The 72089-nt window shown below is 34.9% G+C and overlaps 1 protein-coding gene across 1 annotated transcript; it reads left to right on the top strand.

Annotated features, from left to right (window-relative positions):
- The first annotated feature begins 24026 nt into the window (after positions 1 to 24026).
- On the top strand, positions 24027 to 69657 carry LOC149787259 (uncharacterized). The gene is made up of 2 exons (XM_089976080.1): positions 24027 to 24227; positions 68006 to 69657. Exons 1-2 carry the CDS (start codon positions 24027 to 24029, stop codon positions 68771 to 68773), a joined length of 969 nt encoding a protein of 322 aa, XP_089832206.1. The 3' UTR covers positions 68774 to 69657.
- The last annotated feature ends 2432 nt before the right edge of the window (positions 69658 to 72089 follow it).

The raw sequence follows: 72089 nt of genomic DNA, 5'->3' as shown, positions 1-72089 counted from the left end.
GAAAAAACTACGACTACAAACGGTATTGCTCACGGCTGATTATAGATGACGCAGAATATGATTTCGTAATCAAGGACGCAGTGGCGAAAAATAGATACGTGAACTGCAAAACAGCTTTCTTGTCCAGTGGAACAAGGTTGGGTACAGTTGTTACCTACAGCGATGGAGACAGCCCGGCATACCCGCATTTGAGGGCGTCTATGCTGGGTTACGCCGCTATCAATTTATTCTCGATGATAAATAAATTTCCCGACACCGCGGTTAGAGTAGCCGTTGATTCATTTTATATAGACGCGAAGTATAAGAAAAACGTAGCCGAGTTTACTAGTCCGGACGAGAGTTGGGGTACATGGAGAATTAAAAATGAAATACGACGCGATTATTCCCCGTCAGCAGATGTTACCGTTGAGAACAATTACCTACGCGGTGATAAATTGTCAGAATGGTCTAATGCACCACCGTGTTCTGATCCAATTTGTAGACACAAGACGGTTTATTTAAGCGGCTGTGGCGGGTCAGGAAAGACGACTCGGGCAATTGAATTATTTCGAACGCTGGCAAGTATAATCGTGCTTACACCGACCCATAGACTAGCGCGAGAGATAAAACAACGAAATGTTGACGCCGTTACTTATCACAGCTTTTTTCGATACAGCGGCGGTGAGTGGACTCCTGATCGAATGGGGGAAAAATTTATTCCTGAGGTTATCATCTGGGACGAAATATGTACTGTTTCGTTAGACGTTTTACAAATGTTTCTTGAGTGGTTGCTGCGCGCGAATACAGCGGTGATCATGTGTGGCGACCATGGCCAACCACCACCATTTGTCGGCGAGGGCCCATATGATTGGTTAAAGGGTTTTGTGGACTATTATGAAGAAACCGATACTGATTACCGGGCACTTGATGAACAACTGCGCGAGGTTAAAAAATTAATCAGATTACAGCCGGATAGAATTCAGTGTGAAATAATCCGCGAGGTGATTCCGGAAACGCCGCTAAATGAATTCTGGGAAACATGGAGACCAAACGATTTGATTGTAGCGAGTAGAAAGATAGTCAGGGACACACTTCAGCGGAGGTTGTTTACGTTGCATAAGGAAAAGTTTCCAACGCGTCCAGTGCCGTTATGTTATAGACCCGCGGATACACGGCGGCAGAACATTGAAGTTTAAATTCCAGGCCGGACAGAAAAACAAATTCTCGTGCTGAATGATATCGTGCTCGTTGATATCAGCGTCGTCGAGGACGCGCTACGTGCTGATAAATCCCCGTGGACGCTAGGATACGCAACGACAATACATTCCTCGCAGGGGCTGACTATCACGGATACAATTGTTTGGATGGTTGATAATCGCATCGAATGGTCAAATCTAGTCTATCTTGCAGTGTCCCGAGTACGGAAAATAAATCAGCTTCGAAGAATTGTTATTGACGGAGTCAGTGACGAAGCCAGTGACGGAGTCATCGATGCAAGCGTCATTGATAGAAAACTCTCCGGTTACCGCCAACAGGATAAAAAAAAAACAGCGGCGTTTTGATATTGATGCCGAATTAATAATTGCGTTACGACAACAACAGAATAAACACTGCGCGAGTTGTAATTGTGTAATGCGCTGGCGTTATTCGGATAAAGACGCTCGCCAATTTACCGTGGACAGGATCGATAACAGTCTCGGTCATGTCAAAAACAATGTGAGGTTGACTTGTCTTGAGTGTAATAGACGCAACGGCGCTAGTTAAGACCACGCGGGGGTAATCGAGTATCGTCGGGTATCACTTGTAGCTGCTCGCGTGTAAATCCGCGCTGAGGAGCAGTTGAATCCAGTCTATAGATCGGTGGTCTACCAGTTGATCGTGTTATCGTTGATATGTTATGTGTGGTAACACTCCAAATAGGATCAGTAGCTCTTTTTTTACCGCCTTCAAGTTCTCCTGGTTCATACAGATATCTCACGGTGACATCGCCGAGAATCGGCTTGGAAACGCTATTTATTTTTGATTTTCCGGGTATATACTCGTATTTAATCGCGTCGCTGGGCTTCATGTTGATTGCTCGGGTAATCTCGTTATTTAACGCTGCAATTACGCCTGGCATCCTTTTAACCCATTCACGAGATCGTTTTTCTTGGATGAATTCCTTCGCGTATTGATATCCAAATAACCGTTCAGCAAGAGTCCGATTGAATCGTTCAACAATTGCCTGATCACGATGTAGCGCAGTATGACCTCGTCGTATCGCGACGCTATGATGTTTCAGCGTTGATAAAACAGCGCCGCGAAATTCACTACCGGGATCAACTTGTAATAGATTTGGCCAGCGCAGAGGACCTCTTTGATAAATTCTTTCAAACGCAGCGGCTACTTCAGTTGCTGACTTTGTTTTTAACGGCTCCGCTTGTTTGTATCGACTCGCAACATCAACTACGGTTAGCGCATATTTGTAACCGTTGTCATGCGGCAGAAATAGTATATCAGCCTGATGAACTTCATTAGGTACGCTGACATCAAAGCGCGAGAAGTTGATTTGTTTAGGCGGTGGTAGATAAATTTGCCATATAGCCTGTTTGGATAACCAATTAGCCGCAGTGGCCTTTGTTACCTTTGCAGCGCTTGCAAGCTTACCAATTGCGGCCTTCCCCTTCCAGCATCCTCTCGGAGAATAATAGATGGATTCCATGTTGTTATTAATTACCAGCGCCCACCATTAATTTACCTTTCATAGCCGATTTTACCAACCATGAGGCCAATTTTTCTTTGACGGATTTATCGGGAATAGCATTTAACGCGTGAATTAATTTTACGTCCGCGATATGGCGCTGTTGCAGATCGCTACTTTTGTAAGCAACATCATGAGCATGACACGCCTTATCGATAGCATTTATTGGATACTCACCGGATTTGGGCTGATTTTGATCATCGAGTCTGATATCTAATCGTGTTCCGGGGCCACAGTAGCTATATCCTGGGAGGTGCTTTTCTCCTGGATACTTTGCCCACGGGGTTCCGGGGAGTTTTGGTAACCTGGCTGCGATGTCACCTCCTCGCTTTTTTTTAAAACATCTCCGGGTCTAATAGAAATAAATCTAAATTTCTTTGTACCGCATTGTGCACACTTACCAGTAAGCGCCGATCTGTTATTTCTTGTTGTAACGGTTGTCATATCATTTGTGCCAGTACGCACTCTACACTTCACACAATATAGATCCATAATTTATGTATAGAGATATGAATATAATTGATTTTTCGGCAACTAAAACAAGAGAACCAGTTAAGCATGTTGCAGCGTTACCAAACTCGATCCGGATGATTATCATCGGACCATCTGGATCCGGCAAGACGCAATTGTTACTCAATTTAATAATGAGATGGATGAAGTGGGATAAGTTGTATTTGGTTGCTCCTAGCGTAGATGATCAACGATGCTACGAGGTGTTGAAAGATTTCAACGAGAATGCATCAGCGATCGCTAAAAAAAATGTTATTGAGTTTATTACAGATATCAATGATGCACCAGGTATTGATGATATTGATGGCGACGTTAACAATCTAGTCGTGTACGATGATGTTATGTTAGACAATCAAAAAAACCCAGCTAGGTTATTTTCCAGAGGCAGGCATAAAAACACTGACGTGATATATGTCACTCAACGGTATACTCAGATTCCAAAAGTAATCAGAGATAACTGTAATATTCTTGCTGTATTCAACGGCGTTGATACACACACGCTACGAAATATTTGGCAGACATGGTGCGGCGGTGACATGGACTTTAATGTTTTTCGAAACTTTTTTAGTCATGCTCAGTCGACCCCACATGGATTTGTGACGATAAATTTACATGATCCTCGGACACGATATCGTATCGGACTTGACCAAATATTCGGTTAAATTGTAAGATCATAAAGACCCTCATTGTAAATATCCACTTAGCAGCAGGGGGGGCGATGACATCGACGCGGTCGTCGATGTGTTTACCGGACGCTGACGACGCTGGGGATCGGCGCGCAGAAGGTGTTAATTAAACCAAATGACGATTGGACGACCCCCCGACGACGACGTCGTTTTTTTTTTACCAGGCGCTGACGACACTAGATCGTTGAGTTGCAGAAAGTATTAATTAAGCCAAATGACGATTGGACAAAATGTCGGATTCGCCCCCTCTGCTGCTCAACGAGTTTAATATCGATCACTGGTGCACTCCCAAAAACTTAAGTAATGTTTCCATTTATGTTATAACGAAGATTCATAAACAATTGTACATGACTAGAAATATCAGTTCTAAATAAGGTCATTCCATTATTGATTCTTGTTAACGAGTCCGTCATTGGGAGGTTTTTATCGTCGACATATTTCTTTGTAGTTGTCACGGAATTAAACTCTTTTATCCTTTGAATACATGTACTCGGTTTAGTTTGTGTACAGCAATACCCGAAGATGATTTATGTATATTGTGTCGTATTTCGAAATAGTGAGTTCGGTTCATCCCATGCCGCACGTGCGAGGTCCTTTCGATGGGACGAACCGAATGCCCCAATGCACAGATTATATGTATAAATACCTCACCGTATGTACATTTCATTATAATACGAAATTGTCTTGTCAGCCAGCAGTCTGCTTCAAAGACTTGCACATCTTCAGCTGTAGAGGAGTTTATTCATTTCTAGTCTATAAGTAATAACTACTGTATTACTGCGTTTATATTTGTCAATGTTTGCTGTGTGGCTTTGGTGCACGCAATATGATGCACATATTTATATTTTTGTTTTCGACTTAACAGCGGATTTATATCAGTAATGTAAATCTACATTATTTTAAAGAACTGTTTGATATAGTAGGATTAGCAGGATTAGGTTTATTTTTTAACCTGTCACATTGTAATCATCGTGCTGAAATTAAATCAGATATTTGGATTATATATACAGGCACATTTTTCATAATTTGTTGCTCATTCAAGTCATCCAGTATTAAACATTGTATTTATATCATGCCAATAGTGTTCTGTTGTGAATCCGAAAATCCCACCCTGTTAATTTGCTACAGTTCTCGCGTCATTAACTGATTCTGTTTCTTCAAGACCAGTAATTTTATTATTAGACATATCGAGAAGATAATTCATTGTATCACTGTATTTTTGTACTCGATTACACTGGGTTTAAATTTCCCACTACCATAAAGAAAAGCTAGGCTGTTTTCAGTTACTCCGTTAATCCTAATGATAATATCTTGCAATGAAAGATTACTAGGTTTTCATTTTCCTTGCTTATCTCGAAATGCAACCACTTTGTTTGGATCTATGTTAGTAAGATTCAATAATACAGATATTTCATCGTTAATGATTTTATTTACATTTTCGAGAGTTATTGTTCCGTCGGTTTTCGTTTTTTGTTTAGAAGATTTTCAGTACATATCATCCATTATATTTTAAGATCTTTTAATATTCACGATTTTATGAGGTGGTTTAGCCGATTTTGATAGAGCGTCGAGTAAACTAATTACTTCACGACCACATATCGGTGGATATGTTAATGTTTGTGTTGGTGATGTTGAATACCAAGTTATAATAATCTTTTATGTTTGTAAATTTTAGAAATTCATTAGGCGGCGCTAATGCATACAAATCAAAAGTATCAACTCCGAGTGGATCAATTGATTAGCCAACCAAGTGAGTACCTGGACCAGAACTGTTGTCAAGATTAATAACTCCTGATTCAATATTCTTTGGTTTGAAAGGTATCTGCTCACGCATAAAAACACCTCTAAAATGTTTGATATTTAGTCGCGCTGCAGCATCGAGTAAATCCAAATTGGACATAGGCAAAATCAGTAAAGTGTTCCTGGAAGTCTCAGACATTAGGCATACTGATAAGGGGTTCCCGGTAATCTTAGGCTTTTCCCTCATTTTTAAATCCTTGTCCTGTTTCTTTAACCCCATTCCAGGAGTGTTTCCAAAAGCACCTATGGCAGCTGCTTTTGCAACGGCAGGTGCGGTTGCAACTATTAACGCTGGTATAGCTGCAAGAAGTGGAAATATACCACCTACTTTAATTGAGTCTTTATTGGAATTCGGATAAAGATAAAGTTGGATTCCGGTTTTTGATTATAAAGCCTTGTTAAAATGTATTAGTTCAGCTTTAGTCAATGATAATTTGTTAGGACCACCACCAAAAATTTGTTCTTGTTTTAGTAATATTTGCGAGTTTCGATTGTAATTTGTTTACTTGACCAGGATTCAGGGCGACATTAACATGAAAATATGACATTATAAATATCATGAGCGGTTTAATTACATGTTTTTCTTCTCGAGCATCCAAAAGTATAATTCTTCCACAAATATCGTCAAAAACCGTCTTTTATCATTGAGTATAACAGCGATTGATCTATTACCACCAGCGGACAGTCGAGCTACACCAGCTCGGAAGTGTTTATCAACGACTGAATGCCTAAACAAAGCCAAATGTTCGAACGAAAGGTAATAGATCGGATATAATGTTGTGAAATCCTGCTGAATATCTGCAAGCAAGAATCAACATTCTGATCATGCACCATACGTGTCATCAAACGATGATTTACATGTGCAACGTGATTATTTTCAAACTTAAACGACATCTCTTCAGAAGGTTCTTGATATCCGTGTATCCTCAAAGTAACTTCAAAAACTCCAAGTGTATCAAATACCATTGGATTTCATTCCTGCATATTTACCCTGGCATTTGCCTGAAATGACATGAATATATGTCGTGGTGCTGAAGCCCTGTTCTGTAATGCTATATGCCATGTGAACAAACCAGTAGCATTACTTTTGTCGGTGGCTTTTCTTACAAGTACCAAGATGTGCTTAACACCAAATGTAACTTTTCTAACATTTCTACAGAATGCAATGATGTGGAATGTTGGAATCGCACATGAGAAATTTTCATCCTCGTTTAACAGGGATATACGTGCTGAAATTCCCAAGTTAAAATCTTCATTAATGAATACAACTTTGTCCTTAGCTGCATTTAGTGTTTCGCTTCTGTTTTCTAGCTGATCAAATGCATCCTTTGTCAATATCATTGATGGACAAGATGATCCCGAATAATCATTACTGTATCTTGCAGGGCAACGTCGACGTTTTCCATGCATGATTCAATATTCTTTCGTTAATTATGTATATGGCGCTATTAAATAATGTCATAATACCGTTGTTAACAAAACCAACGCTGTATCATCTGCTTTCAAGAGTCTACCTTATAATTCAATACACGCTGCAACGGGCAAGATACATCTTATTGTCTCCTGAACCTGTAATTCGATTCTTCCACGTGCGTTAAGTACACGTGCGTCAAAAGAATAATAATGATAATCACTCTTGGACTTGAGAACTGGTGCATCCATGTCAAACGCTGGATTGGATATACGTTTAAACATTTTATTTTAATTGTTATCGTCTAACACGAAGATCACTTTCTCCTATTAAATTGTCCATCATATTTCTTTCCTTGTCTGACATTGGTACACTAGACGACTCTGCTACATTTTTATTTGCGGCTGAAGTTATTACTTTACTGACGCCTGCAGGCATAACTTAAGTGGTTTTAATTTACTGGTGGCTGCGATTTTCGTTGTATTAATCTATCTTTTATTGCCGATAATGCTTTACCGGCAACATCACTATCATCCCCATTACCTTTGTCACAAAAAACATCAATAGCTTTCACTGGTAATTGTTTTGCAATCGGTATTGCTTTTGGGGCTAACCTTCTAAATAGACCCTAAACAACATCACTGAGTCTATTTACTTAAGTTGCTTTATATGTAGGTAATCGCGAATGTATAACGCCTGGCTGAGCGGGACATATAACTTTATATAACGCCAGGTGGACATTGTTACCAATGTCCAGTACCGTAACGTCACCTGATCTGTTGCATTCCTAATGTCCCTATACAAACACAGCCAATGTTAAAATCCCAAGCGTATTGCATTTGTGAAATTCCCATCGTCCTTAGACAGTCCCAGTCCTTTGTCACTCTACATACCTATGATTAATTTCCCGTGTCCCTATACAGTCCCAATCCATATTCACTATACAACCCTTTGTTCAGAACCCTAGTCCCTATACAGGTCAAATCCATTCAATATTCCTTGTCAGAATACATAACCTATTCAGTCCCAGTATTCCCCATATTAAATTACCCTTTGGCGTTAACAGACCCACGATATGTATTTACTGCAACTACCCTTCACCCTATAATATCCCACCCATGTTAAATTCCTGTGGAACCAATGTACACCCACCCCGTTTTAACATAGAAGTCCCTTAGACCTTAAAATATAACAAGTCACTACTTACACACTATATAATCTGCATGTACCGCATGATCTATGGACATGTATCATGGGCCAAGGACAGTTGCGTAGCATATGTTTAGGTTTGGATGTTCCCATTTTGTTATTTAAACTATTATCCTACCCATGCTCTATTTTGTTGGAAATTAGATATAGTGAAATATAGATGTTAAGTCCGAGCCCCCAGCAATGCCGACGGCTAGATGGTGTAATATACATAAAGGATGAATTTCAATAAATATCAAATTAATAACAATTGATATATACATTCCTGTGCTATGGAACGTGACCGGTGGCCTTTGCCGACTCAAGTTTCAACACTAGCTGGAGATGGTAATCTAGCAAAACACTATGGCAACACTTCTCACGCCGCAATCTTTAGAGATGAATCACACCGCCACAGTAATATTCATACCACAGGTAGATTATAGTTTATATATAACTCTATGGCTGGGGCATTGCAAACTTGACAGTGGCCTATATTACAAATTTACACTAATATTATTATGAAATAGTTGCAATATTACACGTAATATATGCATTGATTGTTTTAAAAACCAGTCGCTAATAAATCTGTATTCAATATTGGGTATGTAATATTGTATTCACGTGCAATGTAGTCATAGGTAGCATGCATGTAAGGTTTTATATGCCCCAATCCATGTTATTTTAGCAGTACGGTAATTCATCATTTGGTAGATATCAACTAGGTAATAACTCAATCGGTTAATTTCCAAGTTACATCTCATGTATCCTATTGAGTGTATAAACAAGCTTTAGTATACAGTACTCAACTGTATTCACTATCTTGACAAGTTTTCATAATTATAGGAACAGCTAATATTTTTGTTATATTCCCAGCACAGCAGTCAGTCGCAGTTGAACTAAAAGGGGTATATACTTTCATCGTCCTAGATTACTACACTTAAGTGTTTTACTTCAAGTTAATTTTCATCCGACTTTGCTATCAATTTAAAAGTTTGATTTGATACACGTTCACAAGTTTCAAGATTCAGGTAAGTTGCAGATACTCCGCGTCTTTCACAAATAAACATGTATCTTAAAATGGACTGACACACAGACATAAACAAGCACACACACATGCATATATATATATAATATATATATATATATATATATATATATATATATATATATATATATATATATATATATATATATATATATATATATATATATTAATAGTAATGTGATCATCATTGCTAAACCATGTATCATGTAGAGTTGTCAATTGGAGGATTACGATTTAGAAAACGAGACGTGTCAAGTCACGATCTTAATTTCCTCATGCTGACAACACGAAGTAATAATTTGACAAAATCACGATACTTCGCTGAAAAACAAAGGAAATGGCTTCATCCCGTTCCATACAAAACATTTCCTGAAATAGGAATCGAATTTTACATTGGTCAGCCAATATGTTCATGAAATGTGTCAATAATGAATAACGGCATAACATTAGTCATAGATTTAAAAAAAAAAACAGTTTTCGTAGGATAAATTCTTTTATTAATAGGAGCAGTATACCCATAGATGTGATTTAAAGTTATTTTGCCATCTCACAATCTATGTCATTAATGATTTTAGCAACTGAATAAATATTGTTTGTCTCCGAAGGATTGCTCAAAGCAATGACAAAGGCTTTGATATGGATTTTGCTGTGAATGACGCTTTTATGTTGGTATTGCTTTCACAACATATTATCCACTTTTAACTGGGAATCATGGAGGATGGCTTCAATCTTGCCTTAATTGAGTATGGCCTGATTAGCGTTTGGACAACGACAATATTATTTTCCTCCTTAGAGAAAATAACGAAAAAGCTCTTGCTCGTTCTTGAGCAAAACACCAATAGGTGAGTTGTGGTTGTGGTTGTGATTTGGATTTTTAACGTAGCTTTAACAATTTTTCAGTCATATCGCTACGATGTCTGCAGTGTGGCAGTTTATAGTGATGTCTAGCAATGGGGCATCATGCCACAGACATGTAGCATGATGTCCCACCCAGTCACATTATCCTGACACCAGGCCGACCAGTCCTAACACTAACCTCTTAATGCTGAGCGCCAAGCGAGGCAGCTGTTAGTACCGTTTTTGTAAGTCTTTGGTATGACTCGGCCGGGGATCGAACCCACGACCTCCCGCATCCGAGGCGGACGCTCTAACCACTAGGCCACCGGAGCGGTCCAATAGGTGAGTAACGGAAAGAAAAGAAAACAACAAAGGATAGATACAAAGGATTATTAAGAAGACCAATATAAGACAATAAAAATGATTCAATACGTTTATTCCGCTTGTCATAATGTGTCTTGTACTCATTGATATATAAATGTCAAGTACATCTTCCAGTCTTAACCTGATGTCTTCAGTTAAGAATCACCTCGACAATTACGTTTAATTCTACCAAATAAAATGTCACTTAGGTCTTCTATGCCACTGTGATCGTAAATTCTATCATATAGTTCCATGCTACAGAGATCGCTTTGAAGCATGCCATCTCCATTTGTATCTCCTAAAATAAAGATGTTTTGCCATTTATAAGAACAAATATTGAAATGCGATATGTTTATCTGTATTATGTCCGATGTTATCTATCTATCTATCTATCTATCTATCTATCTATATATATATATATATATATATATATATATATATATATATATATATATATATATATATATATATATATATCGGTTTATCTATCTATCTAAATATAACTCCTGTTTTATTTAATTAATTTTACATAATTAAAGATATAACAAGTACAATCCAATTCTTTTTTAGTCGTGGTCGTTTCCAGGTCGCTGATGCCGCATACAATACAAACACGTCCGTCAGTTCATACGGAATACCCATGTAGCTTTTAAGTCTTAAAAGGTAAATATCTTACCTCATTTTATATACATAGTAGTCTTACCATAATTATACACATGATAGTCTTACCATTTAGTATATGCATAATAGTCTTACAATATCTTATATACATAATAGTCTTACTAGATAGTATATACATAAGAGACTTACCATATATTATATACATAGTAATCTGACCAGATATTATACACATAATACTCGTACCATATATTATATACATAAATCTCACCATATATTATATGCATAAGAGACTTACCAGATATTATACACATAATAGTCTTACAAGATATTATATACATATGAGACTTACCATATATTATATACATAGTAATCTGACCAGATATTATACACATCATACTCTTACCATATATTATATACATAAATCTCACCATATATTATATGCATAAGAGACTTACCAGATATTATACACATAATAGTCTTACAAGATATTATATACATATGAGACTTACCATATATTATATACATAGTAATCTGACCAGATATTATACACATCATACTCTTACCATATATTATATACATAAGTCTCACCATATATTATATACATAAGAGACTTACCAGATATTATACACATAATAGTCTTACCATAACATTCCTACCATGTATTATATATATAATAGTCTTACCATATATCAAATACATAGTGAAGTTTCCGAAAGGAGGGCTGCAATCGCGCGGAGTAAACATCGTAAACGGAAAAGATTCTCCCAAGGTTAACTTGTTAGACTGCTCCTAAAAAGATAAAAATTGAAATTGAATTACAGACAGTGAGCTTTGTTTTCTGTCCTGCAAATCAAGAATACCGATGCTAGTTTCAATGTCACATGATGCAACTTAGGCAGTATTTTCTCTTACAATCGAATAAGAAAATATGGAATTGTTAAGATTTGGGATTTAGGAATAGTCAACATAACAATAGTGTTTGGCCCATTCACAGTGCTTGATAGAAAACATTTTTTGAGTGATTGAAGGCTTGTTGAATGCAAGCCGCAAGAACACTATAGAGCTATATAGCGCCACAAAAACATCGTAACGTAAAATAGTATGCATTATAAAGGTCTCTTGCTAACATGCGAATTTAAGAGTATCCAAAAATAACCCTCAACAACGATTTGATGCAAATAGATGAATATTCCCAATCAGAGGGGTTTGTAAATGTGGAACGAAGCGAGTAATAAAGAAATAACGTAAATTTGACGCAATTGAGAGCAAACATGTTTGCTTTTGTATAAGCGTTCTCGGTACATATGATTGAACTCGAGCTGTTGGAAGAAGACCATTTGCTAAGTTAATGTTTATCATATTAATTTTTGTATTGATATACTCATTCGAGAATGCAGTCCACATACTAAATAAGGACATTTTGATAAAATGTTTGACATCAACACACGTTATTATTAATTTACATGGTCTTAAGATAGAATTGCTTTTATTACTTGTATATGCATGTGTTTATATGTACGAATTCCAATGTTAATTGTCTATATATATATATATATATATATATATATATATATATATATATATATATATATATATATATAAGCTCTTCATAACCGAAACGGAATAAAGAGTGAAAACAGCAAGCTTTGTAAAATTTTGGAAATAATTGATTTCCCTAAAAGCATGGTAGAAATGAAGAATAGAGACTACCGTTTAAAGAATCAAATCTAAAAATAATCCAAGAATAATCGCAGAATTAAAAATGTTCTAATTAATTTGAGTGCGAGGCCCAACGAAAATCCAAAATGGAATCCGATGACGTATATTGTATTCAGTATAACACTGATGTGACAACAATTATTCGTTGATCAACAGAAAGTAATATTCCGGTATTTGAATTTCGGAATAAAATTTCTAAAATCTACTTGTATAAGAATTATGTGTGGGCATTTAAATATTCACAGAGAAAAGAATTAATTTTTTAGAATCCAAATAATTTGAAGAAAAAATAAATTAATAAACTCCACCTGGTCAAAACAGAAAAACACCACATTGAGGTCGAAGTGTTTACAAGTCCAACTCACTAGCATCTCCATAGAAAAAGGTAGAATACTAAATAAAGACGGAACACATATTGAATTATGAGGGTCGCGTGATCACTTTATACAACCACATCTAAGCTTTAAATCCATAGTATCACGTACTTTTAAAGCAGTCACTATTTCACACATTAAATCCCACACTAGGACACAATTAAAGAAAGAATATATTAACCCACTTTTAAATATCATCTCCTTATTCAGAAGGTATTGTGAAGAACTGCCCGATGTGGTTGCATTTATCACGAATGCCATGACGACTGAAATTCACAAAATCATTGCATAAGGTAATGTTGAAAAACATGAAGGATTCCTAAATGTTCCATGAATAAGTTTGATTTCCCATTTATATGTATATGTTTACAATGTATTTAAGAGAGCCTTTTGACTTAGTGATCCCATTAAGTGATCATATCACTGCTCACAAATGTACACTCGGCCGATGAGCTATCTTGTTTCTAGATGAATATTCAATATAAGTTTGTTGAAAGGACATGTTATGTAAATTCCAGTTACTCAAATGACACCTTATTTTCTTCTTATTACGTATGTATTAAAAATACCCAGGATAATTACTGAATCAATACGCCGCTACGTTTCATACATCCATGGGGACAACATGCGTGATGTGACTTGGCGTTCTTCTTCTACTCACACACAAATGCAAAACACACACACACACATACGCAAACACACACACATGCACATATTGATACATACATACATACATACATACATACATACATACATACATACAAACATACATACATACACGCACCTTTATTCGGGTGTGGTGATCTTGTAATTACGCCACCTCCACTTCCTTCTGCACCTGATGTCAAGCATCAGTAGCTGTGTTAAAGCTAACATCGTTCAGAAGATGGTTGGAATTTCATAAATTTATATTTTGATAATTTTGTTTTGTTTCTGAATTTTTAAACCGGTCTTAAATTCGAATGATCTAACAGACTTTAGGTTTGCAGAGACAAATAATGTTTTCCTTATGAAGAATAAACCAAGGATAATATATTGTAAAGATGTTGAACAGGATCCAGGTCATTAAGACTCTTCATGAGTTTGTGGACTATTCTGAATGTGCATACTCTTACGTTGTCAAAATAAGCTAATAAAGTTATGGTTCTGCAACCATTTTGTAGACTTTCAAGTTCTATTCTTTTTCTTAGGCAGTTACATCATACCTTGGCAGGAATGAAAGATATTGCGTTAGTTCTGTAAATACATATTTTCATAAGATTCAGGTAAGATATATTATGAAGTTACAATCTGTAAGTCAGTGATTGGCATGGTTCTTAATCAAGTCAAATTAGGCATGCGTCCTGACTATTTCCGTATAACCATTCTAGAAAGTGGATAATGTTATACTTGTTTACAAACCCATTCAAAAGTTCTCGCAATGTTTCTAATAACCAGCTCTAGCCGAATTGCATTGTTAATAAGGAAGATTTACTATTCAGGCGATGGTGAATACAAATATTTCTACAGAAAAATACATACATGAATATGAACATGGGAATGTTCATTTGCCATTAAAAACTAGCTTGCTTGATATTCAGTACGCATATGCGTGTTTTATGATTTAGTAAATCCGACACTTGTCCATTAATATTTAATCAGCATTTTGACATGGAGCACTATTCATTTTATTCTTTAGTTGGACGTTAATTTTGCTTGTCTTACGATTCATTTTCGCTTAAATTGTAAATGTGGTATAAATTCTTGCAAAGTGTCTAGATGCCTAACACCGGATTTACTATCTAAAGACAGAACTGTGCAATTGTATTACCCAAATATCACATAAATGCGGTTTCTTACTCTTAGGCAAAGGGAATTCAGAGATAGATTTAACTTTAGTTTATGCGGTCTTGACTTTACCGTGTCCCATAATGTCTCCTAAAATGGGACTCAAACTCAGTTACTTAGATTATTTGTCTAATTTGCCTCGCTCAAGCAAACGAAGAATTTCTAGATAGTTTCCTGGTGACCTTTTGAGGATTGGCTGTAAATAATGGCACCGTCAATATATGCATCTCATCAATATATGCAAGAAGGTATCATGCTCATTAAACGGTTAAATGTAGAGGGATAATGTTTCATAACAAGCGACAACACTTTGTAATGATAAAGTCCGCATGGAATTGTAAAAGCAGATTGTTTTACTATATTCGTAAGTGGAGTCTGACCTAATCCCTTTAGTAGGTCAAACTTGGTGAGATATTTAGCGTTTACAATTTTGTCAGTACCGTCTTCAATTCTCTGTTTTGGAAATGTGTCTGTTTTGGTGACTGTTCATATTTCTGTAGTATTTGCATATACGGAAAGAATTATCTGGTTTCGGCAGAATACAATGTGGCGTATTCACTGCCATTGCTTATTTCATTCGTGTTTGAGATTACGTCTTGTAATGGTGATGTTGTAGGTCATCATTTAAAATTATCATTGTGTGAGACAGGAACAACTACACTATTTGAATGATTCACATATATATCCTGTATAACATTCTCATTTAACATATTTGTATGGCAGAGTTGAATCTGTTTCCTCCTCCCTAGAGTATCGATGATATAATTTAAATCATTTGCTTTCCTTTTTATCTGTGTGGGGACCATAATAATTAGCCTGAATAGGACGTTGATGTGTGGGCAAGAAAGCTATAAGTTTATCACCACGTCGGAATGTTCTTTCCTGTGTAGTTTTGTCATAGCTTAATGTCATTTGTAATTGGGTAGACTGATTGAGACCGACGATTCGCAGTTTCACAGCTTTCATGTGACTACGTGTTCCACACCTTTACAGAAGACCAGCATTTTGAGTGAATTCCATGGTTATTAATTAGATATGTCATAGCAAGGGATGCCATAACATACTTACATACCTGCTGCATGCGTACGATTCGCTGATTTGAAGGGAGATTAATATATAAACATGTGATGATTTTAATGGAGGTGAGTCATTCTTTAAACTTGTGGTGGTAAATAGCCTATATATATCAACGTAATTGTAGCGGTACTAGTAGTAGCAAGAGGTGGAGGAGGATTAAAACATATTGTGGTAGTGTATGCACTCTAATAGCAGTATACCTAGGTGTGGTGGTGGAGGTAGTATTAATAGAAAAAGTGGAGGAATATAAATACGATCATTATCTGATTCTATAATACGACTATCACCATGAGCATTATAAGTATCATGTTAATATTTATCATCGTTTTTTCTTTTGTTATTTGCGTAATAACGTAAATCCCAAGCGTGCATGTGTTATTTAACCAAACTGTTGTACTCTCATTAGTGCACATGATTGCCCCGAATCTACGAGTCAATAAATTCAGACAGAGGTTATTTGGATAGATGACAGCAATCATCAAAAGCATGCTCATCATTAAAATTATTTTCATTCTTATTGTCTTTTGGTATTTACGTAAAACCGTGAATTCTACATTGTTTACATGGAATGCAACAAACCTTTTTTGTCCACTTGAGGGCACATACGATGTCTCCAGTCTATATCATGGCAATGGCAGGCAAATGATACCCATCAACAGTACCAACATTGACATCAGGAGTATTACTGGCTTGTCAGTCAAACAATAGCCTTAAAAAAGCAAAATATCTGATGATGACTCTAAGAATGTATCGGCATACTGTAGTTAAAATTGAGCACACAAATCATTTTGTTTTACTTAAACATCATCTAAATCTGCTGTTAATGTCTGCCAACAAAGTTAACATTAACAATTAAATAGTAAAATACGTTTTGACTTTCAGTTGTAACATTTAAGTGCAAACTGTAAAATATTCGTGTTTCATGTTTATGTACCAAACTCAAACAAGAAGCAAATAATAGTGATTACAGTTACAAAAGTTGCAAGTGTCCTTGGATCACTATCATATTAAATGAATGGTAACTTAAAAGATTTTTAATTTCTAGCGTGTAATCACTATTAGGCAATATCATGATTAACACAGATTGCATTTTTACTTGCTATTAGTTATGTCCACCTTGAAAGGAGCAAAAAGCTGCATTATTGCTATAGTAATATGAAGTTTACCTTTCCTCAGCTGACTAATACTACCACACTATGTTTTGAACCATTATTGAAGAAAGGAACGGTCTGCACAAACTGATACCTGGTTCTGAGTTGCTTCCGTTTGTAAAGCCCACATCACACGTAAATGAACTCATATCGTAAAGGTCAAAAGGACACGACATTGACGTATAGTTTTCCTCAATCGAGACGTGAGCACTGATCCCAATATACCTTGTTTTGATGTTCGACAGGATTGGAAATATATGATCACTTATACTGACATCTCTATGCAATGCACAGTAAAGAAGGTCTATCAGATGTTATACAAATATTCAGCGTCATACATTGTTTTTGTTTGGTTAGGGTGGTGGAATAGCTAGAACAATTACTATAAGCTGGCGTGTGACGCTGTACTGAGCCCACACCAGAAAAACACAGTATTGACTAATAGTAAAATAATAACATTTATTTGTGAGGATCTTGCTCTGGTTTGATATAATTGCCTTTTGTTCAATGATGCTCTAGCCAAATTTCACTTACTTTTGTTTGCAGTCGAAAGAGGTTCATACGCTACTTGTTTAAATTCAAACAGTACAGCTTTATTTTAAAAAAGGGGAGTTATATTGTTATTGTTATATAACCTATATGGATTATTCAATACACATTAATATAGTTTATTCAATTCTCTATTAGCTGTGATGTAATTTCGATATCACATACAATAATTTGTAGAATATATAGTCTGTGGTAATGATGATTCTGCTGAAGCGAACATCAGACGTTGAACACACATACATACATACATACATACATACATACATACATACATACATACATACATGCATACATACATACGTGCGTGCGTGCGTGCGTGCGTGCGGACGTACGTACGTACGTACATACATACATACATACATACATACGTACATACGTAAACACATTAATGATCTCAAACAAAAATACATGAACATATTTCAGCTCAAAAGAAAATATCATCCCCCACCAAGATGAAATTGCGTTTACCGAACAGTAGATGAATAAGGTATGTGTATGTTAATTATTGTATAAGCTGTGAACTTAAAACTGTAACAAACTTTGATTTATCATACTATAGCTGATAAGGTGAAATAATCATGGTGACATTCGAGAGCCCTATGATACAAATGGGAATTGATAAACATTGGAGTGGTCGATACGGAATCCTACACCCTACTAGATATATTATCAATATACCAGGCATTTAAACATTGAGTGAGATTCAAAGACTACGGAATATATAATTATGAGAAAAGAATAATGCTCATAAAACACACTTGCCAAATGACCGTTACAATGTATTGCGGAATACATAAGTTACGATTCGATCAGACCGAAAATGAGTACGCTTCTGATAATACTAGGATGATTTGCAGTCTTACAAAGTAATATATGTTTTAGCCACATTGGATTAGAACTGATACACTCCAACAGCTGGTTGATATTATACATTCACTAGGGTTTATGTTCCATGGACAAAAATACTTTCATTGCTGTCTTTACTCCCTTTTCTAGCGGTATTGATGTTTTGTATTTAATAAATTGTATTGAATAACTTCTGCAGTGATTTGTCAATAACAAGTAACATTACACTATTAATATCATACAAGTCGTAACACTAATCATCCGGAATCTATGTATTGTACAGCGACTGTTGTGACCATCCATGTTTCAGAGTCACATATTTTGCATTCGTATAATTTAATTTTCATGTGCCTCAAATCACTCAGCTATCTCATAAACTCATTAAATAAACCCACGTCAAAAATTATAAAATCATCCCTAAACAAAACTCAAAATTATTAAAACATTAACTAAACCCAGCTTAAACCTATACTTCATACTTAAACCCACTTCAAAATTATAAAATCACACCTAAACCTACTTGCAAATTATACAATCATTGCATGAATCCACTTAAGTTATAAAATCATCACTAAAAACCAATTAAATTTTATAAAATCATTACATAAATCCACTCTAAAACAATAATGTCATTATATGAACTCACTTAAAAGTTATAATATAATTTCATAACCCCACTTTTAATTTGTAAAATCATTACTTAAGACACTTTTAAAATCATTACATAAGTCCAGTCCAGATTATATAAATATTCACTAAATACACTTTAAATTTATAAAATCATTATATAATCCAACTTAAAGATGATAATATGGCTCCTTCTTTACGGGTTGTCCATGTTATCTATTTTTACAACGCAGAGACACATATATAACAAATCCCTTTCAACAGCCCATTCAAAATAAATCAAATATAACGAACTGGCCAATTTAATTATTCCTAGAGAAAGAAAATGTATTTAAGATATTAACTTTTAAGACATGTTAGTCATACTAATTTGGAACCGATTTGTTGGGACATATTGTAGCTTAATAAAGAGTTGTGTTGATGCATATATTAGTAATGTGTGTAGTTATACAAGGCGCCCTTCTTTTCAAAATCTGATCTGCTTATATTTACCCGGACAATAGTAAAACAAATGTACTCTATTTTATTCGTATTCCATTTTCTCCACAGTTTGAGCTAATATTAATAACATTCAGCGAAGCATTTACTCTAGTTTCATATATTGCATGGCAACATATAAAAAGCACACAAATTTAGTTGTTGAACGAGTACAAATTTGACGTTTGAAATAGAAAGATATATCAGATGATATATTTGTAGGATACATAAGTTCTTGTCAAGACATATGTAATAATTGTAGTAATAGTTGATGATGTAGAATTAGCAGTAATGACGAGCTTCATTCTGTTCTGAATGTGTATGCTCTAGTAACAACAGCATCTGTAGCAGTTGTGGTATAAGTAATCATAACAGTGTAACAAGTAGTAGACATGTTTACTTTTAACAACTACCGCAGCAATCGTCACACTCATAATCACAATGCGTTGTCTCAATCTTGTTGCATTTGTTGCTAGTTTAAAAGCATGAATCTTCAAGTAGCAAGAACAGTGATCATTTGTACTAGTTGTAGTAGCAGATTAATCAGAGTAAGAAGTATAGACATATATTGTTTACAAACAACGCTAAAATCAAACTAAAATCATCTTAAATTTAAAGATTATCAACAACTTATCCTTTAGTGACAAATACTTACTTAAACTATTATAGGTTGTAGATGATTAATTACTATATTAATTATTGAAGTTTACCTTTACTCAACTCCAGTTTATTTTGCCTATTTGCGTAGAAGATTATAACGGGGGAAAAACCCTTCACGATTAGTTTACATCATTGAAGACGTGACATTGTGTATAAATAACTGGACCACAGGCATCAATCTACCTTGTTTCATGTTATTCATAAATTAATCATGTACGGATTACTAAGTTAGAAAAAGTACAAGCTTATCTGCATTATCAAAAAGCCAAATATACTAAGCTAAATATTCGTTTTGTCGAGCTAATATTTGGCGTGTTGTGTGTGGGTGTGGGTGTGGGTGGGTACGTGTTTGTGCGTGTGTGTGGGGTGGGGTGGGATTCAGGATTTAAGCTTAGCTTTACAAATTGCTCAGTCATTCACAAAGATGTCTGAATGTGGCAGTCTATAGTGATGTTTAACACTGCTGCATCATGCCGCAGACATGTAACATGATGTTCCACCCATTTACATTATCCCGACACGGCGCCAAGCGAGGCAGCTGTTAGTACCATTTATAAAAGTGTATGGTATGTATGTATGTATGTATGTATGTATGTATGTATGTATTTGTGGTCGCAATTCATGGATTTTCATATACCCAAATAAGTCAATGAAATATCCGTTACAGCTCAGTTGACACCAGATGCTTCCCCTTTTTGTAAGGCATGAACCATTGTGAAAAGACAGAAGTCGTAGTACCTTAATAAGTTCCACATAACACAAAATATCTAAGCGAATCATGCCTGATTGCAGGAAGGATTTACAGTTGATGAAAATAACTGCTCATTCACACCGTACGCATAGTTTGGTTATATTGGCTATGTTCATAGCCCGATTATTCTAATTACCCTGCTTAGATGTAGATTATCATTGATCATTCATGTACTGATATAATGTTACTCATTAATTGTTGAATATATATCTAGATTTTGGGAACGTTTGCTTAAAGGAACCGTACAAAATACAACTCTTCAACCAAGATACATCTTATATAATATACATTCAGGACGAAGTGTGAAATTGGGAGATCGAAAGTTAGTGTAATTGCTACCAGGTACGGGCAAGGATAATATAGTATTATTTTCATATGGATGACGCTTTTGAACTTTTGAACTTAGCTAACAGGATGAGATCTTACCATGACGCTTATCAAAGCAACATGGGGTCTGGCCGCTGGTATAACGAAGTAATCAATATGTTACAACTTGAACAACAGCGACAAAATAACAACTTATGACCAAGACGTTTGTTCATTTCTATCAGGTGTTGCCTCAAAACAAAGGTTAAGCTAGATCCGTGTATTTACTTTTAAATGAATCATTTGAATGACGTCGCGGTACTAATTCGAGCGAAAGAAAACTAAACACTGCAATTCGTTTCATTCAAACTTAGAGGGTGTTTCATGGTTGTCCTCTTCCCCGACGATTAGCGTATTCTGCATTGATGATTTTGTGATACTTTGGTGACGAAATTGCTGTCGGTTGATGTATTAACTGTATGTAAATGACAATGATTCCCTACATATCAGTACTTCCACGTATATGAACTTTGAATTTATAGCTTTCACATCTCATTAAATGAAATTCGGAATTTGAAGCTAACGTTTGACATTATTAAATTTGGAAAAAAGCTGTAATGTTTAGTTCCATGGTACAATCGAAATCGCCAGCACAGTTTAATGGGGAACAACTGGCTGCTGCGCTGTGAATCTAATACAATCGTATATGTTCCAAGAATGAAGAAAACTCGTTACCACAAGAAATATAATCTAGGCAGAGTATTCTATAGTTAGAGTATAAAACTGCAATATGATTGAAGATACCTATATATATATATATATATATATATATATATATATATATATATATATATATATATATATATATATATATATATATATATATATTCTCCATGTTTAAGTTTAATATATTTATATTCAATTTCAGTTATATAAATTATAAATAGACTCTCGTAACAAATTACTTTGTCAGATCAATTACTTATAGTAAGGTGAGATTTCCACAGAGGTAAGTTAATGATAATTTTTTGTATGAATCAATCAATGCTAGTTTTACATTACTCAAAACTTTAACAGGTCAATACAGTTCTGTACAGAAAATAAAACACGTGTTTTCCATACATTCTTCAGTTTAATGTCGTCGAGCATTTAGTCGAGCATTTTAAAAACAAGATGGCGGACAAGGTGGATGTAATGTGTTCAAGCTCTGGTAAATTATGGATGCCTGTAAGAGTGAAGAAAAGTGTGTTTTATTCCAGTGTTGAAATTCTGTTGTGTGAATAATTTGACAACAGAATAGTATGTGTACCATAATTTTATATAAACGACGTTTCAAGAAAAGTCAATGAAATTCAATTTTTCTTTCATACTTTTTTCGCGCCATTTTGATGTATCAGGCTATTAAAGGCTGTGCCGTTATCGTGTATTTTCGAATTTTCTGGTTAATCTTATGTGCTGTTGGAGATATGTTGAGAGGCTACATAAATTATGGCTGATGCTACTGTGTTCGTGGATGTTGGAGCACGATGGGTTTGTTTTCCAGTTTGTATGTCTAATGCATCGAATAAACAGTATACTTTATAAATACATGCGTATATATTTTTCATCTTGTGTAATCTGAGTTCACTCACTATTCAGTGAATTTGTATCCTGATTAGTAACCTGTTATATGGATAGTATATGCTCGAGCAGTTCATTACCTGCGTCATTAACTGGGATAAGAGCATCAGCATGTGCTAATGCTAATATAAACACAGAGCAGTTTAAGTAATTATTACCTAGCATGTCCAGCATTGTACATATTATTCTAATTTCCTACAAATTAGGAGTGATTACGTGATAAATGAATATAGTGATAAAACGGATACAAATGATATTCAGGATACCCAAGATTCTGATAGTGATTTACCGAGTGCGTCTCAATTAGAACGCTGTATTTTTGCAGAAATAAGATAATAATATGGCAAATTGGACAAACAGTCATTCAAGCGAGAGTCATCGAGTAGTCCTAACGTAACGTCCCTTCGTCATATTCGTAGTTCTTTCCATGCTATTGGTAGGCTAAGCTATCCAAGTTATCCTTCTGGTCGACTGGTGGAGAGGACATCGCGTTCTGATAGTGCTCCAGTGAACGAAAAAGTAGCAGACGACATATATGCAATATTTCATTTTCTAGAGAGAGATAGTAACACTAGCGAAGTAAAGGCATGAATGTCTAGGTATGGAAACAGAAAGACGAATAGAACAGACAGTTTCAGTTGCTGAAAGAGTCTGCAATAAACTAGTCAGGAAATTGGTCAGTCGAGTTACGTGGATCAGTCAAGAGGTAATATACTAATCGGTGATTGTGGAGTTAATAGTCAAGTTGAGAGAAACCAGCATTCCCATATTTCAATATGAAACATTTATTGATCAGAAACAATTTGTGAAAGATGAAATACACGTCAATTGTACAATTAATACGGAAGAAATGAAGAGAATGAGGAAAACCATCGTTCGTTTGGATGAGATGATACAAAGTAAGGATGAAAAATTTAAAAGACTCGAAATGAGCAATGACAAGACAAGGGAGTCGGAACAGCGTTTGGAATCTGACCTACATGCAATGGCAGATGTGGTAAAGAGCCAGGCAATGATAATCGAAAAGCTACAAGTTGTAAACGAGAAACAAATTGAGACAGTAAGTGCCCAGATGCGTGGAATTCAGCTCCAACTTAAACTTTATGCAGCTGTCTTGCTGTTCTGCAAATATGACCATATCTTCTTGCCCATCTTCAAATACATATGTTACACCAAATACAGTTCCGAATACAAGAGTAATTGCTAGCCATCATCTAGAATCCAGAAATATGATTTTGTCAGATCAACAAGAATATATAAATACCGGTTTAGGTGTTTCCAGGCTACCAACATACAAGATTCGTACTGAAGGTTTGATGCAATCTCCAGTAGCACAAACCCCTAACACTACATCACCTACTGTAAAAAAGAAGAACATTCGAAAAGAAAATTGTTGAGAAAGGAAATCACACTAATGACACTAATCAGAATCAATTATCTGATGCTAGAAATTCTCCACTGAAAAACAATGACATGAATGATGTGAATAATAATAATTCGAAACCAATTCAGGAACCAATCAGTACTATGCCATTCAGTGGAATAAAGCGGAGTTCGAAAACAAAATCTTTGTTTTTATCTCGAATTAAAGCAGACTATGGCCAAGAAGAGCTAAATTACGTAATACGCAGACATGCATACAATCGAGGAGTAAAGATCGCAAATATTATGATTTTTAAAAAGTGGTCAAATATGACTGGTAAAACTTATATCGTTCGTGTCACTGTTCCGGAAAATCTGCTTACCAAATCTTTTCAACATATTTTGGCCGGAATTTGTACTAGCCAGAGAATGGTACTAGAAATGAATGACCCCGTGTCCCTAAATTTTATGTAGAAAGCTTTTGTTTAATTTTTGAATGACTGCTCTAAACATTATAACTTGGATTGCGAAAGGCATTATGACAGGAACGCCCCATATTTGTTCATTACTTCATATGGTATATATTGAATGCATACAAGAGCACTGGCTCTATCCTGAGCAACTGCAATGTTTTCAAAGCATTGACGGAAAATGTACCGCTTTTCGAGACCGGATAACATAAATGATACATGTCCATGGGAAAGAAAGCGTCCCTCTGATTTAGAGGAACTGCAATTTTCTATCGGAAATCATCACCGGTTCGTCCTATGAATAACAACGGGAACGACAGAGTTTATGAAGTTGAAATTAGCCTGCGCGCTATCACTGTTTTTGCTGTGTCTGTAGTTTCCTTCCACAAACGCCTCATTAGATGATTATAAAGAAATAAAGGAAAATGTGGAATAACTTTTGTGATGAATATAGTCAAAAAGGTTTAGTGATTATCTGCAGTGACTTTAATGCGGAGCTACAAAAGTGATTCCAAAAAGTACAAATGGTAAAGGTTACATACTTTAATCCTTTCTTAAAAATAGGCATCTAATGTCAACATGTGATATTTTCCCTTCTGGAATACCAGGATATACATATTGTTCAATTAACGGCAAACACACGTCATTGATTGACAACATTTTGATAGCCCCTTCCAAAATAGATTTAGTCCGTAGTGCCAATATTGAAGATGACCATTATCTCAAAAGAATCAGAAACCAGTTAAACAAGGCAAAATACCAGTACGAACAAGAAAGATTCAATGAGCTGGAAAAAACTGCAGGATGACGGGAAAGTTTACAGGATAATAAGACTTCATAAGAAGGGACAGAGACAAGATATTTCTGAACTAAAAGTAGAAGGAGAAATAATAATGGACCCTGCTTTGATTCGTGACGAGTGGCGTCAACATTTTACAATTTTAGGCACTAAATACCAGATATTCATTTTAACGAATCGTTTGCATCTGAAATTAGAAACAAAATGAAGAATATTGTGGATTCATATATTGATGACGGAGCAGATACGTATATGTGTGAAACCATATTACAGAAAGACACTGAAGAGACTGTACAAGAGCTGAAGAAAAATAAATCATGTGGACATGATAAAATATATGCAGAGCATTTAATATTTTACGGTCAATCGATTATTACTATATTGTGCAAAGTGTATAATAGCATACTTTCCTTGGAAACAGAACCTGACTACAGAGAAGATATGAATAACTTTTGAGATATCTTAATGGTTCCCGTTTTCAAAACGTATTTGTAAAAATATTGTTGAAAACGCTAATTCGTTTTAGTGAAATGGCACAATTCCCTCACCCATAACAACACACACACACACACACACACACGCGCGCGCTCGCTCACACACACACACACATACTGATTTTTCATGTAAAATTGTTTAAATAGAAAAACCAGCATACGGAACATAGTTGAATATATTAATATAAATCGGTTGCATTATATTGATAATATCCCAAACACGTTTGAGTCATTGTTTGTCTGCATGTTTTTTTAGAATAATGCAATGTGTCTAGACCTGCTTGATCAAGTAGAGTATTGTGTTTTCCTTTGATTGCATTAAAGCATGGTAAGGTTACGATGGGCTCTAAAAGCAAAAGTATTGGTCAAATGTAGACACTATTATGTTCAATTTCCAGGTCAGATTATTATCTCATTAGCTATTTATTTCTTGCTGATTTTCTTTCTAGGCAATTCAAATCAATGTATAACTGTAACCTATGTATTGACAATTTATAAATATACTGTTCATTTATAAATGTGGCCAAATCTCTTTTTAAATGGGCCATTTTAAAGTGTGTGGCTAACTAGTAATTTGTTGTTTTATTAAAACACTTCACATCACGACTGTATTTTGTTTTACTACATTTTAGTAGCAGGTCAGTTTGCGCCTGTACACAGTCAACTCGCTTATTAGCCTTTACGGGTCATGTGTTTTTTACATATTTAAATGTGAAATATAAACAAATACTGGCGAAATAATTTTAGTTCTGGTTTTATGTTTTGCCATATTGCATATAGGTACTCAATTGCTACGGTAAGTATTACATAAAGTAGAAGACCAGTATAAATACTTTTCAGCAGCATGTATTCATTTTCTAAGCAATTGGAACCTACTGCCAAAACCACAGCTTACCATATAAATTTTCAAACAGTCCACGTACATCTAGATGACAAGTTGAACGTTGACGACTATACGTAAAATACCCACAAACATATATATATATATATATATATATATATATATATATATATATATATATATATATATATATATATATATATATATATATATATATATATATATATATATTTATATATATAAATAGATAGATAGATAGATAGATATCATATTGAAGTTATGATATGTTTGATGATATATTACAATTATGTAACTTTGTAACAATGATTGAACACATTTTGTGACATGGCATTTTCTCTTAATGTAAATTAATTAAGCAAATAACTAAATATCGACTCAAAAAGTCATATAAATGATACGTGCAACATCTGCAGGCTTGATAAAAGTACCATCAATTTGACATTACATGTAAGAATGCAGACATTCAGGTGGGTTGAAGGAGCGGTCTCAACTGGTTTATATAAATATGGAATTCGCGTGATTCAAATTCACAATGCCATCACAAACGTAAATGACAAAACAAAAAGTACAGTCAATTATTCGCTTTCACACTGTCAACAACAGCAGCAACATCTCAAGTAAATATCAATAAACCTGAATTTGATCGTTTCTTATACGCTTGCGTGATTTTGTCTACAATATGGGATTAGTTTAAGTAAAGACTTAGGAGGTTCATGTTGGCTTGATCTGAAAAAGATACATCTTCATAGTTTGCTTGCTCTTGAATTGTTAGGACCACTTTGGCATGCCAATACGTCAGACAGAGTTCAACATTTCGTAGCAGGGATGACATTAATATCCTGGCTTTTTGAGATGCACTGTACATATTGAGCATGTTCATTTGGTAAATGAATCATAATGTTAACAGAACCTAAGGTCTCATTGGTGTTTATCATGTCTGTAATTTAGTAGTTAATCAGAAACATCAATTTTTTAGAATCGTATCCGAAATAAACAAAGGTTGAAAATGTTTGAGCATTAATGATATTTGTAAGAATGAGTTATAATAAATTTTAAGTTTTTTAAGCACTAAAGTTAGAAATGTGTTACTGAGCATTCTAGCAGTTACAAAACGGCAAATTTGATTTGCAAATAATTCCTATACTCTCTCTCCTTGTCTCTCTCTGTCTCCGTCCTTATCTTTTTCTCTCTTTCTGTTTCTCTCTGTCTGTCTGTCTGTCTGTTTGTCTGTCTGTCGGTATTTATCCGCGATGCATCCGACGCATACTCGGGTTCACCTGGAGCGATCGAGTTACAAACAACCAAAGGTCGAACGTGCCAAAGTTCTCAGTATGGTAACACTCCTCCGCCAACGTCGCATCAAATGTCTGGGCCATGTACGTCAAACGGATAATGGACGGATCCCCAAAAACATTCTTTATTCGAACCTCGCCTCTGGCAAAACGTTGATCGGATCTCCACATCTCCTCTTCAAGGATGTCTGCAAGTGTGACATGAAAGCCCTTGACATTGATGTCAACACCTGGGAAGAGCTCGCTCTAGACAGATTAGGCTGCCGAAATACTCTGATCATTTGTCTGAAATCTGGCGAGAACAAGCTAGGCTTGCAAGTTGACGGAAAACGATCGCAAAGGAAGAAGAATCACCTCCAACTAAGACCTTTTAGTGCAGCAAGGACCGCCACTCCCGTGTTGAACTACATAGCCACAGTAAACGCTGCACAACCACCTATAGGGACATTTCTAACGGGAGCACTTCTAACGTCTCTCGAGACTAACGGATGCCCACACAGACAGACACAGACAGACACACACACACACGTATATATATATATATATATATATATATATATATATATATATATATATATATATATCAAAGCAATCCTATATCCTTTGTGCGGACTTTGTATAGCGCCCAATCTTTAGAAGCTCTAAGCGCTTTACAACACCTATAAGATAAAAAAAACATAATAATATTATAACAAAAACAAACAACTTGAAATAAGAGAAACATTAAAACAGATAAAATATGCTGAGAATATTTCAGGTAGGAAATATTATTAGGTCTTTACGTTTCTTCTTGCAGTCGAAATAAGTAAGTTTTGAGAGCCAACTTGAATGTGATCACCGTGTCTTTGTGTTTAAGTTCAGTAGGCAATTCATTCGACGTTGCTGGACCCTGGTATGCAAAAGAACGCTGACCATATGACTTTGTTTTCATAATGGGAATAATGAGTATACGATTGTCAGAAGGGGAGCGTAAGTATCTTGCTGGTGTGTACACGTGGAACAGGTCATATAGGTATGTTGGACTAGAATCCGACAGTGAAATGTAGGACAGAGAACAAATTTTGTGTTTGATTCTGGATCGAATGGATAACCAATGTAAGTTACAGAGTAGCGGGGAGATGTGCTCTGATGGTGGTACTCTAAGTATGAGTTGAGCCGCTGTGTTGTGAACGTTTTGAAGTTTTTGGAGTAGATATTGAGAGGAACCAGACAGAACTGAGTTACAATAGTCAAGTCTTGAAAGTACTAATGAACACACAAGTGTGTTAGTGGCATCCACTGAAAGATATTTGCGAATAGAGCTGATGCGTCTCAGCTCAAGATATGCAACCTTGCATATGTTTATGACATGTTGGTGCAATGTGAGAGTACTGTCCTGAGTAACAACTAGGTTTCGTACTGATTGTGTAAATTTAATGTTGGTGTTGCCGATATTTATTTTTTGAGGTAAAGGATGTGAATGAGAAAGTCTTTGTGTTGTAATCAGAATGGCATCAGTTTTATCATCATTCATCTGCAGCTTGTTACATGTCATCCATGATTTCACATCAGAAATGCACCTTTCTGCACCTTGGATGGTAGCATCAACTTCAGTTGGGTGGCTAGATATGAATATTTGGATTGTCATCAGCATACAATTGTTGAAACACTGGATGATGATGTATGAGTGTATATAATGAAGAGAACAGGTCCATCAACATATCCCTGTGGAAGACCACAACATAGATCAACTGGGCTGGAATGTATTCCATTTGCACACGGAATTTGTGTCCTGTTGACCAAGTATGACTTGAACTACAGGCTGTATCATGGATATAAAATACATGTGGAGACGTGAAATAGTATATCATGGTCATTGTGTCACATGCTGCAGACAAATCAAGGAGGGTGTGAACTGTAATCTTTCCGTTATCCAAAGCAGAAAGAATGTCAATAACTAATTTTATAAGAGTAATTATAGTACTGTGGCATGGGCGATATGCAGACTGTACATTGCTAAAAGGACTGTTTGAATTCAGAAGAGATACAAGCTGGGATAGAACAACAGTTTCTAAGATTTTTTATATGAATGGGAGATTAGAAACTGGGCGGTAGTTTTTTAAATCATTATGTTCGAGTGTTGGTTTCTTCAGCAGAGGTTTTACAATGGCAGTTTTGAAAAATTACTGAAATTCCCCTGATGAGGGAGAGGTATAATAGCATCACTTAGTGAAGACAATACCGGATCTAAGCAGTCAAACAGCATTGATATTGGAATTGCGTCAAATTCACATGACTGTGGTCCACTCTTCATCAGGATTGTACGTACGAAAACCATAGAGACAGGTTCAAATGCTGCTAATGGTTTGCCGCTTAAATTCTGTATCCCAACTGTATGGTGTCGAGTCAACTGAAACTGTTGTGTCAAGCTTGTCTCTAATAGTTTGTACTTTGTCACGAAAGAAATTTGCAAACATGTCCAGAAGGACGACTGGAGAGAAGGTAGTTGGAAGTGGTGTAGATTTTTTCCTTGACATTAGTTTGTTAGTAATTTTGAAGAGCCCTTTGCAGCTGGAACTTTCTTAGTAGTGTAGTGGGCTGATATCTTTAAATATGGCTGAAATTGTACAACACTTTACATTTTTCATTAGAAATGCAAAACCATTCTTAACTCCTTAAAAGGCAATATCTTGCTTCTGACATACAATAAAGCATGATGGGTAGGAATAACCCACTTGATCATGTTCAGAGATACAAGTTTTGTTTTGTTATTACCAAATGAGTACCATAAATGGTACACCAAACATCCATTCTCAAAATTATGAGCAATATTCAGTGCATTCCCCAAGAATCAGTAGCAGCCCTCGTACCTCCATTATGGTGTGTGGCACCTCAAAAGTAGTTACCTACTATATTATCAAATACCTCATCTATCACAACTCAAATGCAATCAAATCACAATTTTGATCATGGAAATAAATGAAGTTTTCCTTTTTGACACAGTCAACCCTATTTTCTTCATGGGATAACTGTGTCCATTTTACTCCAATATCTAAACAGTTCTTTGTTTAAAGCATAAGATGCAAGTCAACAAAATTTTTGACCAGAGTATGGGATGCAGATATTAAGAATTTGTCAAGACGGATAATATATATTCTTTAAGTCAATGAGACCTTGTAGTTTAAGGTCAAAACCACAAAATCAGTAGGTGTATTCCTTTTCTAAAATATGAGTCATCCACAAACTTTGGTCGAATTAGGTCATATAGTACTTAAAGTACTTTGTTGACGCTGTATTTGGGGATCTTTGCCCCCAAATCATTAGGTGTCTTTAGTCTCAAATGCATGACATCAACAATTTCTGGTTTATAGTAGGTAACAAAGAACAAAAGATATTGTCAGTAAACTATATTTCCCTAAATGGTCAGTGACCCTGACTTCAAAATCAATGTAACAGTATGAAATTTGGAAGATGATTATTGTACCATAACTAAGTGGAATCTTGTTGCAGTCAAGGTGACATGTAACAATAAACTTTAGCGTATAGGCTTGGCCTGCAATAAATAACGGTCTGTGAAAGATGGGATACTCTGTCGCATTGGATAGGGCATGATTGATTTTTAATTAGGACCTGCTGGAATAATGATTAGAGATATTGAAGAGACGATATTAACGTGGGGTTAAGTGGCGGGAAACGCTACATAGAGACAAACCACAGACAATTATGTGCCATATGGATCGTGTGCGTGTGATTTGGAATTTTAATGTAGCTTTCACAATTCTACAGTCATATTGCTACAATTCTGCAGAATGGAAGTTTGTAATGATGTCTAGCACTAGGGTATCATGCCACAGACATGTAGTATGATGCCCCACCCTGTCACATTATAGTAGGCTGACCAGTCCTAACAGTAACCTCTTAATGCTAAGCGCCTAGCAATACAGCTGTTAGAAACATTTTTATAAGTCTTTGATATGACTCTGATGGGGTTCAATCCTTCAAACTCCTACATCTGATTCGGACAATATAACCACTAGGCCACTGGAGCAGTCTGGTGTCATTTGGAAACAAGTGTCCAAAATTAGTTTTTCCTGAAGACTTATTAATAAAAGCGGACCATAGAGAATCATTCAAAGTTAAATGAGGAGTTTGCTTTCATGACAAAATTCAACGTTATATTCTTCCTCAAACGTTTTTGCAGTCCAATTTTGCTGAGGAAGTGGACGCCCCACTCCAAGAAAAAGAGCAAGTATCTTTTATCATCAAATCATTGTCCATGGGATGGGTGTCTGGAAGTGAGGGACACGAATACATTCACTGACAGGAAAGAGAGCGTAACTTGGGAAGCATAAGGGGAAAAGAGCTCTATATGTAAGCCAGTGGGGAAAGAGAACAGACAAGCAAGTTATGGCGGAAGACACAAATGAGGCTGGAGAAAGAGAATAGAAAGAAAGGAATACAGCGACTCTGACCTTTCACAAAATATGAATTTAGAAGGAGACACAAACAGGTTATGCCGGCATGCTGAGCAATGAGTTTACTTTTTAACTCGATTCTATGATCAAATTTGATTTATCGGTATAACATAATGGATAACTGCATTTCTTATAAATTTTGAAATTATATTTCTAAGAGGAAGTATATATAATGCCATGTTCAATTTCACACTTTTTATGTAATTGATTAAATTGTTATTTTTTAAATGTGTGTGTGTGTGTGTGTGTGTGTGTGTGTGTGTGTGTGCTTGTGTTGTCCTGTTCAATATCACTACTCAGATCTCTGGTAATCTATCCATTAATTTTCATATTTGACATTGTTATTTACTCAATCTGGGCAATAACACCACAGTCAACCATCTCCTAGATAACAATAACCAACAAAAGTGCCATGTAACAAGTAGGACATTCTCTGTCAATCAAGTTGTGTCTATTTCATGTCCTATGTGGCATGCTGATCAAAGTGTTTGGTAACCACATACAGTAGGGAGCATAACTTATTCCTAACAACATAAAGAACAAGCAGACTGACATCTGTAGAACAGGTGCACATATATTATCAAATGGTTGTTGTATAGAAACCGTAAGAAGAAATATTAAGGTTGCCATGCATTACTAGAAGGTACAGCTTATATGTATCTAGTCCAGATGTCTCAAACTGATGGCCAATGGAATTATTTCCTGCAGCCCGCAACGACATATGGAATTTGTTGCTGTTGTTGTATGGTTTAATGCCATTTTTCAACGCAAGATAGGCTATACATGGCAACCAGTTTAAATGGTGGAGGAAGAACCTGGAAAACCCCCCAGAATGAACCACAAACCAACTTGAAGCTACCAGCAAGCTTTCTCACTTATCCACACTGGCCGAGCCTGAGACTCTAACCCACACATACATAGGTGAGATGGCTGAGACCCATAACAGTGAGCGTTTTAGACCACTCTGCCACTTTGGGCCCCACGGAATTTGTACAATAATTAATAATGCAATGTTTCCAGTCAGCTAGTTTAATACAAACTGAATTGTTACATCATTAACTTCTTTCCAACATTTCAACTAGCTACTATTTTCTTCATATGAACCACTTTTGACATGTCAAAACTTATTAATCTTTGAATTTCAATAAATGTCGAAACTCATTAATGTTTCAATATAAATGTTTAACTATCCAAGTTATATTTATTCCAAACGTCTGACATAATGTCTTTTTAAGTTCAGCTATGGCAATTATAAAATTAAAATTGTAAAAACAGCTCACTGGTTGAGGTTTTCATGCTCACATTTGTGATTCTAACAAATGCAAGGATGATGCCAATTAATGCAGCAATATACTGATTGAAAACTACCAACACTTAATTATCATGTAAAAAATTCCAATTGCAACTACAGTAGCTTATCACTAGGAAAATATTTCAATATAAATTAAGGAAGAAACTTTTTATTTGTTTTCAAAACAGGTGAATTGGAAGATCCAAACTGCAATTCATAGTGCAGTATGCATTTCAGTTGTTTTCTTGATCTAAGTCTTTTTTCTTCTCTTGCTGGGAGTACACTATGCAAACATAAGAGCAACTCATGAGTAACATCTAATTTTCATGCACAAAATTCATTGTCATATTTCAGAATATTACAACAACAATAATCTCCCAACTATAACAACAAAAACTACTTTTACTACAATACAATCTAGAATGGATTGATGCTTTTCTGAGAAGAATGTCCAGGAATTTAATACAATACCATAAGTAGACTGTCATGTAAAATATATTATTTTTCTAATGATTATACACTGTTTTTGGTCATTTGTAGTTGTTGTTGTGGGGTTTACTGCCATTTTTCAGCGTACCAAAGGCCAGTATTAACGGTGGAAGAAGAACCAGGGAAAACCCTGTACAGAACCACCGACACACGAGAAGCTATTGGCAACTTTCTCACATACCCACATTGGCTGAATCCGAGACTCGAACCAGCACAGACAGAGGTGAGATGGCAGTGATCCATTACGGAGAGCGCTTTAGACTTCTCGGTGCCCTGGGTCAATTTGTAAAGAACATATTAAATAGTAATCTTGTCCGTTATTGTGGGCTTTTACTTTAAGATAATGTAATTTTGTTTGTAAACCTGTTAGAATGGATGTGAATTCAGGACATTGGTATTCCCCTCTGAAAAACATAATCTACCTGCCCTTTTCTTAACAGCTCGCTAATATTTATGTAAATAGACATGACCTTTTTCTGTTCTTTTGTTAAATACAAATTTATGGAAATTCTACTAAGATGACAGCCTATTTCCCAAAAAATGGTTTATTGCAACATAGCTCAAGAAAGTGTGTGTGTGCGTGATTTGGATTTTTAACGTAGCTTTAACAATTTTTCCGTCATGTCGCTACGATGTCTGCTATGTGGCAGTTTATAATGATGTCTAGCGCTGGGGCATCATGCCGCAGACATGTAGCACGATGTCCCACCCAGTCACATTATCCTGACACCGGGCCGACCAGTCCTAACACTAACCTCTTAATGCTGAGCGTCAAGCGAGGCAGCTATTAGTACAATTTTTGTAAGTCGTTGATATGACTCGGCCGGGGATCGAACCCACAATCTCCCGCATCCGAGACGGACGCTCTAACCACTAGACCACCTAAGCGGTAGCTCAAAAAAGAAGGTATATACATCATAAATGTAATGTTGTTTAAATCAAAATTACTATTCCTATCTTAACATTTGTAGTGGAACTGGTCTTTTAGAAGTGTTCAATTATCATTTGAGTAGATTTATTTATTTTAATTACCAGTATTCATTGGAATCACAAAGTTTTCATTGACTTTAGGATAAAGTCACTCTTTAAGGATTATTGTGAATTAATTTAAGGACATATTCTAGGTTGTATCAATTTGAAACAGCATGACCATTTTCAAATTTAATAACATTCACATATCAGAACATGCAAGATTGGAATTTATTTGGAACACCACTGGAATTCATTTGGAACATTACACTTTTGGAATTTACAGGACTATTTGGGATTTAATTCACAATACTGTTAAGTTCCTTTTATTATAAGGAAATAAATGATGTCGACTTTTGCAAAATTTGATGATTTCTTTATCTTTACTTTTACTTAGTTGAAGATCATAGAGTTGTAACAAAACAACATGAAAAGTCTTTTAGTACAATCCTGATGACAATATAATCAACCATGCTTGTGGGGGTTAGTGACTGCAGCATTTTCAAGACAGCCAATGTAACAAGAATATTGGATATACCAATGGCAACATTTACACTTAAAAACAGCTAGGTATCATAACCCTGCTCGTGAAAACCCGATGTTGATAAAGGCATCCATTTAGGAGGAGCAGAGATAACAACACTTTCAACACGTCCATAATGGTGGTCTTACTGTCAGTCAGTTTGCATTGTTTTCATGCGGGACTAACTAGACATCATAAGAACTCTTCTGAGGAATGCCCATCTCAAAATGACTTTCCACTGAAGAGTAGATCAAGAATATCCAAATGACAATTTGGGTCATCAGTTTACAATCATAGTCATTTATGACCAACTAGACATAACAACAAGTCTTTCAGTTAAAACACCATGTTGAATTGACTATTAAATTGGTCACTGTGGTGGCCTGAGTGGCACCATTTTCATTAGACACCTTAAGTTTTTAGTAAAATCCACATGTTAATAAAAAATCCATTTAGCACAAGAAGTGATCACAAAATTCTCAAAATGGCCATTATGATTTCTATATTGGACTGGTGAACAGCATCACAGTCACAAATATATTTGCTATGGAGGTGTAATGATAAAAAAGCTTTTAAGATTGATCAATGCTGTGACAGCTATAATGGAACTCAGATCAGCGCCTTTTCATTTAAGACCAACTAGACATCATGAGAAGTCTTTTAGTTAAAACATTGTATCACCATCCATTGAGAAGTAATAACAAGATTTTCAACTGGACGATACCTGTATGTTAAGACTACTGGTGAAAATTCATATTTTCCTATCGGACGTCTGAACAGCAGCGTCTTCATTTAGGACCAGCTAGACCATGAGATGAATGTGTGTATAAGAAAAGGTTCACTGCCATCCTCAAAGTAGTTTAGGAGATTTGATAACAAATGAGCAGTAACAGACAAATGGATGGATAAAAATGATACATGATAGACAATCATATAACCTCTTCTGTTCTATGACAAGTAAAGCTAATAACAAGTTTTATTAGTGCCTAAAGTAGTGTATACCATGCCTACCCACCCCCTATCACCCATATGTAACTAAGCAGATCTAAACAAAAGTTAAGCACTATATACAAGTTGCCATGTGATCCACTGATTTTCACTGAAGTAAATTAAATCTCCCATTCACTACTGAAAACTGTCCATTCTTTCTTATAATCTTTCTTCAGGTAATTTCCACTATCTGATTTGGAATCACCAATGTTTGATCATCAATGACAGATCTAGATGTGGCCAGCTGGGTAATTTCATGCTTGTTTTGAAGGTGCCGTGTTCATTATTTAGAATGATCATTCAACATTTGTTTAATTTGAATATATGTGTCACACGTCACGAGTTGTTAATGGAAATCACTGAAATATATAATACACAATACCAGTGGACTCCATCATGGCAGACCAATCATGTGACTATGTCATTGCAAATCCGAACGCAAATGTCATGCACCAGACGCATGGTCAAGTCAGGTACAACATATACATGTAGTGGCCAAGTGAGCCAGTAATTATCCTGGATTAAATTAATAATCACAAATATAAGAAAAGTTGTTGTTGTTGGGTTTAATGCTATTTTTCAGACACGATATGTTATACATGGCGGCCAGTATCAATGGTGTTAAAGAACAGCTGAAGGATTTAATGCAATGGATTAAAAGTGTGTGTAATGATGCTTATAATAGTGAGGTGAAAAACAAAAGTGCTTGCAATAAGTCCTTATATCATTAGGCATCTTAATTTCCTTATATATTACAGTTATGATCTAACATCTAATAAGCAAAACAAATTTCATTTGTCTACTCAATGGAGGCCCACACTGAGCCTCAGAATCAGATGGTTCATGGCGACACATATTGATGTATATATATATGGGGGCGCTCAACAATTAATATGTACTTTAGAGAGAGTGATGTATGTAAGGTGAAGTAGTTTGCGTTTCAAACATGCACAATGGATAGAATGTTGGCATACCTATATGCTACAGTAATGTAATGTGGATGATATTTCTTTGGATATTGTACTTTTGGAAATTTGATATGATTTAAGCACACTGCTAACTAAAATGACTGCTACCTTGTGTTAAATATTCTGCCTGTATTAGTCTAAAGTACGCTATACATAGCAGCTAATAAAATAGGGAAAAGGAATTTTGCGAGACTAGAGAATACCAGCTTCTGAAAGTGCAATGAATGAATTACCAAATATATAAAATGTAAAAAAAACTTATCGGCTCTTTTTTATACAATTTACCTCTGAAGTTCAGGAAGTGAAAATGACCAAGTAGAGCTAGCACTCTTTTGAAAGGTGCACATATCAAGTAAGGCCAAGCTGTATACTCTATAACCGATATTACACCCATCAATCATACAGCAAAAAAAAAGGGAATTAAAGGTTCTTTTAATTATATCTTAGATATACAAGGTCTTTTTTAAATAGCCAGTACAACCAGTGAGGAAAGCCGGGAAAATTCTTTTTCTTTAAAATCCTATGCAAAATACGAAGCTGTAGAGCGCTAACTCTACCCACGTCATGTCTGCCAATTCTGCGCAACGATGCGTCATTTCTGTAAACATTGTATTAAGTGCTATTTTGGGTCACAAATCCATTTTGTATTCAGAAAGAAGAATTGTACATTAATTAACAAAAGTGATGTTCATAAAGTGTACAAAAATATCTCACATTTAGACTCGAAATGCACATAAAAATGTGATTTCTAAATGACAACGTGAAGACCCACTCCATGACCTTCTTGAACCAGTAACCCAGAAAAGATGGAAAAGTGTACCTTAAATCAAAACTATTTTAATCCAAGTCTCCAATTTTGCAAGAAGTTGTCCCACACGTACAAAATCGTCTGCTACCCAGCATCTCTACTTGCCGCTAGAACATAAATTGTCAACAAATTCCCGGACATATAGTCTGTTTCTAAATTTTGTAGTAATTTTTCCCCATCAACAAGACGTTGTAATCACATTACATCATATTCATTGTTGTTTCTCTTACACGTAGTAGATTATTTTTCATAAAATGTTTAACTTTACTAACTTTTGTTTACAAAGTTCTTCTAGTTTGCTTAATATCTCTTGTCATTTAATGGCAATTTTACGTTTAATTTTGTAAAACTAGCTATAAACCTGACCTAATTACTCGACTGAACTGCTGACAGAAACAGTCCAAAGTATATTTCATTTATGTAGCTCGATGGATAAACATTACATCTTTTCAAAGGTATGCGCAGAACAGGCTGACATATCGCGAGTCAAGAAAACCCGGTTGGTATCCTCAGAATATTCTGGTGATAATTGCATCTTTTAAAATCGTAAGCATTGCTGTATTTTGTTTTGTCAATCGCTCGAATTCGGTATGTGTTTTGCTTCAATATTGGGAACGAAACCCTTTGGTGCGCAGAAATGCCCGACAGCAGTGTATATATTGTGTTGGTTTAAAAAAAAAGAAGTTTAAAAGAAGATAAACTTGTACTGGGGAGAGAATTATGTCTTTACTTTTATTTTTAAGAGGTGGCAGGTGGGTGTTGTCCTGGGGGTATTTTATTTGTACCCGATATTCTTAATAGGTAATCGTCGTGCATGTCCTGACGGGCGAAAACGACGTTACTCCAAATAGTCATTTATAGGTAAACTATACTAAGCAACGATACGAGACACACCCCAGCCCGATAATGGTGTGGCATTGTGTAGTATTTCCAGCACCTATTTTGCATGTAGATTAAATCAAAAGCCAATCTTTAGTCTACAGTATGCACTATATCTAAGTCTAAGAATGGTGCAAGTCACTGCGAGATATTTTGGCCCAGTTTGCAACGGGAGTTATTCCTTAGTAATGATACATTTATTGTGGATATATATATATATATATATATATATATATATATATATATATATATATATATATATATATATATACACTATTTTATAGAATATTCAAGGTACACAACAAACTAAATCATGCCAAATAATCAAATTTGAGATTGATTACTATGTTTGATAACGGTGCGATATGCAAAACGATGATGATCAAAAATAAACTTAAAATCTATTTTAGTGGTATAATTATACACGCCACCAACAAATATATACGTAATATACATGATGTCGCATTGCGGTTTCACCGCGAATATATATATATATAAATTTAAACTTTAAACATCTAAGCATCCTTTTAAATAAAGTTTGTGGTAGTGCCGTAATTCATCCATATCAATAACATTCGGCGGAAATGACGTTTGTTCTTCTTAAGCCTTTATACGTAATGTCTGATGCGTGTATCATAATATAAAACGTTATACATCACGGTGCTTTCTACAGTTTGTACGTAGGTTAATAAGAGGATTACTCAAACAAGATCATAGGTATTGATCATATACCAAATTGTGGTGCAAATATTACAACATAGAGCCGTGAGCAAGGCCTTGAAGATAAACCTCTCATGACGTGCATCACACAGGTTTTCAAGATTATTTATGAGAGCAACAGAATATATTTGTACAACTCAAATTACTATGAAATTAAAGACCAGAAGGTTTGCATAATATTGAAAGTTGACGTTGATGAAACAACCATCAATATTGTGCCCAATAAAACGTATACATGTGATTTCGGTACACGACACAATCTTCAATTAATTCCTACGTTGAAGCGGTTTTAAAGTTATTAAATATATCAGTACATAAGGACGGGTACAATGTCCATGGCTCTTCGTAAAAAGGCTTGCAGAAATAAACGAATGAAAGATATAGCTTTTTAAATAATGATTTGTAACTTTTTCTGACAACATTAGGTGCATATGTACATTACGGTAAGCAGGGAAACGGTTTAGACTGATTAATGTTAGGCTGACCTGCAAACAATGCAAATAAGTGCTCAAATGGGAGATGGGATAACGTTTGTAAAAACTAAACAAAAGAAAACGAAAAATAAAACAACAAAAATAAATAAGAAATAAAAATCTGCCCAAAAGTTATAAACTCCAGTAGTAGGTGCACTTATTGTTTGTTTCAAAGTAACCTTAAATGAGAGGGAACAAATTACGATTACTTATTACTTTCATCGCATTAGTGTTGAGTCTGACAATTTTATGCAGTGGCTCTTTACTAGTTTATATTAAACATGGCAAATGGAGGAAATTATGGGATTAGATTCATCTATTTCACCAATAATCATGCAAAATGAATAATTCTCCATTCCTTGAGATTATATACATTTAGACCTCAATAAAACGATTGTGATGAATCCAGGAAATTAAAAAAACTAGCCAAATTGTAAAGCAATATATGATACGTGAATAAAAAATACACATTTAGAGCTTTTAACATTGCAAAGCAATTATACATGCTAAATACTGGATTAACATTATGCAGCTTTTCAACATTTGTTTCATATATATGTCTGTATGAGAATTTAGAGTTATATGCGAATGTTTAATTCCAGCATTTTTCTAACACATTTCTCGTTTGAATGGATACGATAAAATCAAGACAAATCAAAAGTAGTGTTGTGATGTAAGCAAATCTGGTACGATGCTCTCACTTTGTGGCTTGCGATTCAGTCGGATCCGGCTTCATTAAATATCTTAAATTAATCCTCTACTTGAAAAATGACATATAACAACACTATTAATTGAAAGCAAGTAATTATGCAATCCGACTGCATTATTTTTTAACTTGTAGTTGAGTGTAATTTTATGATGGCGATTGATACAAAGGCCAGTATAATAAGTCGGATTGCATCTTTCGACTGCCGAACTTTTATAGGATAATTACCTAATTCAGTGATTCTCAAACTGTGTGCCGCGGAATACTGGTGTGCCGCGAGAGATTTGCAGGTGTGCCGTGTGAGCTTTGAAAAATATTTAAAATTGCTAACGTTTGGAAACCTTAAACATATCGAAAAATTAAATGGTAAATCAATGTCGCAAAAGTTCAAAAAGTAACATGAATAGTGCAATCAGTTCAAAAGCAATCAAAGCAATTCTGCCATTTATGTCTTCGTGGTTTTTTGAGTTTGGATTTTAAGCTTGACTGAAATCAAATCGAAAACGAGAGAGACTTCTTAAAATCGACGATGAAATGCGCGCGTGTTTGTCGACGTTTGGAGCCCCGCTTCAATTTGATTTGCTCTCTAAAGCCTGCACATCCTTCACATTAAATTTAAAATTAAATATATATGTAAAAATAAATAATATATATATATATATATATATATATATATATATATATATATATATATATATATATATATATATATATATATATATATATATATATACATATATATATATATAGAGAGAGAGAGAGAGAGAGATGTGTATATATATATATATATATATATATATATATATATATATATATATATATATATATATATACACGTGAGTGTCTGTGTGTCTGTGTTGGCATCCGTTAGTCTGGAAAGACGATAGAGGTGCTCCCGTCAGAGATGTCTCGGTTGTTGGTTGTGCAGCGACTGCTGTGGCTATGTAGTCGTACGCGAGAGTGGTGGTCCTTGCTGGTCTTGGTTGGATGTGTTTCTTCTTTCTCTGCGATTGTGTTCAATCAGCTAGCAAGCGTAGAAAATTCTCGCCGGCTTCCCGACCAGTGATCAGAGCATATCGCCAGCTTGATCTGTCTAGAGCGAGCCCTTCCCCGGTGTTGACATCGATGTCAAGGGCTTTCATGTCACGCTTGCAGATATCCTTGAAGCAGAGATGTGGCAATCCGATCGACCTTTTGCCAGAGGCGAGTTTCGAATAAAGAATGTCTTTCGGGATCCGTCCGTCATCCATCCGATATACATGGACTATACGTCTGATGCGACGGTGGCGGTGGAGTGTGACCATGCTGAGACCCTGGGCACGTTCGAACACCTCGTTGGGTGTTACCCGATTGCTCCAGATGATCCCTAGTACGCGTCGGAGGCATCGTCTGTGAAATATACACATAGGGAGAGAAAGAGATAGAGAGAGAATGACCGAGAGACAGACCAACATACAGACAGGCAGATATACAGAGAGAAACAGAAAGAGATAAATAAACAGGTACATAGGCATAGAGAGAGAGAGACAAAGAGAGAGTATAGTAATGCTTTACAAATCAAATTTAACGTTTTGGAACTTCAAGAATGCTCACCAACATATTTCTAACTTTATTGCTTAGCAAGTGTTTTAATGTGTTATAACTTCTTCTTACAAATAATATTAATGCTTATACATTTTCAACCTTTGTTTATTTGGGATACAATTCTAAAAGGTTCTTTCTGACTAACTTCTACATTACTGACTTGTTAAACACCTATGTGACGTTAGGTTTTGTTGTTATTATCATTCATTTAACAAATTATCATGTTCAATGTGTACAGTTTATAATACAAAGCCAGTCTATTAATGTCATCTCTGCCACGAAATGTTGAACTATATCCTGACAGGCTTGAATCTGAGTTTATGCATTTAATGAATTCGTGACCACAAATGCGTCTCTATGTTGTCAATATATGTGTGATAATCAGTCACATCAGTGCCAAACAAGTCTAAACTGTTTGTCCTAGTCAACGTCATGAATTTAGTGGATGAGCATATATAGTGCTTGTAGAAGGGTTTATTAATTTGCCTTGCAATTTTTCTATGGGTCATTTTCATACAGGCTAGTTATTTCCCTAATGAGATCATTTGTCCCTGAATGAGGTTTAAGGCTATGAACGGACTTGGCGAAATTATACTTGATTAGAAATTGATTAAATCCCCTGTAAATAAACATATATTGAAGTATGTATCATAAACAATTTTATTTATGTATATAAAACATAGTAATCATCCTCAAAATGATCCTTGGGCAGGTTTTAGCTTGCTGATTAACTTGCATACTTTATACATTTATATATAAATACTTTATAGACAATAAATGTAAGAATATTATGTAAGAGTTCAAAATATTTTAAACACTTGTTTGATACGTAACCTTTAACTTAATCGGGTATGCGTTATGTCGAGGAATATATATATATATGTGTGTGTGTGTGTGTGTGTGTGTGTGTGTGTGTGTGTGTGTGTGTGGAGAGAGAGCAAGACCGATACACAAACAAACAGACAGACAGAGATATAAAGAGAGAAAGACAGAGAAAGAGAGAAACAAAATGGGAGAGCATACGAACCCTACGCAAACCAAATTTGCCGTTTTGAAACTTCAAGAATGCTCACTAACACATTTCTAACGTTATTCCTGTTATAACTTTTACTTAAAGTATCATTAAAGCTAATACATTTTCATCCTTCGTTTATATGGGATACATCTATTATTGTATTATATTCACAGCACAGCAGCCAGATTTTTCCAAGCCAACTGAGATGTTGATTTTGATAGTCCCAGGTCACTAAACTTAAAACCTTTGCTCCAAATGTATTAATGTAAAACGTTAGCTTCAAATTCCGAATTTGATTTCATAGAGGTTTGAAAGCCATAAATTAGAAATTCATACAACTAATACATCAACTGACAGCGATTCCGTCACCAAAATGTCCCAGAATCATCAATGCAGAATACGCAAATCGTAGGGGAAGATGATAACCAAAAAACACCCACTCCGTCTAAATGAAACTAACTGCAGTGTGTATTACCCTTTGGCTCAAATTAGTACCGTGACGTCTTTCAAATGATACCTTTAAAAGCAAATACGCTTTATCTAGTTTAACCTTTGTATTGAGGCAACACCTGATAAAAATGAACTATAGTCTTGGTCACAGATTGCCGTTTAGTTGATTTTGTTCAAGCTGTAACATATTGTTTACTTCGTTATACATCTGGTCAAAGAATGTGTTGCTTTGATAACCGTCATGTTTGGATCTCATACTGTTAGCTAAATTCCAAAGTTCAAAAGCGTCATCTTTCTGAAAATAATAGTGTATTATCCTCGTATATACCTGGTAGCAATCATACACTATATTTCGATCTCAAAATTATGGACTTCGTCCTGAATGTATATTATACAAGATGTATCATCTTGCTTGAATATTTGTAGCATATTTGTACGGTTTCTGTAAGCAAACTATATACACACTATTGACAGCCAATTTTATTTATGGTTCTTCTACAACTGTCTTTTCACGATAGTACAGGCCTTACAAAAAGGGGAAGAACCTGGTATCAACTGAGCTGTCACGAATATTGCGGTGACTTATTTGGGAATATGACAGTGTCCATGAATTGCGACCACACATGCTCACATACATACATGCATACATACATACACACACACAGACGCACGCACGCGCACGCACGCACGGACAGACACAGACATTCATATAGATATTCATACATAGTCCTGCACTCATCCACAAAAGCCGACACATTAAAGCACATATATTTGTTCGTCTTTGTAAAGATAAATCTTGATTTTAGTATTCATCAAGACAATCTTCATTTTAGTATTCTCCTAGAGATAGCTAGATCTGAGTCAAAGGATGTACGGTTGTTTTCAATATGGATTAGAGATACAACACTTGAATTCAATATACAGACCAAAGTCTTTAATAAATTATTTTTGATCTCTTCACGCTTCTTTATCGGGAATTATGACTTACAGCTCTGACCTTGCATGAGAGGTCCGTTGTGTACTGGTACTGTATGCATGTTTGCTGAACAATTAAAAAGTAATCGGAAGGATGGGACACACGTTTTTTGTGTCATGGACTATATTTTGAATCGGCACATTATTGAATAATACGCCAGATAAGACTGACGATAATGTAAGTTGAATTAAACTAGCGTGCACGATATTGGTGATGTAGCCGAATCGAGGCACATATGACCTTCTTTCCGTAAGGAATTATATATATATATATATATATATATATATATATATATATATATATATATATATATATATATATATATATATATATATATTCTGTCAGCCTAGAAGTATCAAGCACTATCCGCTAAAATCTGTGGATAGTACTTTTCGTTCAGTTTGGTGGGTATTTTTACTTATCTATAATTAAGTATATATACCATGATTTTTCTCTTAGGAATGCGGAATGAGCGTGTAGTTAGATGAGAACTGAGCATTAGGTGCGTGCTTGTTAGGCACAAATTCTTATATTACCGACTTTGTATCATCACTTTTGGTATGTGTGCTTAATCGCGATGGCAACTGGACTGGTGCATGCAGGCAAGAAGATGGGTGATGTTTATCTGCAGACCTTGGGTTCTAATCTCCGGAGAGTACGAATCAAAATTATGTTACTTGTGTAATAATTTTATTTGTATTAAATATTAATTCCACCGAGCATTATCAAACATTCTACGGTAGAAGAATCTGGTATAGCTTTCCGTCTGCTTGGTGTATATTTGTAATTCTCTCTGTTATATTACAAAATTAATATTTCTACTGTGTAAAATGTCTGAATAACGAAAGAAGCAAAATCGAATTGCAAGATTTTGTCTTACTATTAATGAAGATAATGTAAATAGTTTCTCGCAAATCTAAATACTAATATATGATACGAAAATGAGAGTGCTTAGTGAGAGGTTGGCTATTTCAAAATGGCAAAGAATTAAAGTAAAACATTTTTATAATAGTACACGAGAACAAAACAATGGATGATATTGTGATTCCACTTACATCATTGAAAACACATTAATGGGGTTCGAGAAAATGTGGCGTAATTTATTTATCTGTTTTCCTAGGCATTTGAAGCAATTGTACAGAACTAGAGTTGTTAATATTTTCCATCAGTCAAAACAATATGAAAGTGAATGTTCTCTCCTTTACTGTTTATAACTGAGGACAATTTGAAGGTTTGTGCCAACAAAATGTGGCGCAATTTATTTATCCGTTTTCATAGGCAGTGCAAGCAATTATACAGAACTAGAGTTGTTACTGTTTTCCATCAGTCAAAACAATATGAAATTATGTGGTCTTTCCTTTCCTGTTTATAACTGAGGAAAATTTGAATGTTTGTGCGAACAAACAACTATGTTGACTGCAATGTCTCACCTGCTTCGCCACGGTCATAATCCAAGATTTTTCGTAGCCACTTTAACAAGAACACTGAAGGAGATTAGAACCCAAGGTCTGCAGATAAACATCACCCATCTTCTTGCCTGCATGCACCAGTCCAGTTGCCATCGCGATTAAGCACACATACCAAAAGTGATGATACAAAGTCGGTAGTATAAGAATTTTTGCCTAACAAGCACACACCTAATGCTCAGTTCTCATCTAACTACACGCTCATTCCGCATTCCTAAGAGAAAAATCATGGTATATATACTTAATTATAGATAAGTAAAAATACCCACCAAACTGAACGAAAAGTACTATCCACAGATTTTAGCGGATAGTGCTTGATACTTCTAGGCTGACAGAATATATGTTCTAGCACTCAGCTGAAGAACATTAGTGGTAGACCCCGCGTATACCTTTCCACATTTAAGTACCTGTTCGCCATCGACGAATCGCCTCTTTCACAGTTGGGTATACATCTACCCAACATTTTTCCCAAGCTGTCAGCTTGATTAGTGATTTCATTAGCATGGAACACAAACTAACAGATATTGCTGGAAAGTATCTATAATTGATAATCAACACATGGTATATCAAATTTTCCTATCGTTTTCTGTCATTGAACGATTATCAGTTATTGTGAAAATAAACGTTGAATACAAATATAGCATACTCCGCCCCTCTTCAACATAGGCATCTGCTAGATTTCCGAATTATATATAATCGGTTGTCTCTCTCTCTCTCTCTCTCTCTCTCTCTCTCTCTCTCTCTCTCTCTATATATATATATATATATATATATATATATATATATATGTGTGTGTGTGTGTGTGTGTGTGTCTGTGTGTGTGTGTGTGTGTGTGTGTGTGTAACGTTTATTGATGAATGAATTGAATGAGAACAGAATTATGAATGATATGTTCGTGTATAAGACCAAAATATTGGACAAATTAACACAATCCGCTCGAACTTAAAATCAAAATACAAATAAATCATATTCCACAGTACTATAGAAAAGATGAATGATTCACGGTAATTTCACACGAGGAAAATAATGAAATGTTTTACTCAGATAATAAAAATGAAGTAAATCAAATAATGAAAAAAAAGATATTTTACTCAAATAATAAAATGACGAAAACAAAGGGACAGATTTCATCCAAATATCTTTAAATGACAAAATACTGGGTATTACAAACAATAAAATAAACAGGCAGCTAAAATAGTACATGTATGGAGTAGCACACTCACCATCAGACGTGGCTACATTCACCCTGGTCAACCAGGAAGTCCGTATTCCACGTAGTCACCGACCGCCATTCAATTTGTCGGTCAATAACGCAATGAGCGCCTACCAATCGGTCAGAAACGCCCGCACACCCCCTACTCGATCAACAACTCTGTTCACGCAGGTCTATGGCTGATATGGTCAAATTATATCACAAGCTCTACAAATGGTACTACGTCGACTCCGATCAGCTGAAATTAAATATAACACTGTGTATTAAGAACTGCACGGACATATACGATAACAAGTAAGGACGTTTTATATAGAAAGCTATACAAATCACATTATCTGCACTACATTACACAGCAATAAACTTGTTCAGACGTTAATCTGTGTGCTATAAAAATCCTAATGGTACTAAAATTTTCTTAATAAAATGTAATTTTATAATGCTAAATCTCTTTCTAAGTCACAAACATGAATATAACATATTGGCATTACACTACATAAGCCGAAGCTATGATATACAAAAATAAACATGTTAGCAAAATAGTAATAACTTATATACAGTAAATTAGTAAATAACGCACATACCACTACATCTGAAGATGTGCAAGGCCTTAATTTATTGTTGTGGTCCCTCTCAGACTCATAGAGAGGACGCCAAAGTGCCAAAATGTGAATGATTGTGGTTTGTTGGGGCATAGCATATTAAGTGCGTGTATATTCGAATAAAATTTTGACAGATATTTAATATGGTGGATTAAGGTTTCGTTCACCGTCATACACTAGTGTTTATAAAGCTCCTTAACCCTGGGGGCTGGTTTCGGAACTTTATTTACCTTAGTGATCCTTGCCAGAGACCATTTTGTCCAGTGTATGATATATGCATATGCTATATCTACTGTATGATACCCATTTGTTATGGACTGGCAGTATGATCACATTTATGTTTAAAATTGTCTTTAATTATGATGATTCATATGCAAGAAAAAAATTAATTCCAGTCAGGGAGGTCCGGTATTAACATGTGGCGGTGGCATTTGACTCAAGTTTCAGAATAAAATAATGAAGATGAGAAAGAAAAAAGAAAATAGTTGTATTGCTGAGTACGTGCATGTTGTGCGTTTATACATGGTCTATTTAGTAGCTTCTATATGTATCCCTAATGTTGTGTTTTCTTAATGTTCTAAAATTTAACCTTACCTTAGGGGAGACCGGATATGTGGGCCATGTAGCTTACACATCTTACCATCCTATGCTCCATAATCAGTTAGGCCTATCCCTGTCCCACTGTTTTTGTTCTTTTTTGCCCCTACATATGTTATTACTTGTATAAGTTTCTATGAGGTATATAGTGTTTTTATTAGTATAGTTTTTTTTATTATTATTGAATTCAGTATTTATGTTGATAGAGAATATCAAAATTACAGTTACAAAAATGGTGAAGAGAAGCCCGTTTAGTATAAGACTCTTGGATCGTGTACGTTTATGTTTGTATATTGTATAACATAAATATATTGGTTCCCTTCATTTAGAATAAGTTTCAAAAGTATATAAATAGTTATAGTTGTTCATATATTCTGTGGATATAAGAATCTAGTTCCAAAAGTTAAAAACTATGCAGAGAAGCTCATTTAGTATAAATAATATAGGAGAATTTGTACCTATCGCATCTTGTCTGTTTCTGTTTATCACAAAATTAATTTAATTATATGGTCTACGAATCATTTCTACAGGTTTTCATAACTTTGTCAATAACTATGTTTGGTCAGAGTATATTTACTTATCTATGATGTAATTTTTATGTAGCAAGTTTTTAGATTTCATTCCCTCCATGTATTTATCTCTAATTTTATTCGTGATTCTATACCTGTCCGTAGAAGTTTGGATAAATTTCAAAATAATAATAATTTTTGAATCGGTATGGCTGTTACACATTCTGAAGAGTGGTATAGTTCTGATGAGGTGACTAATGAACCCCACCTATCCAGTCACACATTTGCCATGCAGGTACAGGACCATCATATTTTGTAAGGAGGTCGATCCTATATACCTGCCCTTTTATTCCATATATTCCCCCAGTTTCAATTTGGTAGCTTAAGCTCTATCTCATGTTTCTCTTTAAATATTGTGTCGCTTGGTATGTTGTATGTTTTTATCTCTGATACAAATATAGCTATTGTCTTTCTTATAATGTTTTAAATCTCCTATTCCTTTACCAGATCTTGGTGGTTCCAGCGATTCTAAAAATATGATCATGAAATAGGCACAAATAATCGCACACACACACACACACACACACACACACACACACACACACATATATATATATATATATATATATATATATATATATATATATATATATATATATATATATATATATATATATATATAGTTCTCAGGGGAATATGGGTGAACCAATTATGTGTTTTATGTTTTTATTTAAATAATGTATTTTATTATTCCATTTAATGTATATTAGATTCCCCTCTATTACTTTCATCATGCCTTGATTTAGGTGCACTGTATTCATAGTATAGTTGAGCTGGCTATACTTGTAGGTTTTAGCAGCTTTAATATACTCTAGTAGATTGAGTGTTGTGTGTTGCCAATTAGTATACTTCTCTTCTGTCTTGATTAGTAGTTCACGACAACTGAGGTGAGTGGAGTTCTTCCCATGTAACTTTCCTAATGCTCTTCCGTGCTTATTAATTAAGTTATAGATAGAAACCAGAGTGATTACCTCTCCCGTTACCTATCAGTTAATATTTCAAATTAGGTATTTAAATTTCAATAATAATAATATTTTTATTAATGTTAATATTTTAAGATTCTATTGCTATAATATAGATTATCGTTGACGGGGGAAAACCCTATCTTACTAATCGCTGTATCAAAAATTCCTCTGTTATTTGCACTTATGTTGCTACATTAGATGTTTTATTTTTGTACATAGCTTTTATCAAATTACTGATATTTATGCCGACACCACAAGATTCCAGTGTTTTAATGATGACTTCATGCTAGTTCGATCAAAAGTTTTCTCTTGATCGAATAGAAACATGATTCATTTTTCCCCTACTTGTTAAAAAGTCAATCATAGATCCAACTGATAGTTAATTATTTAAAATATTTCAATTCATCTTCCCACAGCCTTGGTTTGCATCAATTATTGAATGTAGACAGGTTTGTATTATGTTGGTGGTACTTTTGCTTATTATTTTGTAGTCAGTATTTAGTAGTGTAAAATGTCCCCAGTTTTCAATTTCGCTCCTATCTCCATTAATGTAAGTATCCCTTCCCTCAAAAAGCTTTTGTCATTTCCCCCTTAATAAGTATATTATTATCTAGTAATTCTAATACGTCAATTAATTCGTTTTGAAATTAAGTATAAAAGTCAGACGTAATTCCATCTCACCCTGGCGATTTACCTTTATCCGAACTGTTAATTGTTTTACGAATTTCGTTTTCAGATATAAATTTGTCAGTCTTATCTACCTTATTCTGGTATTTTCTTTAGCAATTTGTTTTCCCAATGTAGTTGTTTATAATGTCTGAATCTATATTTTGGGTCTTATAAATTTCTGAATAATACTCTTTAATTACGTTTAATATATATTTTTGTCTATGTAGGCTGTATTATTTATTTGTATACACTCTATTTGTAGCTTCGTCTTTTTAGTTCTATCATTTTAGAAAGTTCTCTACCTTTTTTTGCAACTTCCTCATATTTTTCCGTCGTTATTTTAAAAACGTGAGTGGCATTTTGGTTCTTATTTGTTCCATTTGTTAATAAACATTTCCTCTTGTTCTGTTTTAAGACCATATCTCCTCTGTATTTCATGATATTTCTCAGTTACCCATTGCATTTTGTTAGCTTTACTGTAATATTGTGTATTTCGTTTAATTCCTTTTTTTTTTTTTAATTTTTTTATAATTTCCCAATTATCCATTATATACCCATAACAGTTTGAAGTAAGTCCTGGAAAATGTTCTTTTCCTCTTTTGTGTTTTTGGTGTCGAGGCATTAATGTTGAATTCTTTAGTGTTGAGTTCACTGTCAGTTTTTCCTTTTTTAGTTTGGATAGGGGATTCTGGGGTGTTCTCATGCATTACTGTTTCTTCCACCATTTTTTCCTCTTGTTTTTAAATATGGAGCTTGCTCTTTCAAACCAGATTTTCGTCTGCTTTTTCAGTAGGCGCCTCTCTTAATTGCGGCTCAATCAGTACAATGTATGTAGCCGTCTTTCTCTCCACTGTGTTTTTTTTTCTTTCCTTTTTTGTTGTTGTTGTTGTAATTGTTGTAATCGTTTAAGCTTTTTTCTAGCTTCCCTTTTTCCGCGGCACTAGTCTGTTCAACAGATTCCCTGTTACCTGATTCGTCGTTGGATATTATTATCAGTGTTTTCTTTCTTGTTTCTTTTGCTACTTGTTATTCTGCTTTGTCTACTTGTATATATATATATATGTTCTTTACTTGTGCCATTTATTTCCTGATATTAGGGATGGGGCTGGGGCTGGGACGATATATAAAGTTTGTATGGTGTCTACATCCATTTTTAAAACCACCGTCGCATACGTTATTTGATCGGTGTATTCCTGTCAGTCTCGGGGAAGGTGCCTTGTTGCCCCACAGCGGTTGCATTGCCGAAAATATTAGCACCCCAGGTACCATGACTTAATCATGAACCCAAGTATGTAACAAAAGGGTTGGATCTTTTTTGCGTCTTCCTCATTGACGCTGAGGATTCGCACTCCCGTACACACTGACTGACCCACTGGACAGTAAGCAGCTTTATGACTTTTGAGCACTTTCACTCCATATTTTCTTTTGATTTTGATCTGTATTTCATTGGATTCCTTAAGTACACCGCTCACTGATAAGATGTATTCTAATGTGTATATTTAGTCTTACGATAAGGGTTTGGACACATACGATGCAGACATACATCGTCTGTGCAACGGAATTATTCGGTTTTTCCTATCGAAAGCAATTCGCACGTGCAGGATATTATGAACCGAAATCACTGTTTCGAAATATTTAAAAACATACATAAACCACACTCGAGTATCGTTGTATACAAACAACGAAACCCGAGTACATCTATTTAACAAATACAGAGATTTTATCAATTCCGTGACACTGCATCAACCAAGAATTTTGTTTTATTATTACCTTCGGGGTTCTCATTGCAACCATGGTTTTGAACTACTATAGATGATACATAACACTAAGGGGATCACATCTGTAAGAAATAAAAAACATATCATTGGAGGTGTTTGATTAGCAGGATGAAGACAGTTGCATGATGATATAAAAGGACTAGAGCGAACACAGAAACACTTATGAATCCTCAACGATAAAAACACCTAACTCGTAGTGCGTATCATCTCTTTACTACAAGATACAATCAGAATCAAAATATAGAAATAATTTGCACGTTGTATGGTAGAATATTGTTGAAGATAAATAAAATGAACATGACAAAACACTTTGACAATGTTTGGAGCTTATCAAGCTCTTCTTCCTGGTAATTCCCTATTAACAGAAGAAGAAATATTTGAACTGTGTACATGATAGTATCAGTACGGATCTACTCCAAGAGCCCAGCATATGATCATTCAGATATCTTTAATGTTTCAAGCCACTCATTGACATCTCAATGAACAATTTACATCAATTAAACATACAGTAAACACATAAGTCAAGCTATATTTTTTACTTCTACACATTTTCACTAAACGGGGGATAACAAATAAATGAGTAAAAAATGAAGGGAGAAATGATTAACCGATGTTAAACTATTCGCAATCACACTCATATACATTTATATGTGCCTCGAAAGTTGTAAGAGCAGGTTAATGGCACTCCTCGCCTTTCGTGTAAACATCGACCTCTAAATCACATAGGCAATGCACAGATCACCAAAATATGATGTGACATAGACGGAGGTATAGTCATCCGTGGGTAGGAGATACACATACATGTCCACCCAACTCTACATATTCATTCAGGACTACTAAGACAGAAATCAAGATATATATATATATATAAATAATATTAGAGGATCATGAATACAAATATACACCAAACAGTGAATATAGACTGAGTAACGAATAATAAATTTAGATCATGTTTACAATATATGCAATTTAGAAATAAAGCTATCATCAAAGTAGTAACCAGCGCAGGCTTTATTCAAGGTTTACATCAAAACAAGGCTAATAGATCTCGGTGGTCGATCGAAATAAACGTCAGATCAGGTACAACTAACGCCTTGCATGGATGGCTCGCTGTTCGTTCGAATCGTCCATGAAAAGAGTAAAAATAGTGAGACATGAGAAACGATACACTCATTTATAATTATTATCATAATAATTCAATATGATCAGCATGTGATAGTTTCAAAATCTAATAGTCACCAAGGCAAGCAATCGTTCGTAAACTTTTAGGTCTCGATTGCATAACTTTTGTAGAGAGAAATACAGACGCTTATAGTCACTATTAATTGTGATAATGACGAAATTTTAATTAAGATCTATTTTATCCTTAGGATATTTTATGGGCAATAGTTATATTTGAATTCGGTTTTCTTCACTTATTTATGTTGATATCATTAACAAAAAAATCATAATACCAGCAAATATTATATAAATACGAATACATATAATCATACTATAGGTATCTCCATAGAGATCAACCCCGGGTCAAAAGGTAAACCAGACCCACGTCATTGTGTGTATGCACCAAACTCTATACAACCTCGACCATAAACGTGATTCTATATAGACGATGTAACAGGCATCCGTATGTAGGAGAAACACACATAGCATCCTCGTAATTGCTTCTGATCTCTACACAGGCATTCTGTACTGCTGAGGTAGAAATCAACATATATAAATAATTACGGAGAATTATTATAGAAACACAGTGAACAGAACGTGAAGTGCTATTCTAAGATAATAATACATATATATATATATATATATATATATATATATATATATATATATATATATATATATATATATATATATATATCTATATATATATATATAAGATGTAATGATCTCTACATGCCAGCATCTCACATACAGAATTAGTTTACGTTCTCATTTCTTCTACTTTGATTCCTTCTTTGAATCTAAAGTTGTATTACCCATCAATATATAGTACATTAGTATGTACGTATGCATGCATATATGTATGTATGTATGTATGTATGTATGTATGTATGTATGTATGTATGTATGTATGTATGTATTCATTTATGTATCAATGTATGCATGTATATATGTATGTGTGTTCAAAGTTTGATGTTCGCTTCATCAGATTCGACATTACCACAGGCTATGTATATTGCAAATATTCTAAATTACATCACAGCTGATGGAGAATTGAATAACATGTATTAATATATATTGTATGGTCCTAATAGGTTATATAAAAACATAATTCCCCTTATTTTTGAAGATGGAAGCTTTACATTCTGAATTGAACAAGCAGCCAATGTTCCTCTCTCGACTGCAATCAAACATAGGTGAACTTTGGCTAGAGCATCATTGAACCAAAAACATTAACGGTAATTAAAACGTAGGGAAGATCCTCAAAAATAATGTTATCATTTTACTATTGGACAATACTGTGTTTGTCTGGTGTGGGCTTGGAACAGCGTCACTCGTAGGTTTATGGTAATTGTTCTAGACAGTCCACTACCCTAACAAAACTAAATCAAAGTATGACGTTTTGTAAACATCTGATTGACCTCCTTTACTGTTCATTGCATAAGTGAGCGTATATTTCCAATCCTGACCAACATCAAAACAAAGTGGATTGGGGTCAATGGTCACATCTCGATTGATAAATAACTATACGTCAATAGCGTGTCCTTTTGAACTTTAAAATATGAGTTCATTTACGTCGGATTTGGCCTTTACAAACGGAAGCAACTCAGAGCCAGGTATCAGTTGATGCAGAACGTTCCTTTCTTCAATAATGGTTCAAACAGAGAGTGGTAATATTCGTCAGCTGAGGAAAGGTAAACTTCAGATTGCTATAGCAATAATGCAGCATTTTGCTCCTTTCAAGGTGTATGTAACTAATAGTAAAAATGCAATCTTTGTTAATCATGATCTCGCCTAATGGTGATTTCATGCTAGAAATTAAACATCTTGTGAGTTACCTTTCATTTCATATGATAGTAATCTGAAAAGAACATTGTAACATTCAAAACTGTAATCAATATTAGTTTCTTCTCGTCTGAATTTGATATAGAATCAACAAACACGAATATTCCATTTAAATATTACAGCTTAAATTCAAAACGTATATAAATGTTTAATTTGTAATGTTATTTATTTTGGCAGCATTTGAAAGAGCAGATTCAGAAGAAGTTAAGTAAATAAATTATATGTGTGCTCAATTTTAATTACAGTATGTCAGTCTCAACTACAGTATGCCGATACATTCTTAAAGTAATGATCATATATTTTGTCTGTTAAGGCTGTTGTTTGACGGACAGGTCAGTAATGCCTCTGATGTCTATGTTGGTACTGCTGATGGGTATCCAAAATACATTTGCCTGCCATTGCGATGAGATCGATTGGAAATATCTTATGTGCCCTCAAGTGGATACAACAAATTTGTTACATTCCATGAAAAGAAAGTAGAATTCACGGTTTTACGTAAATGTCAAAAAGCAATAGGAATAAAAATACTTTTAACGATGAACATGATTTTGATGGTTGTAGTCGTCAATCCACGTAACCTCTGTCTGCATTTGTTGACTCGTAGATTGAGAGAAATCATCTGCCTTAATGAGAATACAACAGGTTAGTTAAAAATACATTCACTTTTGGGAGTTACGTTATTACGCAAATTAGAACAGGAAAACGAAGATAATAATTTTGATGATAGTTATAATGTCGCTGGTGATAGTCGCCGTATAGAATCAGATAATATTCATTTTCTTCTTTCGCCATTTTCCCTAGTTATACTATCACCACTATCACAAATAGGTATACGGCTATTTCAGTGCATAAAATACCAAAAATAGAATATCAGGACCGCTAATTTTCCTTCTTCTCGTCCTCCTCCATCATACTACTACTACTACGGCTACTACTACTATGGCTACAATTATAACAATTTCGTTTTCATATATGGACTATTTACCACGACTAGTTTAAAGAATAACCCACGTCTTTTAAATCATTACATGTTTTTATATGAATTTCCCTTCAAATCAGCGAATCGTACTCATGTAGCCACTACATAAGTACGTAATGTGAGCCATTGCTTTGAAATGTGTATCCACTAAGCAAGGATTTCACCCAAAATGTTGGTCTTCGGTAAAGGTATGGAACAAATAGTCACATGAAAAAGTAGTGCCAACTATTTGTCATATAAATATGTTAAAGGAGTATGTTGTTCGAGACGTTTCTATGAATCATACAAAAATGTTAGTTTTTCCTATCCTACAAAATCACAACGACGTACAACCGGAATGTAATGACTTTGGTTGAAGTAGTCTTAATAATTATCAAATAATAGAGAATCTGGACAATAAACGTTAACATCTACAACCACTGGCAAAAAATGCGTAAAAGAAGCTACTATTTGAGCACTTGTTTCCATATGTTCCAACTCGAACAAACAAAGCCTACCATGATGTCGAAATTGTAGATTATAAATCCTGTCAAACAACACTATTAAAAGACAAATAATATCAAGCACTAACGGTTGAGGAAGGAAGTTGAATATTTGGTGGGAAAAGACTTTATTGAAATAAGCAACATTAACAAGTCCGCCGCATTGTCTTGTGCTGGAACCATATAATGTTCTCTGTATGTGCAAAAACTACAGAAACTTGAACCGTCACCAAAACAGACTCATTTAACAGCCCGAGAATTGAAGACCGTAATGACAATTGGAAATGCAAAATATCTCACCATGTTTGACCTATTAAAGGGATTCTGGCAGACCCCACATAAGGATATTGTTAAAAAACAATCTGCTTTTGAGGCACAGTGTGGACTATGTTTATAAAAAGTGTTGTCATTTGGCACGAAAAATTATCCTCCTACTTTCCACCGTTTAATGAGCATGGTAACGTTTTGTATTGATTGTTGTGATGAATATATTGACGATGTCATTATTTACAGCGATTCATCAAACGTTCACATGGAAGTTATCAGGTAGCTCTTCGTTTACTTGAGCGAGGCAAATTTGACAATTAGTATAAGTAACATTGAATTTGTGTCACATTTTGCGACATAATATGGGACACGATTAAGTTAAGATAGTTGAAACTAAAGTTAAATCGATCTTTGAATTCGCTTTGCCTATCATTAAAATAAAAAGAACTCATTTGATATTTGGGTAACATAATTACACGCTTTTGTCTTTAAGTAGGTAAATCCTGGTGTTTGCCTTCGTCCAATTAAATTAACATCCAACTAAAGACAAAAATGAATAGCGCTGCCTAAACATTTGTTGACTAATTGTCGGATTTATTATATCATAAGACAAGCACATGACGAATGACTTACTAAAAGTCACCAAGACTATTTTGACAGGCAAATGAAGATGGGAAAAACCTATTCCTTCCCATCTTCCTCTTCATTCTTTACGTTTGCTGCAGAAATAATTGTTTTCACCATCGCTCGAATTGTAAATCATTCTTATTAGCAACGCAATTCGACTTGAACTGGGTGTTATTGACATTGGGCAAAGTGATGAACGTAATCAAGTACAAAAGTACAACATTATCCGCATTATAGGATGATTCTACGGAAATAGTCAGACCTACAGCCTTAATCAGACACGAACCTATGGATTACGAACCATGCCAATCACTAACGTACATAGTATAACTTCATGTTATATCTTACCTGCATCTTACGAAAATGTGTTTACAGAACTTACACAATATCTTTCATTCCTGCCAAAGTATGATGTAAGTGCTCAAAAAAGAATATAACTCGACAGTCTTTCACAATGTTGCAGAACCATAACTGTATTAACTTATTTTGACAACGTGAGAATATGCACTTTCAGACTATTCCACAAACTCATGAAGAGTCTTATTGACACAGCTCCAGTTCAACACCTTTAAAATGTATTATCGTTGGTTCATTTTTCATAAGAAAAACATTATTTGCCGCTGTAAGTAGAAAGTCTGTTAAATTATCCGAATTTACGACCTGTTTGAAAATTCAAAAGCAAAACAACTTATCACAATATAATTTTATGAAATTTCAAAGCGTGCAATCAGTATGAAAAACTCATTTTACTTAAACTATACAGTAAAGGACAAGCATCTTCCGAACGTTGTTAGTGTTAACATAGCAGCTGATACTTGACATCAAGTGCAGAGAAAAGTGGAGGTGGCGTAATAGCACGATCACAACAAACGAAATAAAGATGAGAAAGCCACCAAAAGGTATCATACCCTTATTTAATTTCGAGAAATATCAATAAAATTATAAACAGGAAATACTTAAAGCATTAGTCATTTAGTTTTGGAAAAGGAATTTGGTCTGTTTCGAGTCTGTATTACTTTAATTTCCTTAATGTTAATATTAGTTACTAAACAATTAGACACTATAGTAGGGTTTACCATCATAAATAAACGATATAACGTTGAGTAAGCCATTTGAAAACAGGAGAGAATCTGTTTAAAATAAACCAAACAACACTCTCCTACATCACACATTAATAGGTTTGTCCCAAAAATGCGTGACCTCTGTAGATTCTGGATGATTCGTCAATGAACTATCATGAGCGGTTTATATCAACATCTCTTCGCTTCTCGCCTACGCACCTAACTCACGCCGCAGACTATAATTATCAAATATCAATGTTTAGTCCGCGATCAAGATTAGTTTGAAAAATACTACAAGAACGTCATTTGTGACGAAATAAAATGGTGCCAAAAGTAAACTTCTTAAAATAATAATGTAGCGTGCTTGCCACAATTTAGCCTAAATGCTATATATTCTCTTCGATCTTACCGGTTTGTTTAAAGAAATATGCGATACACCTCAACAGACCTGAATATAAAGTTACCAGTGCCATTTCAAAACAACAATATTATTGTGATTACATTTTGTTTTAAATGAGTTGGGGCATTGTTCTATTTACCTATTGAGGGTATTCATTTTTTACTCGGCAATGTCCTAGCTGGAGATTAGTATGCGGTTAAGCCAACTAACAAACCTTGTTTAGAACAGAAAGTCGACCGTATTGAAAACAAAATCCCTGATTTATACACAGTCTGTGAAGTTGATGCAGTTATTAGAGCTATAGCAAAGAAGGCACTTGAGAATCATGTTGATCGGGAATTGGTTTCCTTTAGCTGATACTATTATGGGTCAGGCTTTTGGATGGTTTCACTTTCGTTCCCTCTTTGGATCAATAAAAAAGAAATCATCACAGTGATCCTCTATTAACTAATTATCATCTTTATTCTAGTGATGGTGAGATAAAAAATCACATGTCGTCAAACAGAAAATTCCTGAATCTTATGAATATTCAGAAGGCTATTAGCTAACTGAAGTCACATAACTACCTATTTGGTTTTGTTTTGTGTGTGTGTGTTATAAACGGGGTCTTTATGCAAAAATGTAGACAATCAGATATACCCGCTGTTGAAAAATGTTCCTTGAGCTATAACATTGTAGCTCAACAGTCAGATTCACAGGCTCTGTACTATGGTCAAATAGTTGGATAGAAAATACGTCGACATTGCTAACTGGGTGCTCGGAGCTTTGAAATATATCTTCCACTAAATCTAACTTCCAACAAAATAGAGCCTAGGTGGGACTTCTGTAATATTTTGGTAAAATATTGAGAAAACCCCACCAAAAATATATGCTTCGCAATAGCCTCTGGCCCATGATACATTGCCATACATCTTGCGGTACAAAAATAGTGTATATTGTGTAGGTAATGAAGTTGTATACTTTAGGGTCTATGGGACATCTATGTTAAGAAAGGGGGGTTGTACCCATGGAGTTTATTGGAATTTATCGTGAGTGGGATATTATAGGGTAAAGGGAAATACCAGTCAAAAACATCGTTGGTCTGTAACGGGTAAGAGGTAATTTAATATGGGGAATATTGGGACAATATAAGGTCAAAAAGTGGGTAAACGAACAAGAAAAATTGAATGTATTTTACCTGTATAGGGACATGGGAAATTCATCATAGGTATGTAGAGTGACAAAGGATTGAGACTGTCCAGGGACAATGGAAATATAACATTGGCAAAACCCTTAGGGCTTTCTAGGGACAATGGGAATTTAACATAGGTTGGTTTGTATGGGACAATAAGAATGCAACAGGTGGGATGACGTCACAGTACTGAACATTGGCAAAAATGTACGCCATACATTATATAAAGTTCCATTTCCCGTTCCGCTAGGCGATGTTTCTCATTTTTGTATGAACGGTACGGGTTTCCGCCACGTCAAGCCTTGTAGCATTTCACAGCGTTATAGGAAAATGGAACAGATGTGGTGATATCCTGATACTGGATCTGGACACAATGTTGCAATAATGTGGCAAATGGCTGACCTCAGTTGGAGCAAACAGGGATAGTAGGGGGAAAAACGTTATGTCCCTCCCCGCCAAGCGGGTAACTTAAACTAGTTCGGCGGTGAAACTATACGAATTAAAAAATACTTGGCGGGTAGGGACTTAAAACTTGATAGTACGCATTTCGATGCGGGATCTAACTTTCGCTCAGGACTGCAACAAGCACAAACATCGCCTGGTGGACCGGGGCATACCACTAGATATACAGAAACGAATACACAAACAAACGAGATAAGGAAAACATTCCTTACAATAACTTTACATACTATCTACTATCCACATAGAATGAAAGAAAATTACACCATATCTAGTATTCACAAAAGGTAACAAAGTAACCCAGTATATACTATTAACAACAAAATCTCCTATCCACAGAGAAGGGAAGATTAGGATTAGGGAATTTTTTTTGAATAAGAATTACAGTGTGTGAATTCCTTGAACATCTTAAATTACACTTTCAATTTCTCATTAATCGGGAAACTGTCCATGGGTATTTCAAATGAAGATTCTAATGTGTGTATGTGCTACCGTACTAACATATTGAAACAATCACAGTTCTAAATCGAACTGTTTTTGCTTGAATGTAATCCAGTGAATGCTGAATAACACTAAAGTCCTTGAAAGTTTCCTATAATACAATATAATTATTTAGATATTCAAGAACTCAATAAAATCAAGTTATTCGAAAAGTACTGACTGTATAAATCAAAATAAATTCCACTCTGCTAATACAACTTAACTTTCTTATAAATAAGTCACGATTTCTTCTAAGCGAATCTAATTATACTGGCATATACTGAATAACGAATACGGGGTGCTGTCGCAGAATAGAAACCGAGTGGGCTTTTGGACTAAATGAATAAGACAAACACAATGTGAGAAAGATGGAAATTTATGACTGAATTAATAAAGAAAAATATATGACGTAAAAATACAATGATTCTCACGCTCTCAACATACGATTTACTCAAATCACTCTACACAACATTCACACATCGAAAATAAACCAAAAATATTACATCAATATGAAGTACAGATCCAAAAAACCTCATGGACTGCAGATACGCTTCAAACAGTAGTTCACATTATAAGAGAGATTCACATAATCTCGAATATGAATTCTATTAAGATTCAAAATAATCTTATGAACACAACTAAGATTCAAAATAATATTATAGATATAAAAAGGCAATGGAACAACAATTGATCCAAACGTATGCTTCATGACCGCTTGTACAGTCGCACGATTCCTTGGGTTGACCCACACTCTTATTGGAAACTCCAGATAGCTCTAAACAACTTTAGACAGCTTCAGACAGCTCTAGTCATATTCACAGTCACATTGAAAATCACACTTCACAGCGACAGACACAATCACAGCGACAGTCACAATCAGATACAAAAAAACCAGATTGGTCATAATAATAGTTTCTGTATAATCTCTAGATATGTGATAATACTTTAACCTCTAACAGGGACTTGTAATTCAAAGTTCAAATCTGCGTTTTAATAAATGCATTATTACGCGATAAGACATTACAAACCGAATAAGCTTCGCATATCAAATGAAAAAGTATATTTAACATTTACCCCTATGGCTGGAGAACATCGGAGAGCGTACACGCCTTGATGTGATCCAAAACGACCAGTGTCAGTTTAGAAATCGATCTTACTTAAATCCATAGGAGAGTGAATACACGTCAGCGTCGAATACCCGTGCATATCATGTTAGCAATGTTGCCTCGTCACAAGTAATCTCTGGCTAGTTACATGTTAATACAGTCACTTACCTGGAAAAGCACATATTCACCCTAGATAACGTTGTACGCATGTACAATTATAAATAGTCGAATAGTTCTAAGGCAAAACCAAGTTATTTCTTTGCCTAATTCTGTGACAGGTGCTTTAAATACATTATAGAGTCACCTGATGCGAATCAAATAAACAAATATCGGAATCACAAAAAGATTCCCGAACAATTAAGTCATTATTCCCTTTCAAAATATATTGGTTCTCGACAATACTATTTTTATTTATTATCCAATCAGCGGCTAGGGCGCTCGTGATAAATACGTGGCACTTGCTAGATATGGTTGTTTACTTGATCCAGGTAATCGGCCTTGACTCAAAATGAGAATTCTACACGTATTGTACATGCACTTTTAGATAGTACGGAATGAAATAACTTGAAATAAAAATGTTCCAAATCTCAATGTTTTATAATAAAACTATAAATTTAATAGATAATACAAATATCCGTGACACTAGGGAGAGAAAGAGTAATGACGGGAACGATACAAGGAAAAGAAGAAGAAAATGAAATAGCCAAAATATGCAAATATAGATCTGAATAACACGGATTATGGCATAAATGCTTCTTATATGGAAAAAAGTGGTTCCCAAAGTGATTTGACGACTGTAGCGATATATTCTTTCTCTCACTCGAATATTTCAGTATCTTATTATTATGACATGCATAATAAATAATGTTGTCCATACCATAACTTGCCCCGGTTTCATTGCTGTAATCTTTACGGGAAGCTTAATTGTCTTAACAAAGCGCACTGGCAGACAATTGTCTTTCGATAGGTACTGACGCAGATGCTGGTAAAGTAGCCCTAGAAAATGAAAGTTTGAATTACTTATATTAAGCGCGTAGCGACAAATGAACTTGAGACAAGTGAAACACCGCAAAAAATTTGCATTAAACCTTTATAATTTGTAGATATTTTTTATTTTTTAGTCCTTTCGGCAACATTTGATCAAGACCAGTTAATTCTAACCGTAACCGAACCATTTATACAGGGACGTCGTCGGGGGTGGGGTGGGGGATTTGCCCCCCCCCCACTAAATTTGCATGTGATGTAGCCTATATACGAATATTAACAAGCCCATCACGTTTTGCCCCCTCCCACCTTAAACAAAGTTGACTAGAAAACATTTTTGCACACTGTTCACATTTAAACTGCATGTTATCAATATTATAACTTCTCCACGTGCAACGCTTTGATCTATTAGGGAAGGTCAATGATCGTAACAAAGTGTACTGGCTATTAATTGTCTTTTGAAATTAGATTAGCTCTTGCAAGGGCTTGCATGGATGACTGGTATAGGAAATATAAAATGCAGTTCTTGCATTTAAAACACTGCCATTGATAGAAGTTTTGATTTGGAATACTTCAGTTCGATGTTCCTGATTTATCTGCTGAAAATCTGCCACAGGACGTCAACGGGCAACACATTATCCTATATATGGCCTATGACAACACGGAGCCTGTTCAAACACTGAGAAGTTTATTTATTTAATAATATTTCAATAAAAGAGACAGGAGTTTGTGTTTATTAACTGTCCGTTCTAACGTAACTGGAAATAATAATAATAATAATAATAATAATAATAATAATAATATTGTAATGGCAATACACATCTGGCTAGTTTATTATCATTTCAGTATGAGTTGAAATTTCTTTTAGTAATGATAACGTAGTCAAATAACGATACAAAGGTATGTTTTCATTCTCACCTGTTATCTAAATATGTATTATTATTGTTATTATTATTATTGTAATTGTTGTTGTTCTTGTTCTTGTTGATGTTGTTCTTGTTGCTTTTGTTGTTATTGTTGTTCGGATATATAGTCAATGTATGTTGTATTTTGTCAAAATTTTGTTTTGAAGATGCCGTATTGATTTTAAGCATATCAAAATACCAATGTACAAAGATCAGGCATAATGAAACCACAATGTCGTACAATTGTCAACCCCATAATAGACATGGAGTAAAATTAATACATTTAAAAAAAGTATTACCTATATTTTGATAAGATTAAATTGTAATCTGTTTTGAATACGTGTAGATGCAACGTGTACAAGATTTTATAAGTATTATTTGTATCTGTGTACAACGCTGTAATTTATTTTTCGAATAAATAATGTTTTGTGTAAAAATATAAATAAGTTTTAATTAGTGAACGATTTGACTGTGAGTTGGACAGATTTGATTTAGTTTTGTTTCAACTTGAATACACTTTTGCCGGGGCCCCGAGGGGCTGATTGGTCTAAAGCAATCTCCATTACGGGTCACAGCCATCTCACCTCTGTCTGCGTGGGTTCGAGTCTCGGATTCTGCCAATGTGGGTATGTGAGAAAGCTTGCCAGTAGCTTCTCGTGGGTCGGTGTTATTTTTCCGGGGTTTTCCCGGGTGCTTCCTCCACGATTAACCGATTCGGCCCCGATCCCGTCTGTTGGCGTGATGAGGCTGTACCCTATTTCCGAGCTCTGTAGCATCAAGGTTGTTTAAGATACAAAAAGGTGGGTGGTATTTTTTTTTAAAAAGCAGATAGATATAACTTTAAAATGATACCAAATAATCTGGAAGTTCTAATTGCACTATTTTTTGGACCCGATTTTTTAAACCCAAAATTCGCTGGAGGTCGGATTGCGATTTTTTTCCGGATTTTAGACCTTTTGGCCTCATATCTAAGGCAGACCGGTCTTAACTGCACAAAGACAGGAGATTCTTTGCAAAAACTAAGATAATGTGGCCATTTGGAATACATTGTGGTCTCCATCCGAAAATGATGAGTGCAGTAAAAACAAAACAAAAAAAAAAAAAAAAAAAAAAAAAAAACACCCTTCTGCTCATGCGCAAACAAAATAACCAATGCAAAATGATGTTTCTAATACAAGTCTGATAATAGAAACCCATTTGTTTGTACCCCACTAACGATTTAAATAATGGAAACCTTTAATGTGATAAAAAGTGCAAGGAACTTATTCAAGTCATTCATTGATTTATAATTTCTTACCTGACTCTGAGTAGAGTGGCCCTAACACCGTCATATTTTGCGCGTTTCATGCTTAACGGAAGTTTTCAGTGCAATAACGGACATTCTCTGATACATTTCCAGTTTCTGGACAAGTCCATTTTAAGCAAAGGGGTGTATCACGACTACTGATGTACTTACTCGTCTGCTTCCGATATTTACAATGTCGAATCAAGCAATGAAAATGACAACTACGCTTTTCATGTGGATTTAGCAAGGGGCTTAATTTCTATGTTCAGGTTTGCAGAGGGATATAATTCCAAACTCTCAACGTTATGTAATTTACGCAATTATTCAGCATTTGCCGAACAGGATGAACTACGTCATTATGTTGTGTGATGGAAATAAACTAGCCTATAGTGTACGCAATATGGCGCCGAGTTGGTATGGAAAGTCCGTTAAGGATGAAATGATGAAGGGAATCCAGCTTATGCCGTTCTGTTCATAGTCAGGTTAGAAATTATAAATCAATGATTCAATTGACTTAGTTCTGTGCACTTTTTATCACATTAAACTTCTCATTTTTGAAATCGGTAGCGGGGTACAAACAAACGGGTTTGTGTTATCAGACAATAGGCATTAGTCTCATGGAAAATCTGTTGAAAGCCGATGTATAACAGTGTATTCAGAAATAGCCCCCCCCCCCGCATGTCTCCATGTCTTTCCTACGCACATTTCAGGTGAAAACGACAAAAACCTCTAGGGCTGAATGAGTTAATACTGGCCGCCATGTATCGTGTGCTGAAAAGTGGCATTAAACCCTACAACAACAACACTTTTGCCTTGGGTACGTTTTGGCTTGAATACGTTGTAACTTGAGTACGTTTTGTTTTGGGTACGTTTTGTCTTGGGTACGTTTTCCATACGCTTAGACATTTACCTTGACGTTCTGATGTTGTCTTGCACTATTGAATATAAATTAATAATGGAACATAGAGAAATAACGCAATCTTCAAACTTACCCAAAGAAAACTCAAAAAGAAATTACACTACTTGTGAGGTGTGCCAAAAGAGAGTTCGGGATTATAAGAGTCATAAAAAGATACACCTTAGCAGAGAGCCGCACAAATGTGAAGTTTGTAACAAAGTCTTTCTGAACAAGAGATATTTTGCCACACACAGAACAAATCACTTCAAAACAAGTCACTTGGGCATAAAAGTACTAGCGTGCGAAATCTGTAACAAAAAAAATTCATCCCAGGTCGTACGGAATTCATATGAGAATACATTCTGGGGAAAAACCTTACAAATGTGACATGTGTGGGAAATCATTCTCTGGTCACTCTAGTGTAAAGAAACACATCATATTTGTACATTTAGATGAAAACACATGCAAATGTGGAACATGTGGAAAGGTTTTCAATGATCCATATCACCTACAAAGGCATATCGATTATAAACATGCCACAGACAAATTACACAAATGTGAACAGTGTGCAAAAATGTTTTCTAGTCAATTTCTTCTTCGAAATCATGTTGCTTTACATGAAAAACCATACCAATGTGACTCGTGTGGGAAACAGTTTCCGTCTATTTCACAACTTAATATGCATGGACAAAGGGCCCATAGACAAACAAATGAAAATGCATACAAATGTGAAGATTGTTGTAAAGTGTTTCCACACAGCTTTTCGTTGAAGAGTCATTTGAAGATATATACAGGTGAAAAGCCCTTTAAATGCCTTGTGTGTGGAAAATCTTTCCGTTTGATGACCGCATTACAAGGCCATAAGAAAGTCCATACGGGAGAAAAACCGTACAAATGTGAAATTTGTGGAAAGGCGTTCAGTCGGAAGGATAACCTCCTTCATAAACACATGAAAATACATACAGGGGAGAAACCCTTTGTTTGTCCAGTTTGTCAGAAATATTTTAACCGAAGTGAAAATTTAAAGAAACACTTGAAACTCCATGACAAGAAAGACAACACTTAGTAGACCACGGTTTTGTTCAAGAAAGAACATTTTGGAAGCTGCATTTCAGCTCATGAGCAAATGCATAAATTCAGAGAATTGTGTTATAAACAATGGCTTTACATCTGAAGATTAAATATCTTATTTTGTATACAGTGTTTGGTCTAATGACACTTAATTATATATATATATATATATATATATATATATATATATATATATATATATATATATATATAAATAGTTGTCCCCCTCTTATATGGCCACTCCTTCTGCACCAGGAATGTAGCTGTATAGGACAGGTGGCCTTTCCAGAGGGGTGCTATATTTGTGACCAGTATGTGTTTGTAGTAAGAAAGCCACAAAATAACTTCAAAGTATTTAAAAGCAGCATTAATTATTTAAGGCTTTTCTTGTCTTAAGAACTGACTTATTTCAAGTTAATATTAATAGCTCTTATTCTTAAGTGTGAAATGAGGGTAGGGTAAAGTTGACGTGCATGGCAAAGCCATTCAGAAACGTCATTTAAATTTTGGTACATTCATTGCTTATCATTTAAAATTAAATTCTCTTTCCATTTATTCCATTTTCCCACTGCCACAGAATAGTCTCCTAATCTGTTAGTGTTCAATATTTCAGCCTTCCCAACACAGAATTTTTTGGCAAGAACTCTTGAGCTCTCCCCATTGTTGTCCAGTTGAACAATATTTACCGTTTCTTCTGAACTATTAATTCTCCATTTATGTGATGACATGATAAAGTTTTGTAATTATTTATTCCTATGTTGCTAATTGTTCAGTAGTACAATTTAACTATGCGGACAAAACTTTTGTAAAGTCGATAAAATGCCTTGTTTTTGAAGTAATTTATGCATGTACTGTCATGCAATTTTATGATCTTGAAAATAAAATATGGTTGTAACCGTCAAAGAAAAATCCTCAACCATTGTATGAAGCCCAAAACACTTATCACAGCCAGCTCTTCTTTCAGTAATAGGTGTGATAGGACTGTAAATGTTTAGGGATATGATATTTCAGATATGGTGTGATAGGACTGTGTAAATGTTTAGTAGTATGCATTTTCAGACATGGTAAGATAGAACTGTGTAATTGTCACCTTTTATTCATGATAAAAAGCGGTAAGCCATCGGATCCATGCTTTGAAAAGTTTTGTGAGTATCCACTTTCCAAAGTCTGCATGGTCCTGCAATCTAGCTTGTCTTTGGGAAACTGTATATGTGTGTGTGCATATATATATATATATATATATATATATATATATATATATATATATATATATATATATATATATATATATAAAGATGAGATGATGTGCCATTTGGGTAAGATGAATGCATACAAATCTAGCAGTAAGCAATTCCACTGGTGGTTTGATAGGACTGTGACATTGTAAATGTCTAGGGATATGAAATTTCATGCATGGTGTGATAGGACTTTAAATGTTTAGGGATATGATATTTCAGATATGGTGTGATAGGACTGTGTAAATGTTTAGTAGTATGCATTGTCAGACATGGTAAGATTGAACTGTGTAATTGTCACCTTTTATTCATGATAAAAAGCGGTAAGCCATCGGATCCATGCTTTGAAAAGTTTTGCGAGTATCCACTTTCCTAAGTCTGCATGGTCCTGCAATCTAGCTGAACTGGTGAAATATTTATATGCATTTTCTTTCTAGTCACCATATGTGAATGTATTGGTATTATAGTCAAATATTTGAATCCTGGCATTTCTTTGTCTTTGTTACCAGAGATCAAGTTATAGACAGGTGTGCATACCAAAACATTTTGCTCAGTATCATATAGGTAATGTTAAAATAAGTGATAAATTGATTACAATGCATTGTTGCAATCTGTGGGGATTTTTTCATCAATTCAATATTTGACAACTTAATCTTTTTTTTGTGGTAAAGGACTTGTTTCAGTCATAAAACAATCATAGTCTTTATGTTAATGTGAGGTCTTCTTCCATACTAGTAATAGACATAAAGAAAAACAATTCATTTTGAATTTTCAATATTATCTATAAAATTAAAAGTACATGAAAATCTACATTTATATTTGAGCTAGTTTACTTTATCTTAGATATAAAACCAATTTGGCACAAATATTGTCCTTCTTAATTTTCAATGCTTTGCTTTTGTCTCCTTTATGATATAACAAACTCCTACAAACTTGGAACAGTTTGCAAAAGGGAAACAATGGTAAGGGCAAAAAATTACAAGCCAAGTGTTGCAACTGGATGCACACTTACCTCCTGTTTTAGGTCCGTTGTACTTGCTATATTTTTTTTCCTTGGCATTCTTTTGTGTTTTATTGACAAACATTCACATAGAATCTAAATCAGTTGTTTCAAAGATATGAACTGCTTTATCTATTGATATAGTGACTTGTTACCTGAAATTGAACGCACTACACAATGACGGAAAGCATTTTACCGTATGTATAGTTAGAAAGGGGATGGGGAGGCTGAGCTATATGCAGGGACTGGGGTTAAGGACTTCACCTATCTGCTATTATCAATAAATGGCTGTGTAGTTATATTTGTCCAAATGTGAGGAGCACATTGAAGAATACAAAAAGTAAAACTTTTTATATGATTTGTGGCAGAAGCATGTGTGCTTGGCTTAAACTATGCACCAAACAGATATGTGGGATAAACTATGCAACAAACATGTTTGGGATAAACTATGCAACAAACAGATGTTTGGGATAAACTATGCACCAAACAGATGTGTGGGATAAACTATACAACAAACATGTTTGGGATAAACTATGCACCAAACAGATGTATGGGATAAACTATGCCACAAACATGTTTGGGATAAACTATGCACCAAACAGATGTGTGGGATAAACTATGCAACAAACAGATGTGTGGGATAAAATGCATGAATGAATATTGTAGCATACATGCATCATTGTTTAGGAAAGGATGTAGCAGCTATACATGCTGGAACTGTAGTAGTAGTGGAATATGCATTTTATTTATTATAGCTTTACTACTAAGCTTTTGGCCTTTACCATCCTGCAGACAATTCAAGAAATAATGGTTAAACAAGGTAAAATCAGTATTGGCAAACTGTTCCAAGTTTGTAGGAGTATGTTATATCATAATTTTAGCATCCCTATGAATGTTATTTTATTATTTGCTTTCATGTTATTATTATTGTTGTTGTTGCTGTTGTTGGTTTTCTTTTGATTCAAGTTAGGCAAATTCTGATCAAATATTAAAAGTGTCCCTTAGTAACCTTCTCCATCAATGGGATTGTACAAAGCATGATGGTTGCTGAAATAAGTTGTAGATAAGCGTGGCAC

Source organism: Sinohyriopsis cumingii, chromosome 12, assembly GCF_028554795.1.
Source record: "Sinohyriopsis cumingii isolate HCF-2022 chromosome 12, ASM2855479v2, whole genome shotgun sequence".
Taxonomy (NCBI): domain Eukaryota; kingdom Metazoa; phylum Mollusca; class Bivalvia; order Unionida; family Unionidae; genus Sinohyriopsis; species Sinohyriopsis cumingii.
This window is presented reverse-complemented; position numbering and strand designations above follow the sequence as displayed.

Bases quoted from the DNA above. Each gene is read 5' to 3' on its own strand.
- LOC149787259 (XM_089976080.1), top strand. From the start codon at position 24,027: ATGAGGAAAACCATCGTTCGTTTGGATGAGATGATACAAAGTAAGGAT. The intron at 24,228-68,005 runs GTAAGTGCCCAG...TAAAAGTACTAG, and splicing joins ACGAGAAACAAATTGAGACA to CGTGCGAAATCTGTAACAAA.